Source organism: Hemitrygon akajei, chromosome 25 (assembly GCF_048418815.1).
Source record: "Hemitrygon akajei chromosome 25, sHemAka1.3, whole genome shotgun sequence".
NCBI classification, from domain to species: domain Eukaryota; kingdom Metazoa; phylum Chordata; class Chondrichthyes; order Myliobatiformes; family Dasyatidae; genus Hemitrygon; species Hemitrygon akajei.
This window is the reverse complement of record NC_133148.1, coordinates 13,793,750-13,865,838: the sequence shown is the minus strand read 5'-3', so window position 1 is coordinate 13,865,838 and position 72,089 is coordinate 13,793,750.

Genomic DNA, 72,089 nt, shown 5'->3' with positions numbered 1-72,089 from the left:
CCCTCCGAAAATCAACGACTGTGGTCGAGGAAGTAGAAAGGTTGTCCTTAGTTAACAAATGCTAGAGGTATTCCATATATAAATAATTATTGAAAATATATTGGTCGTATGTATACTCATGTAATATATTCATATGTAAATCCCTCCGTAAGATTACAAATAAATGTCTTAATCTCGTTTATAATTTGTCTTACAATATTTATCGCGCATGTTAGAGATTTCCTTTTGAGACCCATTGCAGCGTTTTCATAATACAGGTTACGGTCCGTGCCATCAGTAGTGTGAAAGGAGCGAAAACATTATTCGAATATCTCTTTAGAATTAAATATGGTTTAATCGTTGTGGATCTACCTCACGTTTCACCGGATATAGGGGCAGCAATAGCGCAGCAGTCAGCGCGACGCCATTATAGCTCGGGGCGTTGGAGTTCGGTGTTCCATAACGGCGTCCTCTGTAAGGAGTCTACAGATCCACCCCGAGTAATGCGTGTTTTCTCCTGGTTGCTCATGATTCTTTTCATAGTCCAAAGAAGCATTGGTTATGTCGGTGCACTGGTCATTATAATTATAACAGGTTAGATTTATTTCGAGGGCTGAGGGTGTCTCGAAAGGCCAGAAGGGTCTATTCCGCGCTGAACTTCTAAATGTATAAATAATATAATATATGTTATTTCTTGGATTATTGTTCCATTGCATCTAAAGTACTGCACAAACTTGGTCAGTCAAAAATATTATAAAAGTCGGCAATGTTGCCGAATGTGACATCTTATATACAAACCGCGGTTTGCAATGACAGCTCAAATGAGAAGGAGATCAAAGAATGCACGAACGAAAACTAAAACAAAAATAAAGGAAGAAATCACACACCTACCCTCCCGATCCTCAGGTATGTTCTGCATTTGAATAACGCTATGGCTGATCCGGTACCCGTCTTCCGGATGGAATGGAATGTCCAAAAGATAGCAAGTGGTCTTTGATTGGACAGCGGCGCAGACTCAGTAGAAACATTGTCGAGCTGGTCTGGAGCAGAGCTTGATAACGCAGCCAGTTTTCAATGAGAGTCTTTGGTTGCACAGCGGCACAGACGCAAGAGAAGCGTTCCCATGAAGGTCCGGAGCAGAGCTTCAAATTCCCAGTTCCATAAAAGAGAGCTACCATCGACCGGAGCTGTCATCGTGGGCACAGTTTGAGTCAGAGTGGCCTGGCTTTGGTTCAACAGGCTGACGTAAGTTTATTTCTTAGTTATATTTCTTATTTAATTGAAAGATTAGTGGGTATGTCTGCATGGCCAATGTTCTCCTCCGGGCGTCAGATGCTTGCCCTTCTTCGAAGAAGTAACAAGCATAGTAAAAAAAAGGGGGAGAGTTTAGTGATTGTAATATACTTGGATTTACAGAAGGCATTTGATAAGGTGCCACACATGAAGCTGCTAAACAACATAAAATCCCTTGGCATTACAGTAAAAATACTAGTATGGATAAAGAAATGGCTGTCAGGCAGGAGTGAGCAACTGTGGGTAAAGGCGTCTTTTTCTGATTGGCTGCCAGTGACTAGAGGTTCTCATCAGGAGTCGGTATTGGGATCGCAATTTTTCACATTGTTTCTCAATTATTTAGATAATGGAGTTGATGTGTTTGTGGCCGAGTTTGCAGATTATACGAGGAGAGGTGGAGGGGTAAGAACGCCATGCGATGATAAGTATGGACAAAACTGTGGTAGATGGAATACAGTGTTGGGAAATGCATAACGATGCATTTTGGAAATGGAACAAAATTGCTGACTGCTATCTAAATTAGAAGGAAATTCAAACATCAGAGGTTTAAAGAGGCTTATGAGTTATCGTACAAGACACCCAAAACATAAATTTACAGGTTCAGTCTCTGGTAAAGAAGACAAATGCAATGCTGGTATTTATTTCAAGGGGAATAGAATATAAAAAATAAGGGGATAATATGAAGCTTCGTAAGATTGGTCCGGTCGCACTTTAAACATTGTCAACAGTTTTGGGCCCCATATCTCAGAAAGGGTGTTTTATCAGAGGAGGTTCACGAGGATGATTCCGTGAAGGAAGCGGTAGACGTGTGAGAAATGTTTGGCAACTTTGGGCCTTTACTCTCTGGAACTTAGAATGCGAAGGGATCTCTTTGAAACCTACCGTTGAAAGGACTAGATAAGGTGGATGTGGAGAGATTTCTTCCTGTGGTTGGGGTATTCAGAACTAGGGGGCATAGCCTCAATATTGATACATTCAAAGGTAAAATTTATAGTTCCCTGATTAGTTAGGGCATCAAAGGTTATGGGGAGAAGGCAAGTGCAAGGGGTTGAATGGGATCCGGAGTCAGCTATGATGGAATGGCAGAGCAGACACGATGGTCTAATTCTGCTCCTGCTTGGGAATGACCAGCATGCTTTTACCAAGGGATGATCCTGTATGGTTCATCTGACTGATTATCTGTTGACAGCGTGAAGAAAATATATATAAATTATAAAGGAGCAATCGATATGGTTTGCATGTAGAACCCTTGTTAAATGCTCCCACTGGTAATTTCGGCAGATTTTTTTCTCTAATCCTTACTGGTGAATAGATTGTTAAAATTCAAAACTTTTTAAAAATTATATCAACATTTAGATAAAGGATATAGGTCCCTATTGAAAGAGGCAGGAAATCAAATTAACGTGGTCAAGACTGAGATATTAATATCCTCTCTATGCAGAGCCGAGGTCCTGGTTGACAGGCCAATAGTCAATATTTTTTCCATTGATCAAGATGGGAATTACAAATAATCTGGGAAATGATCGAATGGAGATTCTCATTAAAGTGGATGGGAAAGACTTCAGAAGGTTCGTTTTTATGAAGGTTTTGTGAAGCATAGGCTTTGTTATGCATCATCAGAATAGCTTTAACTGGGCAATTATGTCAAAGTAACTTTACTGAATTTTTCGAGGAGGTATGAAGGTGACCGATGAGGATAGAGTTGTGGATGTTATCTATGGATTTTAGGAAGGTGTTCGAAAGTGTCCAACTGGTGGTCTTATGCAGGAGACTGAGATCCGCGGGATAAACAGTGACTTCGCTGTTTGTATTCTGAAATGGCTTGCTCATAGCAGAGAGAGGGCAGTAGTCGATGGCATTTATTCTGACTGGTGGTCGGTGACGAGGGGTGACACATACAGATCCATGCAGGTACTGCCGCTATTTTTTGATATAGCAGGGGAATTAACTGTTATGGGAAAAAGAAAGGTAGCTGGAGATGAATCCATCGTCAGATCAGCCATGATGTTATTGATGGCTTACTCGTGCTCCTATTTCTTATATTCTTATGTTGATATATGTGCATTACGTAAACAGGCATAGATATTCTTGAGGACACAGAGACTGCAGTTTTAGAATTGTGGAATACGTAGAAGATTGCCAAAGGATACAGCAGGAACCCGTATAGTAGCAGATATCGGCGGAAAATGACAAAGTTTAAACCATTTTATGGTTTTACAATTTGAGAACTGAAATGTACAGCGGTCATCCATAGTTAATGAAAGGTTCCTTAATAGCGTTATCATAGAGATGGACCTTGATATCTAAGTCCAGGGCACCCTGAAAGTGGCCAAACAGGGTGATAGGGCAGTACAGAAGGGCTCTGGCATGGATGCAGTATTGACTCAAGGCATCGAGTTCGAGTGCAGAAGATATTTTACAGCTTTATAAAGCACTGGTTACCCCACACTAAGAGTATCGCATTCATTTCTGATGGCTCAGTTATTCTCAATTTTGTGAGACTTTGCAGAGGATGCAGAAGACTTTTATTTGGATGCTGCCTGGATTAAAGTACTTCCTCTATAAGGAGATCAAGGGCAAAGTAATGTTGTTAAATGTGCAAAGCTCAAAGTAAATTTATTATCAAAGAACATAAACTGTAGTTCAAGATATTCGGAGATTCGGTTCCATGTTTTTAGAGATACAGGGCGGAATAGGGACAATCTATCATTAAAAAATCAACCTATGTGTCATCTTTGTACCGTGTGGGGAAACCGGAAGACCCAGAGAAAAACCCCGCGTTCCAAATGGAAAATGTACAGAGACGCCTTACAGAAAGGCGCTGCAATTGTACTCCGATCCCTGGAGCGGTAATAGCGTCGCGTAAACTGCGACGCTACCATAGCACCCACTACCTTCCAGGGATTAACTAGAGCCAAAAAATAAAATGGAATCAATGAGAACCTACACACAAACATGGAATGACCAACAACCAGTTTTTTTTTCTTTTCTGGAAGAGCGAAGTCGAAGGCGATTTCTGATGGAGGTTTATAAACGTGACCGTTAGGTTGAGCACACAATCAATAACATACTCCCGAGTTTAAAATGCTTAACACCAGACGAAATTTGTTTAAGTTGAGAAGCAGTAAGATCAAGTTCGATATGCAAGGCAAGGTTTTTACAAAGGCAATGGTGGGTGGCTATAAAATACGATGGCATAGCTCATGGGACCTGTTCCTGACCTGTGTTCCTGTGATCTAACAATGTGAAGTGGACCTATTGTATTTTCATGGCCTTGGTTCAATGTTCAATCAGGTTGGTTTCATTACTATGCTAACAGGTAACTTGGCCATGATGTGATCGTCCTTCGAGAAACAAATCCCCGGGTCCAGATGGTCTGCATCCTAGGGTACTAAAGGAGGTGGCTCTGGAAATTGCGGATGCATTGGTAATCATTTTCCAATGTTCCTTAGATTCAGGATTTGTTTCTGAGGATTGGAGAATGGCTAATGTTATCCCACTTTTTGAGAAAGGAGGGAGGGAGAAAACAGAGAACTATCCTCCTGTCAGCCTAACATCAGTAGTGGGGAAGATGCCAGAGTCCATTATTAATGATGAAATAGTGGCATATCTAGATAGCAGTGATAGGATTGGGCCGAGCCAGCATGGATTTACCAAGGGCAAATCATGCTTGACTAATCTATTGGAGTTTTTCGAGGATGTAACCAGGAAGTTAGACAAGGGAGATCCAGTGGATGTAGTGTACCTCGATTTTCAGAAGGCATTTGATAAAGTCCCACATAGGAGGTTGGTGGGTAAAATCAGAGCTCCTGGCATTGGGGGGCGGGCGGGAAGATATTGACATGGATAGATAACTGGTTGGCAGATAGAAAGCAAAGTGTAGCGGTGAATGGGTGTTTCTCGGAATAGCAGGTGGTGACTAGTGGGGTGCCACAGGGCTCGGTATTGGGACCACAGCTGTTTACCATTTATATCAACGATTTAGATGAAGGCATTGCGAATAACATCAGCAAGTTTGTTGATGATACTAAGCTAGGTGGCAGTGTGACATGTGATGAGGATGTTAGGAGAATTCAGGGTGACTTGGATAGGCTGGGTGAATGGGCAGATACTTGGCAGATGACGTTTAATGTGAATAACAGTGAGGTTATCCACTTTGGCGGTAAGAACAGGAAGGCAGATTATTATCTGAACGGTGTAGAGTTAGGTAAGGGAGAAATGCAAACAGATCTAGGAGTCCTTGTTCATCAGTCACTGGAGGTGAATGAGCAAGTGCAGCAGGCAGTGAAGAAGGCTTATGGAATGTTGGCCTTTATTACAAAGGGAATTGAGTACAAGAGCAAGGAAATCCTTTTGCATTTGTACAGGGCCCTGGTGAGACCACACCTGGAGTATTGTGTACAATTTTGGTCTCCAGGGTTAAGGAAGGACATCCTGGCTGTAGAGGAAGTGCAGCGTAGATTCACAAGGTTAATTCCTGGGATGTCCAGACTGTTACACAGAGATGTTAGAGATACTGGGCTTGTACACGCTGGAATTAAGGAGATTGAAAGGGGATCTGATTGCAACGTATAAGATTATTAAGGGATTGGACAAGATAGAGGCAGGAAGTATGTTCCAGATGCTGGGAGAGTTCAGTACCAGAGGGCATGGTTTAAGAATAAGAGGTAGGTCATTTAGGACAGAGTTAAGGAAAAACGTCTTCTCCCAGAGAGTTGTGGGGGTGTGGAATGCGCTGCCTCAGAAGGCAGTGGAGGCCAATTCTCTGGATGCTTTCAAGAAGGAGCTAGATAGGTATCTTATGGATAGGGGAATCAAGGGATATGGGGACAAGGCAGGAACCGGGTATTGATAGTAGATGATCAGCCATGATCTCAGAATGGCGGTGCAGGCTCGAAGGGCCGAATGGTCTACTTCTGCACCTATTGTCTATTGTCTATTGTCTATTGTTTGATCTCTCCAACTGTGTCACTTTATATATGCTTAGAAAGGCAGTGATGGATCTCCTGGTTTTGTCAGTGGTGCTTATCTGGGCCACGACTATCCATTTATGCTTTTCCTTCTGTACCAGCACTCGAGCCTGCAGAGTCTGAATTGCTCTAATTTATCCTAATAGGGGCAGCTCCATGTGATTCCTGGTTGCGTTCCCTTTTGATCTACTTGTAGCAATTTGATGCCAGAAACTGAACGCAATTTATTACACAAAACCAACGCCCTTATGGTCATAATAACAGCATACGCATTGAGCTAAGCAAAAAACAAACAAACAAACACAGCCAGACACTTCTTATTGGATGCAACATACACATAATGCTAGAGGAACTCGCCAGGTGAGAGGGCAGCTATGGAAGTGTCAAAGAATTGACGTTTCAGGCCAAGACACTTCTTCAGGAATGGAAAGGTAGCAGAAGAAAACGCTGGGGGAGGGAGAGGGAAAGGAGGATAGCTAGAAGATGAACGGTAAACCGAGAAGATTAGGAAAGGTATTAGAAAGGTCTGGAGATGAAGGAATCCGAAAGGACTGGAGAATGGGCCATAAGAGAAAGGGAAGAATGAGTCGCCCAGTGGAGGTGAAAAGAATGTGAGAAGAGATAAGAGGCCAGAGTGAGAGAAAGAAGAAGAGTGGAGAGGGGATGGATTTTTTTTTTTACTGGAAGGTGAAAAGTAGCATTACTTTGCAACTCCTGAGTTGTTCCAAGAACACGTGCATTCATGCAGACACATGAAAAGTATGAGTTCAAAAAATATTGAAAGGTTTGTCGATGGTTTCGTAAAAGAGTAAAGTATGAAACTGCGTGAACCGTTTCCAGTTCTGTTTACGATACGGTATTATCCCACTTCGCCATGCACTTAAACTAATACAAACAAACGCCGAACATGTCAGCGGCTTTGAAGTTTCATTGAACAAAGTAAAAGGGATTTCCTGTTTACGAGCATTCACAGAAAGATTGTTTGAAAAGCTCAAAGAACATCAAAGAGCTGCTAAAATTGGGTTTCAAATACACAGTACCTAACTGACCGTATGGGATTTCATTGCACATCTTCAAATCAGCAACAAGAAGCAAGTTGTTTGGCTGTTACCCTGATATGCTTTATCCTCCAGCCCACTCTATCAGTCCCGTTAGTTTCGGTGGAGTGGATTAGTACTACAGTCGGATGCCCGTAAGCTTATGACTGTGCAACCCCTCCCATCATGCCCACAATAAATATCAATGTATGTAATTTGAAGCCTGCCTCAAAAACCCCAAGACAGGATCATCGCCGTTATGACAGATACGGAATTAAGTAATTTAAGACGCTCAATACAACCAGGTGGAAGGCGTAGTCTTTGTGACTAATAATGGAACTACAGGATTATGTCCGTTGGCTGCTTCCAGAGTGCAAAATATTGCACAAAAAACGGCCTTGTGGTTATAATAACAGAGTGAGCAGTGCGTTATGCAAAAAATAGACTAGCAAACAAACACGGCGAGATACTAAATACTGGAAGCAGTACACATAAAAGGAGAGGATTAGTGCATTCTTAGTGGTCTCAGTCGCTGATATCGTGTTGTAAAACGTTGTACAAACGTTGACAGATTTAAAATCTGAGAGGGGAACGTTGTCTTCCACTGCAAGCTGTGATTGCTTAAATATTAGACGTTGCACATCGGAACATTGATTCAAGAGCCAAGGATATAAATTACTAACTAAATGAGCACATTAGTACCTTGCTCAATGAACTGCTGGGATATATCACAGCATGTCCGTGCTCAGTGTCCAATAATTTTTTTAAAAAATGTTAAAACGTGACTTTTTGTTAAGCTCACGTACAAGTGAGTAGGATTGGGATATTTTATTAAGCAGTGCTGAATTCAACTGTTTCCTTCAGAAATATCAATAACAAATAACTAAGTTCAGCTTACGACACCAGCTGTGGGGATATATACATGGGAAATTATCCATACAAACAGAAGAATGGAATCTTTCATATGAAAAGTTTGTTCAGCACGGACTAGAAGGGCCGAGATGGCCCGTTTCTTTGATGTAATTGTTATATGGTTGTATGGTTAAAAAAAATGAAACCATCGCAGCACAAAATTGCATCGGCAAAATGAATAGGAAAATGTGGATCACGAAAATCTGTTGTTCTTATAGAACTACATCTTAATAATTTAAGCGAGATGGAAATATAGCGATACAATGATATTCATATTCCTGATACGATGGGCCAAATGCCCTAATTCTGCTCCTATGTCTTATGGTATAAATCGTAATTACAATAAATCGTAACTGATCATATTATAACATTGTAGCAAAATTGCAGAGGACATACATAAACACACAGGCACGCACGCGCACGGAACCGCAGATAACACATGAAAAGGAAGTGAAGAGATCTAGAAGAACGCAATAAGTTTCTCCAGCGGACAAGGTTAGAACGGCTTCTGCAGAAATATTAAGAGTAAAACGATTGGAAGGGATAAATCTGGTCGTCGAATCTGGTCATGAAGTAGAAAGAGCTGGGAAAGATCGTAAATCAATCATTTACATCAGTATATATTCGGGAGACTGGCATGGTGCCCATAGAAATGTGACATTACAGCACTGAGGTCATGGACCGTGTACAGTTTACAGAAGAGGAGCAGTTTTTTGTCTTGAGGCAAAGTACGATGGATAAATCCCCACAGCCTGATCCCTCGGAACTTGTAGCAGGCTAGTACATAAACTGCAAGAGCCCCAGTAAAGTGATTTACAACGTCCTTAGCAACGCGTGAGTTGCCTCAGGCTTTACAGGTAGCTCATGTTGTTAAAGAAACGTTCCAGACATAAGACGGGCAGGTTAGGCCAGTAAGTCTTGCATCGGTAGTGGTTGTTACTGGAAGTGAACCCCTTTTTTCTGGGTATCTCTAGATGTCTCCTCGCTAATAGCCACTGGACTCCGCGGTGAGGAAAACCGCGATTTTCAGGCTTCGTATGTCTAGGTCGTATACGACTTTGGTTCCGCCAAATCCGTGGGATTGGAATATCTCGTAAAATTAGTGATCTTGTAGTTAGAGATCCTCTTGGAAAGAAATATCACAGTAAGATTCGGTTTCTTATACCAATGGAGGGTGTAATGTTTCGACCTAAAACCAGTGCATTGTGACAAAACAATGGACACTACAATGGGATGTGGAAGGAACTGGCTAGTGTAGACTGAGAGCATAGACCATATGGTGAGACAGTTAAGGAACAGTGAAACACATTCAAAGAGAGTTTTCACGGTGCTGACCAAAAGTATTTTGTGGTTAAAAGCAAGGATAGTAAGGGTGGGGAGAGCCATCCTTGGACAACTAAAGAAATAAAAGAAGGCTCATACTTAAAGCTCGTGCTGCTAAAGTCGCCAAGAGTGGTGGGAAACTAAAAAATTGGGAAAACTTTAAAAAGCAGAAAAGAACCACTAAGCGACCAATAAAGAAAGGGGAGTTAGATTGTGAAAATAAGCCAGCAGAAAATATAGAAATGGAAGTCAAAGTTTTTTTATAATTGTACAAAGCGGAAAAGAATGGCTAAAATGAACGTTGGTCCTTTGGAGGACGAGAAGGAGGAATTGATATTGGGTAATGAGGAAACGGCAGAAGCTATGAATGACTATTTTGTATCCGCCTTCACACTGGACACATCTGACATGCCAAAGAGAGATGTTATGGATGCGATGGGAGGTGAGGACCTCGGTATGATAGCTATCACTAAAGAGCTAGTGCTGAGCAAATGTACGGGCCTGTGGATAGATAGGTCCCGTGGTTCTGACAGAATGCATCCTGGGATACTGAAAGAAAATGGCAGAAGTTATAGTGGAGGCTTTGCTGGTAATTTACAAATATTCTCTGGACTTTAGGTAGCTTCTGGCAGATTGGAAGACGGCGCTTTTCAAAAAAGGATGTAGGCAAAAAGCAGGTAACTATTGCCAGTTATTTTAACATCTGTAGTTGGAAAAATGCTTGAAGTTGTCATTAAAGACGAAATAGCGAGGCATCGGGAAATAAATGGATCCATCAGGCAGATGGACCATGGATTCAGCAAAGGCAGGACCTGATTGACAAACTTACTGGAGTTCCATAAGGATATAACGAGCGCAGTGGATAGATGGATAGTGGATATAATAACTGATGGACGTAATTTAATTAGATTTGCAGACGACGTTTGATAAGGTGCCGCATAAAAGACTTATCCATAAGATATAGTTGCATAGAGTTGGATGTGATGTGTTAGCTTGGATAGAGGATTGATTAATTAATCGAAAACAGAGATGTGGGATTCATGGGTGTGCCACGCATGTCGGTGCTGGGCCCGCAACTGATTAAAATCTACATTAACGGTCTGGAAGAGGGGACAGAGTGTAGTGTATCTATGCTTGCTGATGATATTACATTGAGTAGAATTTGAGATATATATATATAGGTTCAGAGAGTGGGCAATGGTCTTTCAGGTGAAATACAGTGTGATTTTAATGCGAGATCATCCACTTTGGAAGGAAAAATAAAAGAGCAGATTATTATTTAAATTGTGGAAAAACACAGCATGCTACTGTGCAGAGGGACTTGAGAGTGCTTGTGAGTGGCGAATATAAGGAAATCTCTGCCTAATGAAGCAGTGGAGGCTACCTTAGTAAATATATTTAAGACAAGGTTGGATAGATGTTTGCTCTGGGAATTAAGTGTTATGCCGAAAAGGCAGGTAGCTGGAGATGAGATCAGCTCCAGATCAGCCAAAAACTTACTGAATGGCGGAGTAGGCACGAGCATATGTTCTTATGTTCTCCTGGCACTTATCCTTACAAGCTGAACAAGTAATAACCTGCCCCTGCACCTCCTCCCTCACTACCATTCAGGGCCCTAGACCTTCGAGGTAAGGCGACACCACCTGTGAGTCTGTTGGGATCATATACTGTGTTCAGTGGATTCAATGTGGCCTCCTGTATGTCTGTAAGATCAGACGGAGATCGAGAGACCGCTTGGCCGAGTACCTACGGCAGAAAAAAAGGGTTCTCCTAATGACCAGCCATTTTAATCTCATTTCCCAATCCCATTCCAATATGTCCATCCATGGCCTCCCCCACTGTCGTGAGGAGGCCACACTTAGTTTGAGGGAACAACACCTTATATTGTGATTACATTTGGGTAGCCTCCAAGCTTATGACATGGTCATTGATTTCTCAAAAAACTTCTGATAATGCCCCCAACACCGTCTCTCACCTTTTCTTCCTAACGCTTCCCTCTGGTGCCTCTTCCCCTTTTCTTTCGTCCATGTCCTTATGTCTCGTACACCAATCTACTTCCCAAGGCTTCATCGTTCCTCCTCTAGGTTTCACCTAGCACCTTGTGTTTCACTTTCCTCGCCTCCCACCTTTTATATCTACTCCTCAGCTTTTTTTCTCCAGCCCTGCCGAAGGGTTTCGGCGCGAAACGTCGACTGGACTCTTTTTTAGATGCTGCCTGGCCTGCTGATTTTCTGCTGCCTATTGTGTGTGCTGTTCTTTTTTTTATTTTGATGTACTTGTAGGTCCTCACCACATCCACATCCCCACCATGAATAGTAGCAGGAGGCAGTGCAGGTTTAGTTGCCCTAAAGTCCAGCGCTTTCTCCTTTGTCTTGCAGTTCATGTGCAGTTGCACCATTTGAAAAGGCCCTCCACGAGGGCCCTGTATTCATTCTTCCACCCTCTCTTGATACACCGAGCTTTTACTGAATAATCAGAGTCATGTCTAGCACCTTATCAAATGCCTTCTGAAAATCCAAAAAAAAAAAAATGTTATCGACTCGGTCTCGTTTGTCCACCCTGCTTGTTACTTCCTCGATGAACTCCAATAGATTTGGTAGGCAAGATTTTCCTGTACAGAAACCATGCTGATTTCGACTTAAGCTAGCTGGCATATAATTTTATTTTATTTAACTATCCTCCCTTCTTAAAGGATGGAGCAACTTTTTGCAATCTCTGGGACCATGCCAGAATCTAGTGATTCTTGAAAAATCATGACCAATGCATCAGTTATCTCTTCAGCAGTCTAACTAAGGATTCTGGGGTGTAGTTGATCTGGTCCAGGTGACTTATCTACATTAAGACCTTTGAGTTTGCCTTGTACGTTTTCCTTTGTAATATCAGTAGCACTCACTCCTGCTCGCTGACACTCACGGACCTCTAGCATACTGGTGACTGTCTTCCACAGTTGATACTGTTCCAAAATGCTGACTACGTTCATCTGCCGTGTGTTGATCCCCCACTACTTCCTCAACAGCATCATTTTCAATGGTCCAATATTAACTCTCAACTCTCTTTAATTCTTTATATCACATAAAAAACGCATTAAATATCTTGTTTTATATTAATGGCTAGTTTGCCTTTATATTTCAACTTTTCCCTTCTTATAGCTTTTTATTTGCCTTTTGTTAGATCTTAAAAGCTTCCCAATCATCCAACTTTCCACTCACATTTGCTAACTTATTTGCCCTTTCCTTGATTACTTCATCTATGAGACATATCTATATCGGGCTTTGTGAGCTATTCCCAGAAACTTCAGTCACCTCTGCCCTGCCGTCATCCCACCAATATTCTCCTCCAATGTACCTGGGCCAGTTCCTCTCTCATGTCTCTGTAATTCCTATTCCATTACGACAGTGATACATGCGACTTGTTCGTCTCCCTCTCAAATTGCAGTATGTCATGCACCCCTAGGGTTCATTTTTTTCTGTGGGCCTTAAAATTTTAAAACGCCGAAAGAATTGAGAATGACTTTTGTTCTTTGGATTTCAACTGACTGCAGCATTGCTGGGTTGCTATGGCGAGCAGCGATTGTTTATAAAAACGGCAGCTTGTTTTTAATAAGCAAGGTCAGTTGATTCCTGTTACAGACATTGACATTACAGACATTGAAGAAGGATTCGGTCAATGGAAGACACCAGTGAGTCGGTCGCTGGTTTAAACTTTCAGTAGCCCAAAAGGGCTGAGTTGAGATCGATCAAGGTTTCTGCAACTGGAACAAGTTTGCAGGAAGAGAAGAGAGGAGAGGAAGGTTTGGAACGGAAGAAAACTCGTGACAAAGAGTTCACTGTTTGGACTCTCTCTCTAAGTAGCCCATAAGGGTGAGTTAGTTTCCATTCGCCTACGGAAGTGTGATTGTCACTTAGTTAATCCATAGGAGTGGGTTCTCTGGTGAGGGGAAAGTCTTTCTGAGTACCACGTGTGTGTTTACCCCTTTGTCTAGTAATGGTAGTTCACTGAATAAAAGCCCCCTGTAGCAAATCACTGTTTGAGTTATTTCGTATGTCGTGGAACTGGATAAGTGGCTATCACGTTGTGTGTGATCGGGGTAACCTTGTGGAATCTACCGGTGTGTCAACACTTGTCTGGGTGGTCTGGAACTGAAGGTGGTCCCCTTTGTGCTAAGCTATTGTTGGTGATAATCCATACGGGGATTCTGTTTGAATATCCTGTGACCACCACTTTGAGATGTCCCGTAGCTAAATTCGGGTGTGGTACCACTTGTGTTGAAAGGATATTCGTTGAAGACCACTGTCGGTGATACTTCATGTATTACTGTCATGGAAACTGTGGAATATAAACCTAATTGCCTTCTCACAACAGACACCTTTCGATTACAAATCTCTCTCTTTCTTACCAACAACAGCAACCTCGCTATTGAACTGAACTTTCTCACATATCATCATAAGACTGTATACTTTACTATCTAAGCTTGAAGAAGTTTGGGGTTTTATATTTACGCAATTATATATGCATAAACTCTGCTAACCTGTTTGATTTATCTGGTTTTATTACTGATTTACGTACATACTAATAAAAAATGTTTTCTTTATAGCAAAAACAGACTCCAGGTGTGTTCCCTTTCTGCTGGTTCTTTTAACCCATTATGGGGTACGTAACAAGTATGAATTCAATCATATTACGATCAAGTGATCCTTTACTTTAACTCCCTAATACGATCTGGGTTAGTACACAAAACCCAGTCTAAGATACCCTTTTCCCGGTAGGCCTAAGCACAACCTGCTCTAAAAACCCGTCTCATATGCTCTCAACAAATGGCCTCTTTTGCGATCAGACACTATCCTGATTTTCCCAGTCCCCTTGCTTATTGACGACCCCAATTACTTTTGTGACGTTACCCTTATTACATAAGCTCCCTTTCAAACTCAGCCCTACAGCTAGGCTACTATTTGGAGGCTTATATATTATATAATGGAATAGGAATAGATTCGTAACTCCCCATCAAAAATTGGACATTCTCTGACCTATGTCACCTCCTTCTAAAGATTTAATTCCATCTCTTATTAACAGAGCCATACCACTACATATGACCTCCTGCCTGCCCTTTCGATACGAAGTATATCCTTTGATGCTAAGCTCCCAAATATGACCTCACGATTCAGTGATATCCAAAAGGTCATACTGACCAATCTCTCATTGTGCCGCGAGTTCGTCCACCTAACTCCAAATGCCATGAGCATTTAAGTACAGCATCTTCAATTCTTCATTCTTCGCTCTTATGAATTTTGCCTCTGTTGTGCAATTTAACCCTTTGCTCTGAGTGCATTTGTACCTAATCTTTGGCTTGTCTTTTCTTACATTCATGTTACACCCATCATCTACTTGTCATCCTATTGGCTCAGACTCAGCTCTATCATACTGTTTCCCATCCCTCCTGCCATATCAATTTAAACCACTCCTAACAGCTCTAGTATACCTGCCCTTAAAAAATATTGGTCCCCCTAGGATTCTAGTGCAACCTGACCTTTTTCACATGTCACTCCTGCCCTAGAAGAAGTCCCAATTAACCAGAAATCTGAATCACTGCTCCTGCTCTAATCCTTCAGCCACGCATTTATCTGCCAGCTCATTCTATTCCTATCCACACTGTCGCGTAACACAGGCTGCAATCCCGAGATTAATACCTGCGAGTTCCTGCTTCTCAGATTCCTTGCCAACTCCCTATATTCTTATTTCAGAACCTCCTCTTGTGTCATTGGTACCAATATATACCACAACATCTGGTTGCTCACCCTCCCTTTGGAGGACATTGTGTGCGTTCAGAAACATCACGGACTCTGGCATCTGGGAGGCAAAATACCATTCATATTTATTTTCGCGTCCACAGACATACTTATCTGTCCCCATAACGATAGAGTCCCCTGTTATTGCTGTCATCCTCTACAGTTCCCTATCCTTCTGAGCCTGAGAGCCATACTCAGTGCCAGATGTGTTTCAGCTCCAACGTGCAACAATATTTCTAAGAAGATAATTTCAGGAAGATTTTACTGGATCCGTATCAGAAAGGAGCTGTTTTGCTGTTTTGGATCGCTGATGCTTCCTGGTAGGGAGCTGTATAATGCTGCATTCGCTCGGATTCTCTCTAGCCACTGCAGTACGACATGTTCTCTGACTGGAATCTGTTTCTTTCCAGGTAAATATTTGTACGTTCTGTTTTTTTTTTATTAAATCGTTCGTCATTTCTGAAGAAATTCATTTCATGTTTTCCGACTCCGGGGTACGCCAGCATTTCTTCCCATCCACTCCATAAGGTATTGGTTAGGCACAGGAATACAGTCAGCCAGAGACTCATTCCACCGAGATGCAACACTGAGCGTCACAGGCAGTCATTCCTGCCTGTAGCTATCAAACTTTACAACTCCTCCCTTGGAGTGTCAGACCCTGAGCTAATAGGCTGGTCTTGGACTTATTTCCACTTGGCATAATTTACCTAATATTATTTAATTATTTATGGGTTTATATTGCTATATTGTCTACACTATTCTTGGTTGGTGCGACTGTAACGAAACCCGATTTCTCTCGGGATCAATAAAGTACGTCTGTCTGTCCGTCTGTATTTCAAACTTTTCCAGTTGTATATCCAATAGTTTCGTTTCCTTTATTAATTCATTGTTTGATTCTCCCCTCTTTGTTTCCCTTATCGTTAGTCCTCCTCCAGGCAGCACCCCTCACAACCCCCCCCCCCCCCCACACACGCACACACACACACCCACACACACATACACACCTCAGATTGATCTGCAAAGCTGAATTCTACATCTTGGGGTTGACATTTCTGAAGGAAGCAGCCGAGTTCAGCCATACATTCTAAGAGTACTGGTATCCTATTTAGATGCATGCGAGTTTTACTAAAAAAATAATTGTCACCTTTTTTTTCAACTGCAGTATTGGATGCAGATCTCAGAAGGACAGTGATATATCATAGCAGTACACTGTGATATATGCCCATGACATCCCACCTGATCGTGACATGCAGAACGAAAGTCCCACGGAATTATACGGATGATTTCTAAGAAAATTATAACTTTAGTTATGTGTAATTCCTAATTTAAGTTTATTACACTGCTTTTAAGTAGTTGTAAGTAATTTGCCAAATTGTGTTATTTTTGCTAATTTATATACCAACTCCTAAAATCAACGTTTCGAAGTGCAAAATCTGATATTTAAGCACTCATGGTTTTTGATGGAAGACTCTCCTGCCCTAGTTATTTTTTTCAATCTAGCAATGTTTACAAAGAAGTCTTCAGTGGGCTTTCAGTGACTATCTCAAATAGCAACTGAGACTGCACTAATACTTGGTCAGAAGAGATGCCTAGATCAAAACAGAAATGATTGTATCTGACACTAATGTGATTCACTGCAACAGACTCGAGGTGAACAGGATATGCCAGAGAAATAAATTCAACAGGATTGCACCCTGAGCTCTTTTACTTCCTTTAATTAATACATTCCTTATTCAGCGACAGATATTCGGAAAAAGGAAGACCTTTTCTGTTGAACAATAAATACAAAAGACCATTGATATATTCTGAGTACATTTGTCTCCGTTTAAAGGCGAGGAGATTTGGAAAAATGATGTATCATGGGCATAACTAGAAATAGTTGAACATCATTTTATGTCTATTATTTTAAAGAGACGATTGACAGAATCCTTCAGCATAGTCTTGAACTCTTCCCTGAATTTTTGCTGTGTCCCTGCATAAATGCATGTGTTGGTGCAACAGCTAAGGAGTTGTAACATAATCCCGCTTTCTTGGAGAATGAACTTTGGGTCATTGGGATTAGTACCGACAGAATAAATGCTATTTGTAAATCGTACGTAAAGGAAATTTACAACACGGGCTGTCCACAACAAAATAAAGCTACCCGAAATAGTGAAGAGTAAAATAATGGACTTCTTCCGGTTATTGACCTCTGCATCGCTCTGGTTTCCTCCATTGTTCTTGGCTCTCAATCGCTTGCGGGCACTATTAGCTGCTAGAATATGTCTGACGGTTAGAGCATTGAGTAGCAGAATTAAAACAAATGGAGCACAAGGGATCAGGATATAATCAATGCAGTCAAATACTATCCAAAAAATGTCGGAATGGAAGCTTAATTTGATATTGCAGAACCATGGTACGTCATTAAGTATATATAATGGCTCATATATTAAGTATCTGGGGATATTTTTTGCACAGCTGACGGCACACACTGTCATTATAACAATAAGCGCCATTCTTTCGGTACAATACTTTGTTTTCAGTTTCTGGCAGCAAATTGCTACAAATCGATCAAAAGTGAACGCGACTGTTAACCACACGGAGCTGTCCCTGGATGCATAAATTAGTGCGATTCTGACGCTGCAGGCCGGAGTGATAGAAAGGAAGGAAATGGGAAAATAAATGGCCCTGATCCGGTTAAGTATCACTGCCGTGATGAGGACCAAGAGATCTGTCAGTGCCATTCCCATCATATATCGAGTGACACAATTGGAAAGACCGCACCTTCCCCGAGACAGGATCGCAATCGTCACCAGATTACCTGTTAAAGACAAGGAAAACAATCTTTTTACTCGTTGAGAAGTGCCAGGAAAATCCATGGATTTGCTTCACACTACATAGCACAGTAGATCACAGGAAAAATCACATAACGTTGTGTCTAGCAAGCAATAAAACATCGAATTCAATTAATCATTAATCCCTTCTGTCAACACAAGGTCTATTTCGCACTTTTTTCTGCAAATTCATGTACTGTCTAAGAGCATCTTAAATGTATCTCTATTATATTGGCTTCAAATACCATGCCTCAAAGTGGATTCCAACACCCACTACTTTATCGCAGATATCAGTTGAACGTGCCCCTGTCATTTTAAATATATGCCTTGTGGTACAAAACATTTCAACCTTTGGAAAATGGAACCTATGTCCACCTATGCTGCTACCATAAAAGCTTCTATAAGTTTTATGTTCGGACATCGCTACTCCTGAGAAAACAACCTTAGTGTCGTTCTTTGTAGAACCTGTCCTCTAATCCTGTCAGCATCCTGATAAATGCCTTCTGCAGCCTCTCCAATGTCTCTTCAAACTTATGTAACACTCGCTTCGCCTAGCGGCTTGTTCTCTGGGTTGATCAAAGGGGTGAACCCACTGCCCTGCCAAACTTAAGAAATATTGTTTGGGTGGATGTTGCGTGATGTGTCCCCCTGTAACAAATCAGTAACCCGATATAACAAACAGTGCACAATATGCGATTAAACTTTATAACTTTTACTTTGACTATGTGGTTAGTAGGGAAACGAAATATAAAAGAAGAAGGGCGCCAATCTTATTCAACAGACTGTGCACAATCGTTGGAGCTCACTCAGTAGTCTTCCTTCCACCATTCGATCTCCTCTGAGCGTCGCCGACCTTCGGACCCCGCTCGGAGTCGACCCTGTCGAGCGGCCTCCCACATCTCTCTATTCACGTCTTCCCTCTTCATGCCCCTTGCGCCTTCTGACAAAAGCCCGCGAAACCACAGCTTCCAAAATCACCAGACAGGGCAACAGAATCCTGATCGGCTAACATGCATAATTATATCCAGCCATAACCCAAACATTCCTGCCACAGAGAAACCATTACCTCAGCAATTAACATTACAGACAACCCTTAGCAGTGAAACATTACAAAGAAGCCATTACACTTACAATAATGGAACGACCAGATTTAAATTAAATACTCCCGTCGCTGTCTGTAACGTGTTTAGAGATTTTCTCCGTGATCGAGTCGGTGTCTTTCTGGTACTTTCGGTTTCTTCCCACATCCCAAAGCCGTATGGGTTCGCAGGTTAATTGTTCAGATGGGTGTAATTGGGCGGCACATGCTTGGCCGGCTGGAGGGGCTTGTTACGCGACTAGATCACTAAAACAGGGAAAAATGATACCTCCAGACGTAACAGCCACAATCTTTAGAAAGCTTTAACATGTCTTCTTGACTCATTGTCTCGACTAAAAGGCAAGCATGGCATACGTTTCCTTATCTGCCCTGCAAACTTGTGCCCTGCTCTGCAAACTTTACCGAAGTTCTGTACTTGTACTCCAATATCCATCTGTGCATCAGAGTTGCTAAGGGTTCTTTGCCATTATCTTCTGTTGGACTATTTCTCGTTGTATTCTTTAGCAGTCTATACTCCATCCATAATAGCAGCAATCTTGTGTCTTTTACAAACATGCCACCTACCTATCCACAATTCATTTATATATAGCAGACATTGGATCCACTGCGGATCCATATGGACCAACTTGTTGCAGGCTTCCCTTCAGTATAAGTCACACCAACAATTACTTCTTGTCTTTTATATGCAATCTATTTAGGAATGCAAACGGCCGTCACCGTGGATACCACGTTTCTTTATCTCATTGTTGAGCCGGCCATGAGAAAGCTTGTCGAACACCTTACCTTATTTCATGTAGATAATATCCACAGATAATATCCTCATCCATCGCCTTTGTAGTTCGTCGGACTACTCAATCAAATTATTACGCATAGAGTAATTTGCCTCCCACAAAGCTATAGATTGTCCTATCTACGCAATGGCCTTCGAAATGCATATAAAACCTATCCCAAATAATAATCACCACTTCCTCCCAACTATTTTCGTCAGAGTCACCAGTCTAAAGATTCGAAACCTATCCTTGTTCTACTTTTCGAACAAAGGAACAGCATTAGTTTCTGCCCAGACGTCTGGGACCGTGTCTGTGGCTGATTGGGACACTAGGGGCTTAGTTAAGGCTACAGATATCTCACAATTCGTCTCTCTCAATAGAGAAATGTGTGTTTTGTCCAGATAATAACGATTCAAATAAATTTTGAATTGAAAGGATAATTGACACGGTGACGATTGTAGTGAAAACAAGGGCTGAAATGAGCTCTGACAGTCCCAATTACCGTCGTATCAAAATATGCGATAGGCGCAAACTGAAATTCAACACATATTCGATCAAGTTGACAACCATCTGTCTGAATACCGGAAACCATCTTAGCTTTGCTCTAAATCAATTGTGAGTATCAGCCTAGTTCCGAACTAAATTTTGGGACATGCATATTAATACACAACAAATTAATATGTGAAATCGCTCTGTTCATTCATAACGCCGAATTAAGTATGTACACATGTGGAAACGCACTGAAATATTCCAATGGTAAAACCTCAATTATTGCAATTTGCCGGCTATTTTCACTGTGAGTGACTCTGAATCCCACCATATTAATTCAATTGAAATCAAATTTTGCTCAATGGTTTGAAAGATTCATTCATTTCAGGTTCCATAAGTCAATACTATCGTTTGTTTTTGTTCCATTGGAAACAAAGTGTAGGCTATAATGGCAAAGAAACGACGCACAGAGTGCTCCCAAGACCCGTGGTACCACTTTCTTAATTATCAAACATTACCTGGAACACCAACAGCCGCCAAAACAGGGTAATAAATGGAGTAAATAAGACCGGATACGTGACCATGCATTTTCCGTCAAAATCTGTAATGCTTAGGACCCGGGCAACTACATAATAAATCGTAATATTCAACACTCCTTTTATTCATTTGTTCCAAATCCCAGTGACGCAATTATCTTGTGTCAGTTATGAAAGATACAGTTTGGTTTCAACATCAGCCACGTTTTTTTTCCATAAACAAGTTATTTATCATACTTATTTTATTATACTTATTTGTTCTTCCGATGCATTGTAAATACTGAAGGCGCAAAATCAGTGTGATATCTCAAGCAGTTTCACAGTACGATTCCTTGCAACTATTGATTTCGCTGTAATGTCGCTCGCCCATTACACGTTCTCAAATCAAACAATGACTCCAGTTTATATTGTGAGATTTCTTCACTGAGAATGTCAATTGTGCTACCTGAAAGGAATATTGTACAAGATAAAGCTATTGGATTGTTGAGTTGTAAACATATTTTCTACGTTTTTATGTGGCGTCGTGGTACACATATTATTTAAAAGTGTGATAATGAGAAAAATGCAGTTCATTATGGATGCCAATTGATTGTCGTTCACAGGAAGAAGAAGCATTATGGCAAATGGAGGCGCTTGTCTTAATACAATATTCATGAATAACCAGGTGTTTATAAATAATTCGAAGTGACTTTAACAAGAGTTGTTAAAGGACCTCGGTTCTCAAGGATCTGGCGAAAGACACTACTGATATAGACGAAGCCACAATTCGGAGAATGCAGATGTCTGGACTTTAGAACTAGAGGAGATAACACTGAATTGATCCACTTATCGAGAATGTTAAATTATATCAATGGACATTATTGAGGTTTTTTCCAATGTCCCATACACTTGTTGTAGCAAAACTAATTACATACAATACTTAACTCAGTAAAGAATATGATATGCATCTAAATCACTATCTCAAAAAGCATTAATAATAGCTTTTAAAAAGTTCTTAAGTCCTGGCGGTAGAATTGTAAAGCCTAATGGCATTGGGGAGTATTGACCTCTTCATCCTGTCTGAGGAGCATTGCATCGATAGTAACCTGTCGCTGAAACTGCTTCTCTGTCTCTGGATGGTGCTATGTAGAGGATGTTCAGAGTTATCCATAATTGACCGTAGCCTACTCAGCGCCCTTCGCTCAGCTACCGATGTTAAACTCTCCAGTACTTTGCCCACGACAGAGCCCGCCTTCCTTACCAGCTTATTAAGACGTGAGGCGTCCCTCTTCTTAAAGCTTCCTCCTCAACACGCCACCACAAAGAAGAGGGCGCTCTCCACAACTGACCTATAGAACATCTTCAGCATCTCACTACAGACATTGAATGACGCCAACCTTCTAAGGAAGTACAGTCGACTCTGTGCCTTCCTGCACAAGGCATCTGTGTTGGCAGTCCAGTCTAGCTTCTCGTCTAACTGTACTCCCAGATACTTGTAGGTTTTAACCTGCTCCACACATTCTCCATTAATGATCACTGGCTCCATATGAGGCCTAGATCTCCTAAAGTCCACCACCATCTCCTTGGTCTTGGTGAATAGAACGCGGGGGAGACTTTAAGCCCACAGCAAAGAAAAGAATCGGAGTAATCACAAGTTGGAGAATAGAAGGAAGTCCATCATTTTACTCTTCAGCATGTCAGGTTTTAAAACGTGTTATGGTCAATATATATTGTAAACGTTATATATATATGCGCGTTACAAAGCTTAATTATGCGCCTAACTATTCTGCAGGAAGATGGATACATGTTGAGACACAATTGTAACGGGTGACGACAATATGCAAAAGGATTGGGAATATCAGGTTGATGTGGGATTGCAAGAGAGGGAGTTTGTTGAATGCCTGCGAGATCTCATTTTAGAGCAGCTTGTGCTTGTGCCTACTTGGGGAAAGGTTATCTTTGGGTGTTGAGAAATCATTCCAATTTTATTAGGGAGCTTAACGTTAGGGGACACTTAGGAGGCAGTGATCGCAATGTGATTGAATTCATACCACAATTTGAGAGGGTGGATCACTTCTCAGATATATCAGTATTGCAATAGAATTAACGGATTTACAAAGGCATGAAAGAGGAGCTCGCCCAGGTGGATTGGAGGGGGATACTGACTGGGACAGCGGCAGAAGAGAGGTGGCTGAAGTTTCTGGGAATAGTTCACAAGGTGCAGGGTAGATATGTCCCTCAAAAACAGTTCTCAAATGGTAGGGCTAGGCAACCGTGGCTGGCAAGGAAAGTTCAGGACAGAATAGACGCCCAGGAAAGGGCATATAAGGTAGTAAAAATGAATGATATGTTGTCTGATTGGGAAGTTTTTTAAATCCAACATAAGGTAATTAAAGCGCCATAAGATGGGGTAAGAAGAAACATGAAGGCTAGCTTCCTAATAATATAAAGCAGAATCCTCATCTGTTTTTATTTTTATAAAGAGTAAAAGGGAGGTGAGAGTTGATATTGAACCATTTGAAAATGATGCTTGTGAGGCAGCAATGGGGGACAAAGAAATGGTGGATGAATGGAATCAATACTTTGCATCGGTCTTCACTTACAAAGACACTACCAGTGTGCCAGAGGTTCGTGCGTGTCAGGGACTAGGAGTGAATTCCATTGTTATTACAAAGGAAAAGGTGCGAGGCAAACTGATAGGTCTGGATGGGGATAAATCACCTGGACCAGATCGTCTACATCCCAGAGTTCGGAAAGAGTTTGCTGAAGAGATAGCGGGTACATTGGCTATGATATTTCAAGAATGGTTCCAGAGGACTGGAAAGTTGAAAATGGCACTCCAGTCTTTAAGACCGTGAAAAGGCAAAAGAAAGGAAATCATAGGCTAGTTAGCCTAACCTCAGTGGTTGAAAAGCGTTGCAGTCCATTATCAAGAATGCGTTCTCGAGGTCTTTGGAACATAATGATAAAATATGCCAAAGTCATCATAGTTTCTGTAAAGGCAAATCTTGCATAACAAGTCTGTTAGAATTCTTCCAGAAAGTAACAAGAACGGCGGAAAAAGAGAGTCAGCGGATGTCATTTACCTGGATTTTCAGAAGGCGTTTGATAAGGTGCCACACATCAGAATTGCTTAACTAAATAAACTCCCATGGCATTAGAGGAATGATACTGGCATGGATAGAGAACTGGCTGACAGGCATGAGGCAGCGAGTGGGAATAAAAGAGGTCTTTCTGGTTGGCTACCAGTGACTAGTATTATTGGCATTGGGAGTGACACATATTACATTGTCTGTAATGATATAGAAAATAAAATTGAGGGTTTTGTTGCAATATTTGAGGTGATAGGATGACAGTGGGAGTGGTAAGTAGTACTCAGGAAGCAATGCGATTACAGAAGGACTGAGACAAAAGAGATAAATGGGCAAAAAGAGTGGCAGATGAAATACAGTGTTGGGATTTGTATGGTAATGCATTTTAGGAAAAGGAACAAACCTGTAGGCTATTATCTAGATGGGGAGAAAATTCAAGCATCAGGGGTGCAAAGGGACTTGAGCGTAATCGTACAAGTCTCCAAGAATTACAGGTTGAGTCTGTGGTAAACAAGGCAAGTGCAATGTGGCATTTATTTCAATCTGAATAGAACATAAAAACAAGAAGATATTGCTGAGAGTTTATAATACACATTTTAGGTCGCACTTGAAGTATTGTCAACAGTTTGGGGCCCCATATCTCAGAAGAGATGCGTTGTCATTGGAGACAATCCAGAGGAAATTCGCGAGGATGATTCCAAGAATGAAGGGATAACATAGGAGGAGTATTTGGCAGCTTTGGGCCTGTGCTCAATGGAATTTAGAACAATGCGATGGGATCTCCTTGAAATATATCGAATGTTGAAATGACAAGATAAGGTGGATGCGAAGTAAGATGTTTCATATAGTGGGGGTGTCCAGAACTACCTCAAAATTGATGGGCGACTCTCTAAGGAGCAATTGCTTAGCCAGACAGTAGTGAATCTGTGGAACGCTGTGCACAGACAGCTGTGGATGCGAGGAGAGTGAAAAAGGGACCAGAATCGTAAAGCGAAGATTGATAGTTTCTAGATTGGTCTAGACATTAAAGTTATGGCGAGAAGGCAGGTGGATGGGGTTGAGTGCGATTCGTGATCAGCCAAGATGGAACGACGGAGAATACTCGATGGGATTAATGGCTAATTCTTCTCTTATGTCTTATGGTCGTATGGTCTTATGCTTTCCGATAGACCTGTGAACCTAACATCTGTAATACCAAAAATATAGGAGAAAATCCGAGGGACGCAATCAATGATCAATTAGAAAAAGGAGCATACCTTATGAGAATATGTTGAGTGAAGTCGGCCTTTTCTCCTTGGAGCGACGGAGGATAAGATGTGACCTGATAGATGTGTATAAGATGATGAGAGGCATTGATCGTGTGGATAGTCGGAGACTTTTACCCAGGGTTAAAATGGCTAACATGAGAGGGCACAGTTTTAAGGTACTGGGAAGGATGTACACAGGAGATGTCAGGGGTAAGTGAGTGCGTGGAATGAGCTTCCGGCTATGCTGGTGGAGGTGGATATAATAGGGTCTTTTAAGAGGCTCCTGGATAGGTACATGGCGCTTAGAAAAATAGAGGGTTATGGGTAATTTCTGAAGTAAGTACATGGTCGGCACCACATTGTGGGGGGAAGGGCATGTATTGTGCTGAAGGTTTTTTATGTTTTCTATGTTTCTGAAGTCATGCACCGATCGGAAATGGCCAGCATGTCTTTGCCAAGAGCAAATCCTGTATGGTCCATCGGACTGATTCTTTGTTTGAAAAAGTAAAAATGGATTTACTTAAAATAACATATATTAAAATATATAAATATATATTAAAATTAACATATAAAATGTATATATGGTGTGCATGTACAATGTTTGGTAAATGCTCTCAGTGGTCATTTCGCATGTGTTTCCACTCTAGTCCTTACTGAGTGAAACATAGAAGCATAGAAAGCTACGGCACAATACAGGCCCTTTGGCCCAAAATGCTGTGCGAACATGTACTTACTTTAGAAATTACCCAGGGTTACACATAGCCGCCTACCTAAGCTCAATGTAGCTATCCAGGAGTCTCTTAAAAGACCCTATCGTATCCACTCCGCCACCGTCGCCGGAAGCCCATTCCACGCACTCACCACTCTCTGAGTGAAAAACTTACCCCAGACCCCTTCTCTGTACCTTCTTCCAAGCACCTTAAAACTGTGCCCTCTCGTGTTAGCCATTTCAGCTCTGGGAAAAAGCCTCTGACTATCCACAGGATCAATGCCTCTCATTATCTTATACACATCTATCAGATCACCTCGCATCCTCCGACGATCCAAAGGGAAAGGCCGAGTTCACTCAAAATTTTCTCATCAGGCATGCTCCCCAATCCAGGCAACATCTTTGTGAATCTCCTCTGCAGCCTTTCTATAGTTTCCAAATCCTTCCTGCAGTGAGGTGACCAGAACTGAGCACAGTACTCCAAGTGGGATCTTACTAGGGCTCTATATAGCTGTAACATTACTCTCGGCAATTAAGCTCAGTCTCACGGTTGCTGAAGGCAAATGCACCGTAGAGTCAATGTGCGCAGCAGCTTTGAGTGTCGGATCCCAAGATTCCTTTGATCCTCCACACTGCCAAGAGACTTCACATTAATACTATATTTTGCCATCATATTTAACCCACCAAAATGAGCCACCTCACACTTTCCTAGGTTGAACTCCATCAGTCATTTCCAGCCTCGTTTTTGCATCCTATCGATGTCCCTCTGTAACATCTGACAGCCCTCCACACTATCCAAAACACCCCAAACTTTTGTGTCATCAGCAAATTTACAAACCCATCATTCCACGTCCTCATCCAGGTCATTTATAAAAATCACGAAGAGAAGGGTTCCCAGAACACATCCCTGAGGCACACCTTTGGTCAGAATATGACCCATCAACAACCACTCTTTGCTTTCTCTGGGCTAGCCAATTCTGGATCAACAAAGCAAGGGCCCCTTGGAGCCCATGCCTCCTTACTTTCTCAATAAGCATTACATGGTCTACCTTATCAAATGCCTTGCTGAAATCCATATACACTACATCTACTGCTCTACCTTCATCAACGTGTTTAGTCATATCCTCAAAAAATCCAGTCAGGCTCCTAAGACACGACCTGACTTTGACAAAGCCATGCTGACTATTACAAATCAGATTATGGTTCTCCAAATGTTCATAAGTCCATCTTCTCAGGATCTTTTCCATCAAATTACCAACCACTGAAGTAAGACTCACTGGGCTATAGTTTCCTGGGATATCTCTAGTCCCTTTCTTGAATAAGGGAAAAACATCAGCAATCCTACAATCTTCAGAAATATTTCCCTACCCATTGATGATGCAATGATCATCGCCAGAGGCTCTCCTCGCTTCCCACAGTAGCCTGGGCTACATCATCTCCGGTCCCGGAGACTTATCCAACTTGATGCTTTCCAAATCCTCCAGCACATCCTCTTTCTTAATGTCTATATGTTCAAGCTTTTCAATCCACTGTCAGTCATCCCTACAATCGCTAAGATCTTTTCCCCTTGTGAATAATGAAGAAAGTATTCATTAAGTTCCACAGCTATCTCCTCCGGTTCCTTACACTCTTTTCCACTGTCACACTTGATTGCTCCTATTTTCTCACGTCTTATCCTCTTGCTCTTCGCGTACTTGTAGAATGTCTTGAGGTTTTCTTTAATTCTACTCGCCAAGGCCTTCTCGTGGCCCCTTCTGCCTCTCCTAATTTCTTTCGTAAGTACCTTGCTGCTAGCTGTATAATCTTCTAGATCTCTACAATTACGTAATTTTTTGAACCTTGCATAAGCTCTTCTTAACTTTTGACCAAATTCCCAACAGCTTTGTACACTACGGTTCCTGTACCGTACCATCCTTCCCTTCTCCCATTGGAACGTACGTATGCAGAACGCTACGCAAATATCCTCTGAACATTTACCACATTTTTTGCAGTACATTTCCCTGAGGACATCTTTTCCCAATTTATGCTGCCAAGTTCCTGCCTTATAGCTTCATATTTCCCCGAACTCCAATTAAACACTTTCCTAACTTGTCTGTTCCTATCCTTCTCCAAGGATAAGGTAACGGAGATAGAATTGTGATCACTATCTCCAAAATCCGCTCTCGTTGAGAGACCTGACACCTGACCGGGTTCAGTTCCCAATTCTAGTCTCTCCTCTTGTAGACTTATCTACATATCATGTCAGGAAACCTTCCTGATCACACTTAACAAGCTCCACCTCATCAAAACTCTTTGCTCTAGGAAGATGCTAATCAATATTTGGGAAATTAAAATCTCCCACCACGACAACCCTGTAATTATTACACATTTGGAGAATCTGTCTCCTTATCTGCTACTCGATGTCTCTGTTACTATTCGGCGATCTACAAAAGAATCACCTAATAGAGTTATTGACCATTTCCTGTTTCTAACTTCCACCCACTGCTGTGACACTATCTCTGATCAGTAGTGTTTCGCCCCCACCTCTTTTTCCTCCCTCCCTGTCCTCCCTGAAACCTCTAAAGCCTGGCACTCTAAGTAACCATTCCAACTAACTCTGGTAATGGCCACAACATCATAGTTGCAAGTACTGATCCACGATCTGAGCTCATCCGCTTTGTTCATGATGCTTCTTGCATTAAAATAGACACATCTCAAACCATCGGACTGAGCGTAGCCATCTCTATCACCTGCCTAACCTCCGTCTCTCCAGGTTTTCTCTATTTGTGAGCCAACCGCCCTTTCCTCCGTCTCTTCAGTTCTGTCCCCACCCCCCCCCCCCCCAGCAGTTCTAGTTTAAACTCTCCCCAATAACCTTAGCAAACTTCCCTGCCAGGATATTTGTCCCATCGGATTCAAGTGCAACTCCTCCTTTTTGTACAGGTCATACCTGTTCCAAAAGAGATCCCAGAAATTCAAAAATCTGAATCCCTGCACCATGCTCCAATCTCTCAGCCACGCATTTATCCTTCATCTCACTCTAATCCTATACTCACTGTCGCGTGGCACAGGCAGTAATCCTGTGATTACTACCTCTGAGGTCCTGCTTCTCAACTCCCTTCCCAACTCCCTGTAGTCTGTTTTCAGGACCTCCAACCTTTCCCTACCTATGTCCTTGGTACCGATATGTACCAGGACGTCTGGCTGTTCACCTTCCCATTTCAGGACATCGTGGATATTTCAGAAATATCCCGGACCCTGGAACCCGATAGGCAAAACCACCATCTGTGTTTCTTTCCTGCGTCCACAGAATTGCCTGACTTACGCCCTAACTATAGAGAATGTTAAAATTCAAAATATGTTTTAATCACTTCAATATTTGGATAAAGGATACATTTGCCTATTGAGAGAGGCGATAAATGACATTTACGTGGTCTTGACTAAAATACTAATGTCTTCTCTATCCAGAGCCAAGGTCCTAGTTGACAGACCAGTAGCCAATATTGTTTTATTAGTCCAGATGGGGCATACCGATAATCCTGGTAACTGTTGACTGGTATATCCCACGAAAGTGGGTGGCAAGCTATTGCAGACAATCCTTAGGAATAGGTTTTATATACATTTTGTGAATCATCACTTAGTTAGGAATAATCAATTTTACATTTATCTGGGCAGTTATGTCGAAGTAATTTTATTGAGTTTTTCAAAGTGCTACGAAATGGCCGATGAGGATCGAGCTATGGATATCATCTATGGATTTTAGTAAGGTGTTCGAAAATGTCCAACATTATGCAGGAGACTGAGATCAACTGGGTAAACGGTGACTTTGCCGTTTGGATTCAGAAATGGTTTGGCCATACGACAGAAAATTCAGTAGTCAATGTTATTTATTCTAATAGTATGTCAGTCACTTTGGCTGGTTCATATAGATCTGTGCTGTTCCCTCTGCTGTTTTTGATACATACAGTGGCATGCAATAGTATGGGCACCCTTGGTCAAAATTTCCGTTACTGTGAATAGTTAAGTGAGTAGAAGATGAACTGATCTCCAAAAGCCATAAACTTAAAGATGAAACATTATTTTGAAATTTGTAAGCAAGATTAGTGTATTATTTTTGTTTTGTACAATTTTAGAGTGAGAAAAGGAAAGGAGCACCATCCAAAAGTTTCGGCACCGCAGGAGATTTGAGCGCTCAGATAACTTTTTCCAAGGTCTCAGACCTTAATTAGCTGGTTAGGGCTGAGACTTGTTTACAATCATCGTTAGGAAAGGCCAGCTGATGTAAATTTCAAAACGTTATAAATACCCTGATTCCTCCGATCTTGTCCAAACATTCAGCAGCCATGGGCTCCGTTAAACAGCTGCCTGGCACTCTAAAATAAATGAAGCCCACAAACTAGGTGAAGGCTATAAGAAGATAGCAAAGCGTTATCAGGTAGCCGTTTCCTCAGTTCGCAATATAATTAAGAAATGGCAGTTAACAGGAACGATGGAGGTCAAATTCAAGTCTGAAAGACCAAGAAAACTTTCCTATAGAAATGCCCGTAGGATTGCTAGAAAGGCAAATCAAAACCCCCGTTTGACTGCAAAAGACATTCAGGAAGATTTAGCAGACTCTGGAGTGGTGGTGCACTGTTCTACTGAGAAGCGACACCTGCACAAATATGACTTTTATGGATGAGTCATCAGAAGAAAACCTTTACTGCGTCCTCACCACAAAATTCAGCGTCAGACCTTTGTAAAAGAACATCTAAACAAGCCTGATGTATTTTGGAAACAGGTCCTGTAGACTGATGAAGTTAAAATATGACTTCTTGGCTGCAATGATCAAAGGTCTGTTTGGAGAAAAAAGGGTGCAGAATTTTAGGAAAATAACACGTCTCCAACTGTAAAGCACAGGGGTGGATCGATTATGCTTTGGGCTTGTGTTGCAGGCAGTAGCACAGGGAACATTTCACTGGTAGAGGGAAGAATGAATTCAGTTAAATATCAGCAAATTCTGGAAGCAGACATCACACCGTCTGTAAAAAAGCTGAAGATGATAAGAGGATTTCTTCTACAACAGGATAATGATCCTAAGCACACCTCAAAATCCACAATGGACTACCTCAAGAGGCGCAAGCAGAAGATTTTTCCATGGCACTCACAGTCCCCGACCTAAATATCGTCCAATATCTGTGAATAGACCTCAAAAGAGCAGTACATGCACGACGGCCCAAGAATCTCACAGAACTAGAAGCCTTTTTCAGGGAACAATGGGCGAAAATCCCCCAAACAAGAATTGAAAGACTTTTAGCTGACTATAGAAAGCGTTTACAAGCTGTGCTGCTTGTCAAAGAGGGTGTTACTAAGTACTGACCATGGAGGTTGCTCAAACATTTGCTTCGGTCCTTTTTTTGTTATTTTCAAACTGTAGGTGATGGAAATAAAAAAAGAAATCTTGCTTAAAATATTAAAGGAATGTGTCATCTTTAACTTGATACCTTTTGGAAATCATCATCTTTTACTCACTTATCTATTCACAGTAACAGAAATTTTGAGACAGGGTGCCCAAACTTTTGCATACCACTGTAAGTGAATTGCATGCAAACAGGCATAGATGACCAAGTAGCTTCGTAGAAGACACAAAGAATGTCACTGTAGAATTGTGGATTGCGTAGTAGATTACCACAGAATACAGCAGAAAACAGAAATACTGCAGTTCAGAGGCAGATATCGGCGGGGAATGGTTATGCCATTGTGAGCTGTTGCAATTTGGGAGCTGAAATGTACAGTGGTCCTACACAGTTAACGAAAGGTTCCTTAAAAGCATTAACGTAGAGATGAACTTTGGTATCTAAGCCAAAAGCAGCCTGAAAGTGGCCATGTACGCTGATAGAGCAGAAAAGAAGGCCAATGACACTCCTGCAGTTATGACTGGAAGTATTAGAGTTCGAGTTTATATGATATCTTACAGCTTTATTAAACACTGTTTAGGCCACATCAGGAGTATAACGTTCATTTCTGATCGCTCCATTATTGTAAGTTTTGTGAGACTTTGCGGAGGATGTAGAAGACTTTTAATTTGAAGCTGCCTGGATGTCAGGATCTCCAGTCGAACTCTGTCTTTTTGTGTGTTTCCCCCTAGCTTATCAGCCTGTGGTTTTGCATCGCCATGTGCTCCTGTCCCCGCACTTGCTCTACTCCAGCCCCTGTATTACTAAGTACCCAATCACTCATCTGCTTTGCATTATTACCTACATTGCGGCCACCTGTTTTTCATTGTGCTCCACCTGTCCTCTGCCTCTCTATTTCTCAGTGTATTTCAGTCCTGCGTTTTCACCGGTTACTTGCCAGATTGTGCCAATGAATTTTCCAGAGCCTTTCCGGCATTCGCATCTGTACTCTGTCCGTCTGAATATCGACTCTTCTTGTTTCCCGATTCTGGTTTTTGGATTTCTGTGGATGTATTGATCTCTGTCTGTACTTTGATGCCGACTTTGTTCGCACCTCGTGATGTGTTATTCAATTAATATCACTGTGTACACAGTACTGAGACTGCGACTGGATCCCTGTTACAGCGCCCTGACATTGAATTAAAGTACTTGCTATAAGGAGAGCAAGAGTAAAGTATGTTTGTTAAGAGTTCAACTTTCAAAGTAAATTTATTATCAAAGAACCTATACTGTATGTCACGATATAAAATCTGGAGATTCATTTTTTTATTTATTTAGAGATACAGCGCGGAATTGTCACTTCCAGCCCTTCGATTGACGCCGCTGCAGCAACCCCCAGCAAAATCAATTAACCTCAACTGAATCATGGAACAAAATAACCTACCTGCGTTGTTTTTGGACTGTGTGGGGAAACGGGAGGATCCAGAGAAAACCGTCGTAATCCACCGAGAGTACGAACAAAGACTCCTTACAGAACGGCGATGGAATTGAACTCTGAACTCTGGAACGTCCCAAGTTGTAATTGCAATGCGCAGACAAATCCGCTACCGTGGCACCCATATTCTTACAGGGATTCAAGGGGAATCAAATCACACAGAGTCAATGAGAAACTAAACACAAAGAATGACGGAATTTTCTTGAACCAGTTTTTTTCTTGAGCAGCGGAATCAAAGGGGAAATCGGATAGATGTTTGTACAATTGGGGGATCAGTTTAGCACACAACGAGTAAACTATTATAGGGCTTAAAATGACTAACACCAGACGGAATATTTTGAAGCTGAGAAGGAGTAAGTTCAAAGGAGAAATGCAGGGCATTTTATACGCAGTCAACGGTGTTTAGCTGTTATGTGCTGCCAGGAGTGGAACTGGAGGTAAGTAAAATCGAGCATTTAAAATGCTCATAGACTGCAAATTTCGGTCCGAGACCCTTCCTCTGGACTGGAAAGGAAAGGCGAAGACGCTAGAAGAAAAGGGTTGGGGGGTTGTAGAAAGAAAGCTGGAAGATGATAGGTGAAGCGAGGCGGGTAGGAAAGGTAAAGAGTCGAGGAGGAAGGGATCTGTTAGGAGAGGCGAGTAGACCATCAGAGAAAGGGAAAAGGTAGTCGCCCAGCAGGAGGTGAAAAGCATGTGAGAAGAAGTAAGAGGCCAGAGGGAGAGACAGAAGAAGAGTGTAGAGGGGATGTTATTGTTTTTTACTGGAAGGGGAAATCAATATTTATGATATCAGGTGGGAACAAACCAGGTGTAATATAAGGTTTTTTTCTTCCACCCTGCAGGTGGCCTCATCGTGACACTAGAGGATATCATGGACCGAGAATGGGAATACCGACACTTCGCATTTATTTATCCATAACAATGTTGTATGGTTCTGCTATTGATATTTTATGGATGGCATTTGACTCAATATATTATATTCTGAAAACTCTGTTTCCTTAATTTTAGTTGTGCAGCTCAATACTCTAATTGTCAGACATACTTGTTTTAAAAGCCAATTGAGGCCGCAAGACATGAGAATAATAGACACAATCATTGTGGTGAAGATGTCAATAACCGGAAGAAGTCCATTATTTCACTCTGTACTACTCTGGTAGCTTCATTCATTGTACGTATCCAGGAAAGCCCGTGGAGCAATAAAGAAATGCTAGAATTCGGGTTTCAAACACATAGTACCTAACTACACCCTACGTGGTTTCATCATCAAATTAGCAAGAGGAAGCAAGCTGTCTCACAGTAATCCTGACGTGCTTAATTTTCCAGCCCACTTTATCGGTCCCCTTAGTTTTAGTGGAGTGATTTATCGCTACCGTCAGATGAGTTCGTAAATTTATGCCCATGCAACCCCTCCCATCAAGCCCACAATAATACCAATTTATGTAAATTGCCTCATGACCCCCAAGACACGATCGTCACCGTTATGACGGTCATTGAATTAACTAAATCAAGACCCTCTTTCCATAAAGGTGTAGGGCGTATACATTATGCCTAATAATGGAACTGCGGGAGCATATCAGTTAACAACATTTAGCTGCCTCTGGAGTCTGTTGCAGTGGATTGGTGGATTCTCAGTGGATTCTCGCTGACATCGGGCTGTAGAATGCTTTACAAACATTGACAGATTCAGCATCTGGGACTGGAGCGTTGTCTCCCATCACAGTCTGTGATTACTTATATATTAGACATTACACATCAAACCATTGATTTCAAGAACCAAGAACATAAATTATTAATTAAGTTAATACATTAGTACATTTATCAGTGAACTGCTGGGATATGTCACAGCATGACCGTGCCCACCACCCAATAATGAAACAAAAAACATGAAAAACAGGTGAATAGGATTGGGGCACTTTTGTGAAGCAGTGCAGAGCTCAACAATAATAAACAACTAAACTCAGCTTACAAGACCATCTACGGGTGTATATGCATGTGAAATAACCCAATGAAATGGAGGAAGGGAATATTATGAAATGAATGAAACCATCTCAGCACAAAATGGCTTTAGCTAAAGGAATAGGACAAAGTGGTTCGTGAAAATACATTGTGCCTTGTAGAACTGCCTCTTAATAATAATTTAAGCGAGAGGGCAATATATCGAAGCAACCATATTCATATCCAGAGATTCCTAATTCCATTTACCGCTACTGATCATATAATAGCATTGTAGCAAAAATACAAAGGACATATATTCACACGCACACACACGATAGCAAGGCATTCTGGTCCCATCTACAGGGAATGCGATACTATTTGTATGTGGAATAAGACAGGACAGGTGACAGATGTTTCCTTAAGGGATCACTCTGCATCTATTGAACATAATGACATTAATTTCAGTTTAGTTGTGCAGAAGAATAGGTCTGGTCCTCGGAGTCCTCTGATTGAGAATTTAAATTGGAGAAAGGCCAATTTTGATGGCATCAGAAATGATTTGCCAAGTGTCAATTATTTTAAGGCTAGAGGGTGCTTGGTAAATTGGAGTGATATTTTCAGATTACAAAGTTTGTCTGTTCCTGTCTGAATGAAAAAACAGTATAACAGGTTTAGGGAAAAATGTTTTCAAGAAATACTTAGTGTAGATTAAGAAGTATATACATGGCAGGCACAGTATAGGCAGGAAAAACAAATGAAGCAGTTGCAAGAGAATACATGAAATGTAAATCAGGAAGGCTGAAAAGGCAAGAGGTTTCTCCAGCGGACAAGGCGCAGAACGGCTTCTGCAGAAATATCAAGTGCAAAAGGATTGGAATGGACAAATCTGTCTTCTTCAATATCAGAATAGAAATTTATACATGGAGTCAAAAGAGATGGGATAGATCTATTATTTACATCAGTATATACTCGGGATGCGGGCACAGTGTCCATGGAAGTATGGCAAAATAGCAATGAGGTCATGGGCCGCATATAGTTTACAGAGGAGGAATGGCTTGTTGGCCTGAGGCAAAGAACGAAGCATCAACCTCCACGGCCTGATCCATCGGACCTTGTGAGAGGCAAATACACAAACGGCAAGGGCTATAGGAAAGATTCAAAGCGAACTTGGCATCAGTTGAGGTGCCTGTGATCAGTTGGATAGCTAATGTCATTCCGTCTTTTATGAAAGGTTCCTGAAACAAGACGGGAAATTATAGATCAGTAAGTATTGTATCAGTAGTGGTTATGCTAGTGGAATGTACTTTAAGGGACTATACATATATTCGCATTTGGATAGACAGGGACTGATTAGGGGTAGCCAACAAGGCTTTGTGCGTGGCAGATCGTGTACAACCAACCTAATAGAGTTCTTCGAGGAAGTTATCAGGAAAGCCGTTGAAGGGAAGGCAGTCGATGTTGCCTACATAGGCGTTAGCAAGACCTTTTACAACGACCCACATGCGAGGTTGGTCAAGAATGTTGAGTCGTTTGGCATTCAGTATGAGGTTGTAAATTGGATTAGACATTGCTTTCCGGGGAGAAGCCAAAGACTGTTGTACATGGTTGACTCTCTCACTGAAGACCTATGACATGCGGTGTGCTGCAGGGATCGCTGCTGGGTCTATTGTTGTTGATCATCTATATTAACAATGTGGATGATAATGTCGTACAATAGATCAACAGATTTGTGAATCAGACCAAGATTGGGGGCATACTAGACAGACAGAGGTTTATCAAAGTTTGCAGCTGGATCTGGACCAGATGGAAAAATGTGCCGAAATATATCGGATGGAAGTTAATGCAGAGAAGTGTAAGGTATTATACTATGGTAGGACTTACACGGTGAGAGGTAGGGCACTGAAGACTGTGGTATCACAGAGGGATGTGGAAACAGATTACTGATATCTAAAATGGCATTAGCCACATAGATAGGATCATAACATTGGCCTTTAAAAATCAAAATACTGAGTGCGGGAGCTGGAATGCTGTGTTGACGCCGCATGAGCGTTTGGTAAAGCCTGATTTGCATTGCGTGCAGCTTTCATCGCCTACCTACAGGAAAGATGTCAATAAGTTTGAAAGAGCGCAGAAAAAAATTAAACCATGTTGCCTGGATCTGAGGTCCTGAGTTATAGGAAAAGATTGAATACTTTAGGACTCTATTCACTGGAGCATAGGGAAATGAGGGGAGATTTGACAGAGGGGTACAAAATTATGAGAGATATAGATAGGGTAAAAGCAAGCCCATTTTTCCACTGAGTTGCGAGAGGCTAGAACTAGAGATCATTGATTAAATCTGAAAGCTGAACTGTTTAAGAGGAAGATGAAGAGGAACCTCTTCACTCACAGGCTGGTGAGAGTGTGCAGCGAGCTTCCAGCGCAAGCGGTGGATTTAGGTCCGATTTCAACATTTAAAGGAAACTGCTGGAGTGGAAACAAGTGAAGTCAGACTGCCAGTTTATAAGATGCTGCCCATCCTCAAATACAGCTCTAAACCAGTAGGTTTCCCACGTGACACTTTCAGCGGGGTAGCAAGTAGCAAAATTGATTGTTCCCAAAGTCGAATTTCCTACACCTGAAATTATCCAAATACCGTGTTAAACGGATTCAAGTCTTATAATGCTGGATTTCTGAACGAGCTTAATAGATCAATATTGCAGTAACACCGCTGTTATTTAAGTGAGCTTCGTTATTCATACTATTACCATTCATTCAATGGACTGTGGCACCCTCATAATCTTCCAGTGCTCCCTAAATTAAGCGTTGCTATTCTGTGTGGATTAAAGGACGATGGTTTCCACTTCTGTCCGTTAAAATGCAACTAATTCTTCAATTCTGTTACAGTACTACGTCTATAATGAATTATGCCATTTTATCACGAAGTAGTAAACGCGTAAATTCGACGTCCTGTGCAGTCGCCTGCATCAGGACTCACTGAGAGAACACCAGCAGGGAAGACAAATGCCTATAATGCCCATTCTAACTTCTCTTTGAATACGGCGTGTGTTGGGTACCATATTTGATCAGAGTGGTTGGGGTGGTCGCGAAGGGGTGTAATGGTGTGATATAATTTATTTAAAACGAAGTGAAACTAAGCCCCCAACAAAGCTTTTCCATGTACAAGAGGTCACCACAATAATAAATGCGTGACGATCTATCTATAACGCCTATAACGTTGTAAATGCTGAAATGCATCATTTTAACAACGAACAATTGTATCGTTCTTTTCCTATACAAGCCACCCAAAGATTACCAGAAATAAGGGGGAAACTCGATCTCATAACAGGAATGCATCAAATTTATGAGTCCATGCAACCTACCCGAACTGTTGATTATGTTATCTTATTAAAACAACACTCCACTCTCATGGATTATTATGCGAAATGCACTGACAAAACGATTTATCACTCTATATCTACTCCTCCTGGTATGGTGTGAACAATAAAGGCAATAACGAAGGCATACCGATGTATTACGGTGTTACTTCGCTTGGTCCTGAAGACATTCAATAAACCACATCTTTGAGAGAATAACTATTTATTTGGTGAACTATTTCGTAATAAAACGTGGAAACGTGATTTAGCTTGTAGCAAATGACGGAGTGAGATACTACTGCCTTATGTGATTAAACAATGGACCATAATATATGTACCCTAGTAGTTATCAATTCCCATCGTGAACCAGTGCATCAGTCTAGAGTTGCAGTTTATGGTTCTATTTTACGTCAGATTAGTTCAGATTTGAGCTTACCTTTTGCGCGTAAGGTGGGGGCCCGATGATATTTTTTCTTGTTCTTTGAACGGGTACCATGGTTTTCTTTGTTATGTGGCTGTCTGTGGGAAAGTGGAATCTCAGGGGTATATACTGCATGCATACTTTGAAAATTACTGCGCTTTAAATCTTTGACAGAAGGACACAAGATTGATTAAATGTGTTTTATAAAACACCATAACTCCGTAAACCTGAAATAAATGATAGAAAATGCTGGAAGTAACCAGTGGACCAGGTGGCACTGGCTGAGAGAGAAGAGATTCGGTCCGAAACGTCGACTGTACTTTTTTTCCATAGATCTGAATAGCCTGCTGAGTTCCTCCAGCATTTTGTGTGTGTTGCTCGGATTTCCAGCATCTGCAGATTTTCTGTTGTTAGAGGAATATTTCTGGTAATGGAAACTACAGATGACATTGCAGGTCATCAGATCTGGACAGAAAGCAGAAACTATGACTGCACACGCAGGTACATTGCAGAGAAAGAAAGAGTTTGCAACGACTTCAGCTAAATGTAAAAAGAACTGCAGCAAATTCTGCTGTCCATATTCCCAGAATTTTATTTTGTTCTTCCCCCCTTTTTTTCTATTTGCAATTGTCTCCTTTACGATTCCTGCAGGTAGCTGTATGTCATTCCAAGCCTTCAAACCCTCTCCCAGATAACCCCCAACTATTTTATTCCAATTTTAGTCCTTTCACAGATATCCAGGATTTTTCTTTCTATTACCACACGTCCATCCACTAGAGAACTTACTCATGGTTGTTTCCAAATTTTCCCGACGAACGCAGAAATGTCGTCGACTAAAAAGTTAATTATTTTGCTTTGTTCCACAGCTCAGATCTCTAAGTGCATTCAAATTGTAAATGTCGACATAACCTATTTGCTTAATGAAAGTAATCATCAGCACTTTACTTGATCCATACACTGGCTTGTGTAATCGACTCTCTAGGGGGTTGAACAAATGGAATAAGATACCCACTTCGGGTTCACGCGATGTCAGAGTTCTACCTATCGCTCTCGAAGAAACTGCTGGCTCTAATCGAAAATGCATGGGCGTATGACAGGTGTGATATATGCCATTTACTATCCTATTCTGGCAGCAATTGGTGTTCCAGGTAAGATAACATCTCAAATCATGTTTTAGAGGAGCTACCGTACCGTTTGTGTTGTTTTTCCTCATTTGACTACAGAAAATTTCTCTGCTTTGTTCGCAGGAGATGTATCGAAGCATTGTTATTAATTATATCAGTTACCTGAGCTACGTTAACGGCTGTGTTTAATTCAATGAACTATTAAATGTCGCTATGAGCTAGTTTCAAGAAAAATAAAGTAGCGGCATTCTTTTTATTATTCGTTTTGTTCTATGGTGTATCTGCACGAAAGCAGCGACTTAAGTACTTCTGCGACACAAATTTTGATGACTATCTATTGTATTGATCTGTCGAAGCTTTCTAAATGAAATATAAATGAATATGCACGCGAGCTTCCTTGTCTATGCAGCTGTCAAGTTATGTTTTCCCTTTCAGCATTCCGTGTATAGTGCGTATTGAAGTAAAACTATCTCGGTATGTGTGATCCACTGTGGGATGATAGAGATCTACTATCATGCGTACATATAAGGATTTTTTTAAGGATCTAATCTCCAGGCTGATTTTTTCTAATATAATGAATTGATAACGGTTATGAAGTATTCTTACAGTCGCTTTTCAGTCGATGAATATTGAACCCTATAATAAATTGTCTCTTCATCTCAAGATGCAATAGTTCTTAAAAGCAGATCTATTGCAAACCATAGAGTTCCCCGTCTTGTGATCAGATGCAAACCGCCGAACAATCTTCAAATCAACGTGTTGTCTTCTTTCTCCCGTTAAGCTGTTAAGACTTCTTGGAATTGGCTTCATACCCAGAGAGGTATGAATTATAGGAATATCGAATCATGTTGCAAATGAATCAGCAGGGAAACAACCATTCCAACAATTCGGCAGGGGTTCCCAACCTAGTGTTCACGGATCTCTTACTTAATGTTATTAGTCCATGCCATAATAAAGGATGTAAATCCCTAATTTGGTGTTTATTCGATGAATAGCGATACGTATCCTTAACACTCAGTATATATTTGCACAGATATTTCAAAATGGTTGTTGAAACTAACTATTACGACAATTACACTTTTCAGATCTGCACTTCATTTATGAAAATGCTTTACCGCAACTGACCTCAAGAAATCTGTCAATAACCTCACATTTTAAATCTGGTGGCTTTTCCGTCGTATAGAGAGAAAGTCGACGCATTCGTTTCTCTATGAATTTGTGAAAAATGAAACAATACTTGAGAATAACTTTAGACGATCTCTTTGCCTCCTCTGTTATGTTATATTTTAAACACTTACGCGCCGTGCTCTTTCGAATATCACCTGAAATATTAACCAACTCTGTCCCCAGAGTTGCTGGGTATCGCTCTATTTCTCCAAAATTTTAGTCTTTAATTTTAAGTGACATCATAAATTAATAAGACCGTCAGATTTCTTCCCGCTTAAATATTTATTTTGCCATTAACTAAACTACCAAATCCACAATCAGGAGGCTGTTTTAATTTAAATGTTATCCTTATTGTTTACAACACCAATAAACTCCGTACTATCCGCAGATCTTTGATTTTTCACTACATCTTTATGTCTAAGTGTCAATAAAAATCGCAGTATTGACTGGGTTGTCCTGTTGCGTACCAACTTCAGCGAAAAAATAAACTTCATTGTCACTTCTGTTATTGCATCTAAGACAATTTCCCATTCATATATCATGGCCATTTCTATTCCATCGATTTCTGATTTTAGAAACATGCAAGGAGTTATCAAATGCTTACCTAGGAAATGCACAAATAAATCCTATTATCAATGATTCTCCTTTCTTCATCAAGATGCTACATCCGTGTAAATTTGAAGAATTACCGTTAGAGTGTTATTATGCCTCCTCTTATTAATGGACTTACCAATGTAATCTTTTCCATCATACTCCTATTCTTTTTTTTAAAAGTGCATCAAATGTCGACAGCTGAATCGTCTGAGAGCTCTTATGCTTTTCCTTATTTCCAGTTTTCGAGAAGTACTCTTTCCAGCTGATTTGATAACGTTCTTACGCATGGAGAGGTCCAACCGTAGTGTTCTCATCGATTTACTGCTCTCGTTGCAATATCTGATAGTATTTTATTAAAGGAATGTGTTTAATATTAGACCTTCGCTTCAGCCATGCATTCCTGTAGCGTAGTAATTTAATCACCACTTTTCCCACAGCTTCATTAATGCCAATGTGCCTACGTAGGTGTTCAGCTTAGCTGACAGATTCTACCTCACACTTGTTTCACTTCTCGAGCTATTACAAATTGAGAATTGTTCTTCATTGTATAATCTGACCTCTGTCATACATATTTCCTTTGGTCACAGTACACTGGTCTCTTATGAAACTTCCGTCTTTGTGTCTTGTCAGTTCAATTATTACAAGTGTGTATTTCGGTTCTTCCAGGTAACTTGATAACAATTGTGGTCCTGTGTCGAGGAAGATGTGGCCTTTCCAGATGCATCACATGGTATTTGGTGAGCATGGCGGCGGCAGATTTTCTGGTCCTTGTTACGGCAGTGATATTAAATCGCATCAGCAACATTTATTTTCCCGTTCTCGTTCTGTCAATCACTCCAGTTTGCAGCCTCAAGTTGGCCCTCAGCTATGCAACCATTGATAACTCTGTTTGGTTGACGGTCGCGTTCACCTTCAACAGATTTGTAACTATTTGTTGTCCGAAGTTGAACTCAAAATTTTGCACAGAAAAAATGGCGGCTATTATTATTGGAAGCGTATGTGCCGCGAGCTTTGTAAAAAATATACCATGGTACTTTGCATACGAGCCATTATATACAGTTAACGGCATTCCTTGGTTTTGTAATGTCAAGTTAAGTTTTTCCTCTGATTATTTCTGGATAGGCTTTGATTGGTTTCAGCGTATATACAACCCCTGCTCTCCTTTCTTCTTGATGTTACTGCTGAACGTGCTAACCGTCAGACATATTTTAGCAGCTAACAGAGCCCGCAAAAGACTCCGCCAAAAGTCGAATGAAGGAAAGCAGCATGATTCAGAAATTGAGAGTCGAAGGAAATCGATTATTTTACTATTTAGTATCTCGGGTAGTTTCATCGTTTTATGGACAACACATGTTATCAATCTGAAATACGTGCGATTCTCGGCCAGTGACAATGGAATGGGTTTCTGTATACAGGAAACCGGATTTATGTTGGGTCTCCTGAGCTGTTGTACCAATACATGTATTTATGCTACAACTCAGAGGAAGTTCAGAGAGGAATTCAAAAATGTGATTAAATATCCGGTTAATCTAATATTTAAAAAATAAATGTAAACTGAATCATAGATGAATTTGTTGCATATTTGGATCTACAAGAATCAGAATTAAACCATTTGACCCATCGACTCTGTTCTGCCATTACATCATGGCCGAGTCAATTTTGCTTTCAGTCCCAGTCTCCTGCCTTCTCCCCGTATATCTTCATGCCCCGACCATCAAGAATCTATTAACCACTACTTTAAACATGCATTAAGACTTGGCTTCCACAGCTATCTGTGGCAAAGAAATTCCTCCTCATCTCCATTCTGAAATACGTCCCTCTCTTCGGAAGATGTATCCTCTGGTTTAAGACTCACCCCCCATGGGAAACGACCTCTCCTCAATCACTCTATCAAAGTCTTTGGTCACGCTTCATTCTTCTGAATTTTTGTGAATACAGTTCCAGAGCCATCAGACGCTACTCATATGACAATCCAATCAATCCTGGAATCATTTTCATGAACATGCTTGGAATTCTCCAGTTTCAGCTCATCCTTCCTAGGACAGCGGGCTCAATACTGCTCACACTACATTATGTGAAGCCTCACCTGTGTTTTATAAAATTTCAACATTGCATTCCTGCTTTTTTATATTATCATACTCTTGAAGTGAATACTAACGTTTCAATTTCCTTTCTCATCACAGTCACAAACTGAAAATTAACCTTTAGGGAATCCTGCATATGGACCCCCAAGTCCTTTTGCGTCTCAGTTCTTTTGTATATTCTCTCCATTGAGATAAAGTCATCTCCTTTTTTTTCTACAAAAGTACATGACCATATACTTCACTACACTGTATTCCATCTGCGATTTCTTTTCCCATTCTCCTAATCTGTACAAGTCCTTCTGCAGAATCTTTACTTCTCCAGAACTAATGTCCCCCACCTAGCTTCATATCCTGTGCAAACCTTGCAACAAAGCCACCAATTTCATCATCCAAATCATTGACATATAACCTTAAAAGAATCGGTCCCAACACAGGTCCCTGTTGAACACCAGTAGTCACCGGCAGCCGGTCAGAAAAGGCTCCTTGTATTCCCACTCTTTGTCCGCCGCCAATCAGACACAATTTTATGCATGCTAGAATCTTTTCTGTAATCCCATGTAATAGCTTGTTAAGCAGCTTATATGTGACATCTTGTGGAAGGCCTTCTGAAAATCCAAGGATACACATCAATCGATTCTCCTTTATCTATACTAGCTTTTATTTCTTCAAAGAGATCCAGCAGATTTGTAAGGCAAGACTTTTCCTTGAGGAAAGCATGCTGACTACGGCCTACCTTGTCATGTCCCTCCAAGTAACCTACGACCTCATCCTTAATAATCGATTCCAATATCTTCTCGATCACTGCGGTCAGACTAACTGGCCTATAGTTTCCTTACTTCTGCCTCTTTCCGTTCTTGAAGAGTGGAGTCACATTTGCAATGTTCCAGTCTAGTGTTTCTTGAAAGATCATTCCTAATGCCTTCACGATCTCTTCAGCCACCTCTTTTAGAGCTCAAAGATGTACGCCATCTGTTCCAGGTAACTTATGCATATTCGTTCCTTTCAGCTACCCATGAACCTTCTCTCTCGTTATGGTATCCTCATATACTTCATGCCTTCCACAGCGAAGAAGGTTGCAAAATACTTATTCAGTTCGTCCGCTATTTCGTTGACCCCCCCCCCCCCATTACTACCCGTCCAACATCATTTTCCAGCGGTTAAGTATCCAATCCCGACTCTCTTTTGCACTTTATTTATCTGAAGAAATTTTTAGTATCCTGTTTAATATTATTCAATAGCTTACATTCGTATTCCACCTTTACCTTTTTATAGACTTTTTAGTTGTCTTGTGTTGGTTTTTATAAGCTTCCCAATCATCTAACTTCCTACTAATCTCTGCTCTATACGCCCTCTCTTTAGCTTTTATGTTGGCCTTGACTTCTCTTGTTAGCCACAGTTGTGTCATCTTTCCTATAGAATACTTCTTATTGGGATGTATATATCCTATGCCTTCTGAATTGCTTCCAGAAGTTCCAGGAATTGCTGCTCTCGTCATCAGTGCCAGCGTTTTTTTTTTCTAGTCAGCTCTGGCCTAGTCCTCCCTCATGCTTTTGTAATTCCATTTACTCTACTTTAATACTGATACATCCGACTTCCCCTTCTCAAATTTCAGAGTGAAATCGATCATATTATGTCCACTAATCCCTGAGGTTTCTTTTACCTTAAGCTCTCTAATCAATGCCTGTTCATAGCACTACACGAAGTCCCGAATAGCTGATCTGCTAGTTGTTTCAACCATGAGCTGCTCTAAACAGCCATCTCGTCGGCACTCTAGAAATGCCCGCTCCTGTAATCCAGCACCAACTTGATTTTCCCAATCCACCTATATATTGAAGCCCCCATGACGATTGTAACATTACCCTTTTCGCACGCCTTTTCTATCTCGAGTTGTAACTTGTAGGCAACGATTCAACTGCTGTTTGGGGGCTTGCAGGCAACCTCCATCACGGTCTTCTTGCCGTTGCTGTTCCTTATCTCTATCCACAATAGTTCAACACTTTCCGACCCTGTGTTACTTCTTTCTAATGATTTGACTTCATTATTTACTAACAGAATAACACCGCCACCTTTGCCCTCCTGCCTATCCTTTCGATACAATATGTCTCCTTGGACATTAATTTCACAACTATAATTTTCAGCCAGGATTCCCTCATACTCATAATATCACACCCGTTATCTGGGACTGTGTTGCAAGGTGATCGACCTTATTCTGTATACTGCGCTCATTCGGATACAATAGCTTCACGCCAGTATTCATCCTTTTCGATTTTACCGCACCACGCTCAACTTTCTGATTTCTAACTGTCTCTGAAGGTTTACTAACATTTGCCTCCACAACCTCTCCACTAATTGTTTTCAGACTAATGGGTTCCCATCCCCTTGCAACGTTGGATTAATCGCCGCCTTGCAGCATTAATAAACTTTCGCTCTAGGATATTGGACCTTCTCCAGCTCAACTGTAAACCGTCCCTCCTGTAGAGGTCCCACCTTCCCTGGAAGAACGCCAAATGATACAAAAGTATTATACCCTCCTTCCTACACCAACTCCTTAGCTACGTATCAAAGTGTATAATCTTCCTAGTTTTAGCCTTACTAATACTTGCTACGGGTAGCATTCCTAAGAGCACAACCCTGGAAGTCCTGTCCTTTAACTTAGCACCTAATTCCCTGAATTCTCTATACAGAAACTCGTCACTCGTCCTAAAGTATCATTGGTACCTACATGGACCACGAATTCTGGCTGTCCACTTTCCCACTTAAGAATGCTTAGGACTCGATCCGAAATATCCTGGACTCCAGCATGGCAGTTATCTACAGACCTCCAAACAGCTGTAGTGATGTGGACTACAAATTACAACAGGAAATAGAAAAGGCTTGCCAGAAGGGCAGTGTTATGATAATTGTAGGGGATTTTAACATGCGGGTGGATTGGAAAAATCATGCTGGCACTGGAACTCAAGAGAGAGAATTTGTAGAATGTCTATGAGATGGCTTTTTAGAACAGCTTGTTGTTGAGCCCACTAGGGGGATCGGCTGTACCGGATTGGGTATTGTGTAATGAACCAGAGGTGATTATAGAGCTGGAAGTGAAGGAACCCTGAGGAGGCAGTGATCACAACATGACTGAGTTCACTGTGATTTTAAGAAAGAGAAGCCGAAATCCGATGTGTCGGGATTTCAGTAGAGTTAAGGAAATTACAGCGGCATGAGAGAGGAACTGGCCAAGGTTGACTGGAAAGGGACACTAGCGGGAAAGACGGCAGAGCAGCAGTGGCTGGAGTTTATGCGAGAAGTGAGGAAGGTGCAAGACAGATATATTCCAAACAAGAAGAAATTTTCGAATGGAAAAAGGATGCAACCGTAGTTAACAAGAGAAGTCAAAGCCAAAGTAAAAACAAAGCAGAGGGCATACAAGGAAGCAAAAGTTAGTGGGAAGACAGAGGATAGGGACGTTTTTAAAAGATTACAAAAGGAAACTAAGAAGGTCATTAAGAGGGAAAAGATCAACTATGAAAGGAAGCTAGCAAATAATATCAAAGAGGATACCAAAAGCTTTTTCAAATATATGAAGAGCAAAAGACAGGTGAGAGTATATATAGGACCGATAGAAAATGATGCTGGAGAAATTGTAATGGGAGATAAGAAGATGGCGGAGGAACTGGACGAGTATTTTACATCACTCTTCACTGAGGAAGACATCAGCAATATACCGGACACTCAAGGGTACAGGGAAGAGAAATATGCGCAGTCACAATTACGACAGAGAAAGTACTCAGGAAGCTGAATAATACAAGGGTAGATAAATTTCCTGGGCCAGGTGAAATGCACCCTCGTGTTCTGAAGGAAGTCGCAGTGGAGATTGCGGAGGCATTAGCAATGATCTTTCAGAAGTCGATAGATTCTGGCCTGGTTCCGGAGGACTGGAAGATTGCAAATGTCACTCCGCTATTTGAGAAGGGGGCAAGGAAGCAAAAAGGAAATTATAGTCCTGTTAGCTTGCATCGGTGGTTGGGAAGTTGTTGGAGTCGATTGTCAAGGATGAGGTTACAGAGTACCTGGAGGCATATGACAAGATAGGCCGAACTCAGCATGGTTTCCTTAAAGGAAAATCCTGCCTGACAAACCTAGTGCAATTTTTTGAGGAAATTACAAGTAAGCTATACAAGGCAAATGCAGTGGATGTTGTGTATTTGGATTTTCAGAAGGCCTTTGACAAGGTGCCGCACATGAGGCTGCTAAACAAGATAAGAGCCCATGGAATTACGGGAAAGGTACATACGTCGATAGAGCCTTGGTTGATTGGCAGGATACAGAGAGTGGGAATAAAGGGATCCCATTATGATTGGCTGCCGGTTACAGTGGGGTTCCACAGGGGTCCGTGTTGGGGCCGATACTTTTTATGTTCTATATCAACGATTTGGATCATGGAATAGATGGCTTTCTGGCTATGTTTGCTGATGATACTGTTACGAATGAGGAGCAACTCTGATGGGCAGAAGGGTACAGAATCGCCAATGCCCGCTCCCCGCCCCCTTTTTTGAGAATCACAAACTCGCTATTATTTCTGGTCTGATACCCAGGAAATGAGAGAGATACACAGCATGTCAATAATAAGAGAGAGACAACGCAGGGATACACAAAGATGGAATGTCTCCTATTGACAAAGAGAGAGATTACTGCCATTGCCTCTTGAAGAAGGAATTGTGTATTGAGTACTGTACTATTCATTGAAACCCCTCAGGGGGCAGCCAGAGTGGTCTGGTTGAGGGATTGCATCATCCCAACCTGATTGACATCTGAGACCCCGTGAGTGGGGATAAAAGTAGGGTTCTGGGGAACACCCTTCAGACGCACCAGGAGAAACGCTACGAGACTGGTGGGGGCTTCTGTGTGTGTCCACCCTTGCCTGGGTGACGAGTCCACCACGAAACGGTCTAGCTAAAGGACGCGGAGGGGTCATACGTGAATGGCCACAACAACAACGAATCGAAGGATCCAGATCGTAATAGGAAAGTCGGCAAGTTGATAGCTGTTATTGCTTCTTTCTCTCTCTCTCTCTCTCTCTCTCTCTCTCTCTCTCTCTCTCTCTCTCTCTCTCTCTCTCTCTCTCTCTCTCCAACAATTGCAACACAGTGATCAACAACGACTGCAGCCTGTACGAACTGAAATGAACTTTATATTTCCATCGGACAATTCATTATCCCCTAGACAACGATAGAGCTTATTTCTTATTGATGATTATTATACCCGCACTTTTAGGTTTAGTATTGATGACGTATATTATCTGTATATTTGCATTTATATTATTTTTGTGTATTTTTACAAATAAATACTGTTAAAAATAGTATCATCAGACTTCAACGGATACTCCCATCTTTGCTGGTAAGACACCCAGTTACGGGGTACGTAACAATACAAAGATAAGTGGAGGGGCCGGTGGTGCTGAGGAAACTGAGAGTCTGCAGAGAGACTTGGATAGATTGGAGGAATGGGCAAAGAAGTGGCAAATGAATTACAATGTCGGGAAGTGTACGGTCATGCACTTTGGTAGAAGAAATAAACGGGCAGACTATTATTTAAATGGGGAGAGAATTCAAAGTTCTGAGATGCAACGGGACTTGGGAGTCCTCATGCAGGATACGCTTAAGGTTAACCTCCAATTTGAGTCGGTGGTGAAGAAGGCCAATGCAATGTTGGCATTCATTTCTAGAGGAATAGTGTATAGGAGCAGGGATGTGATGTTGAGGCTCTATAAGGCACTGGCAAGACCTCACTTGGAATACTGTGTGCAGTCTTGGGCTCCTTATTTAAGAAAGGATGTGCTGACGTTGGAGAGGGTTCAGAGAAGGTGCACGAGAATTATTCCGGGAATGAGAGGGTTAACATGTGAGGAACGCTTGACCGCTCTTGGATTGTATTCCTTGAAATTTAAAAGAATGAGGGGAGACCTCATAGAAACATTTCGAATGTTGAAAGGCGTGGACAGAATGGATGTGGCAAAGTTGTTTCCCATGGTGGGGGAGTCTAGTACGTGAGGATATGACTTAAGGATTGCAGGGCTCCCATTCAGAGCAGTGATGTGATTTTTTTTCTTTTTTAGCCAGAGGGAGGTGTATCTGTGGAATTTGTTGCCACGGTCGGCAGTGGGGGCCAAAACATAGGATGTATTTAAGACAGAGATTGATAGGTATCTGAGTAGTCAGGGCATCAAATGTTATGGTGAAAAGGCGGGGGAATGGGACTAAAGGGGAGATTGGATCAGCTCATGATGAAATAGCGGAGCAGACTAGCTGGACCGAATGGCCGACTTCTGCTCCCTTTGTCTTATGATCTTATGCGAGAGAAATGCACCATCCGGGAATCCTATTCTCGTTTTCACAACAATTACAAAGTTTTGCAACATTCGATTCATGCTTGCATTTAATCTTCAATCTCACAGATTATTCCAATATTCCAGAGAGAACTACACTCCATGGATCACCAAGTTAAATAGCACATTTTGGTACCTTGAAATATGTTTTGCTTTTCTCGAAAATACATATTGTTTAACTTGAAAAACAGGTCTACAGCTTTTGTAAAATTACACCTATTGCATCAACATATAGCTTTGAGACAGGATAGAAAAAGTCAAATAAGGAAAGTGCTTTTGACAATGAGGTTCTGAGGTACCTGAATCAGTATCTTATCACCTGTAACCACTTCGCTATTAGAAAGGCTTGTGGGAAATAAAAAAAAAACAGGAATGAGAACGTTGTCTGGGGATGTGAAACCAAGACAAAAAGTCATGGAAAATTCTACTTCTTTTCAGACACTTTCAACTTCTCGTCGCATGAGAAGTATATCCAATTACATGACAGATCGAAAACAATCAGCTTCCGTCAAAATATTTACAACATTGTTGACATGGCCCTATATTAGGCAATTTTAGGTTCATGTTTTCCAAAGGTTTAATAAACTAAGTAGTATTAATAATACCTATTCTAAGCCAATTACTAATTTCTTGTTGCATCGTGTATTTACAACTATATACTATATATAGACTGTATATAGTGTCTTTCTTAAACGTTCAATTCAATCCAATTAACAACATCCGTCGGTTTCTAACCAGATTTATTCAATATTGTTACAGTTTTTATTTCTGTTATATATTGTCTCTGTTCATGTTAATATGAAAAAGATGAAAATGACTATGTCTTCAAATTCCATTAACGTCCTCGATCGGGGATTGCTTCTTTCAGATATCTGTTGTATCATCGTTTTTCCTATGCATCTTCGTGAGCGAAAGGGCTTCGTGGAAACTGCTAAGAGTCTGTTAAAAAAAAAAAGCTGAACTATTGAAAATAATTCATTTGCGATGTTCGGACAGTCGATGTCCTCGAGCTGCTGGCTAGGATCAGAATAATTCGTCTCATCTTCCTGATCATTCTCATTGCTGGCGGCTGTGTACATGGAGAAGTTACAGTGTGCTTAACAGTGTACTCCAGGTCTCTGCGCATATGCACAATCCAGTATAGCAAAACGTCATACTCGGATGAGATTTGCATTCTCTTGTCCTATACTCAGTCTCCAAGGGTATCGTATAATTAGTAGAGCGCAAGGGTTCTTTACAATCTAATCACGGTCCCTTACTCTTACACTTCAGCACAGCCAAAGCCATCGGAACTGCTAGGGCGCACTGAATGGAAAATCATCCCAGTTTTTTTAAATAACAAATATAATGTTTACGAAAGCTTATTATGTTTCAGTTTAACTAGTTTTTCTTTGGCTTATCGCCCATTTCATAACTTGCTTGTAACAAGTTCACGCCATTAGATACAGATGAATATTGTGAAAAAGATTTCTGACTGCTCGAGCGGTCCGAAGGGAATCACAGTGTTTTAAAACTAGGTTCCTTGGCAGTAGGTCTGGTGGATCAAATCCCCGTAGCTGAAGAAATTTGTGATTTCGTCCTGTCGCTGAACTTATCAGTTCAGTTCATCGCAGCTGATGTGCGCCTCTGAATTTGTACACTACCCTTCGATGCCACACCGTCAATCGGATTTGGAATTATGTTTCCACCATTTGAATCGAATTCCAGACCTAAGCCAATAATGTAAACAATGAGTTATTTACTTATTGGATATCACTTCAATGCTTTCACTGGACAGCCATTTTTTTCGAAAGCGTTGTTTCCTGAGAATTGCTTTTTTGTTTATGATAGACCGCTTGAAGTTGAAACAAATATAATTTCAGACGACTTGCATCTCATAGGAATTTGAAAAAAAAAACAATAAATTAACTTTCATTGAATATAATGCGTTTAACTGCATCAAATGCTGACGCTTTGCAATGGTTCAACTAAGTTAAAATGTTTCGTTGATGATTTTAGTTTGTACTCAGTGTCCGAGGCTTCTCGCTAAAGATTCAGTAATAATCATCCAGCTTCATTAGATTCCAGTTACCCTGATACCATCCCTCCATTGACCACAATATCCTGGTGAACCCAATCAACATGCTCATCAGTGTCAGAGCCAAACTTTGCAGGGATGAAGTTTAGATGGGAATGTAGAAAATGAATATTTAGTGACATGTGGCACTTCATAGGTTTTTATGCTTGAAGCAAATTGTCATCTAGCTACACGTACTTTGGTGCTCCGTATTTGCAAAGAAAATTTGCAACAGCATCCATGCAATTTCCTCCAGAACCACATCAATTTCCTCTACTTACCTGTCATTGATAACCTGTTTGACTTGTGGACCAACAAAAATGCCTTGCTTGATCGTGGCATCGTTTATTCTAAGAAGCATCAATGTCAAATATCGAAACTCTTCATGGAAATCTTTGTGCCTGTTGACAGCAGATTCCACCCTTACAGACCTTAACCCAGTAGCTCGGCCCGAAACGTGGACAGTGCTTCTTCCTATGGATGATGCGTGGCCTGCTGTGTTCCACCAGCATTTTGTGTGTGGTTGTTGTTTGAATTTCCTGCATCTACAGATTTCCTCGTGTTTGTCCAGTAATTCTGCTTTGCCTTCGACAAACTCAGGAAGCTGATCAGATCACTTAACTCAGATCAGAGTTATCTGATCTTATCTGATCTTATCAGATCAGGCCTACTCAACATAAAGGGCTCAAAATCTGTATCAGTACTGGGGTCGTTTTCCATTCCTGAATCATACATTCAAAACTCAACTGAAGGGGTAGCCAATCATGACTAAGACATGCGAACGGTGGTCTATATAAATGCGAACACTCCCAGAGAGAACAGCCAACAGCTGAACAGGATGTGGTTCCAAATTGGTTAAGGCCAATTTTTATGTAACAAAAGGATCCGGCAATTGTGGACTCGGATAGGTTGTGCTCTCGCCAAGCTATACTCGGTAAATGGGAGGCCTTCAAAAGTGAAATTTTGGAGGAGAGCATCTGTATGTTTCTGCAAAGGGCAAGAGTAACAGTGTTATGGAAGCTTCGTTTTCGAGAGATATTGAGGCACTTGCTAATAAAAAGAAGGTGGTGCCTGGCAGGTATGGGCTGAGGTACCTGAGAAGTGTAAGAAATGTAAGCGAACATTTAAGAAAGACATCAGGAGGGCTAAAAGATCAGAGTGGTAATCAGTGCGTACAGCTGAAAGAGATTGGGCAGATCTTAAGTTATAGTGAGCCTGACATTAGCAATAGACAATAGACAGTAGGTGCAGGAGTAGGCCATTCGGCCCTTCTAGCCAGCACCGCCATTCACCTGTGATCATGGCTGATCATACACAATCAGTACCCCCGTTCCTGCCCTCCCCCATATCCCTTGGCCCCGCTATCTATAAGAGCTCTATCTAACTCTCTTGAATGCATCCAGAGACTTGGCCTCCACTGCCTTCTGGGGCAGAGCATCCCACATATCCACCACTCTCTGGTGAAAAAGTTTTTCCGCATCTCTGTTCTAAATGGCCTACCCCTTATTCTTAAACTGTGGCCTCTAGTTCTGGACTCACCCATCAGCGGGAACATGCTTCCTGCCTCCAGTGTGTCCAATCTCTTAATAATCTTATATCTCTCAATCAGATCCCCTCTCATCCTTCTAAATTCCAGTGTATACAAGCCCAGTCGCTCCAATCTTTCAACATATGACAGTCCCGCCATTCCGGGAATTAACCTTGTGAACCTACGCTGCACTCCTTCAATAACAAGAATGTCCTTCCGCAAATTTTGGAGACCAAAACTGCACATAATACTCCAGGTAGGGTCTCACCAGGGCCCTGTACAGCTGCAGAAGTACCTCTTTACTCCTATACTCAATTCCTTTTGTTATAAAAGCCAGCATGCCATTAGCTTTCTTCACTGCCTGCTGTACCTGCATGCTTGCTTTCATTGACTGATGTACAAGAACACATAGATCTCGTTGTACTTCCCCTTTTCCTAACTTGACTCCATTTAGATAGTAATCTCTGCCTTCCTGTTCTTGCCACCAAAGTGGATAACCTCACATTTATCCACATTAAACTGCATCTGCCATACATTTGCCCACTCACCCAACCTGTCCAAGTCACCCTGCATTCTCATAACATCCTCCTGACATTTCACACTTCCACCCAGCTTTGTGTCATCAGCAAATTTGCTAATGTTACTTTTAATCCCTGTAGCAGTGGGAAAGCTATAGGAGGATATTCTAAGGGACCGGATATATAAGTATTTTGATAGGCAGAGACAGGGTTAGGGGTAGTCAATATGCCTTTGTACATAGTAAGTCGTGTCTAACCAATCGTGTACAGTATGTGGAAGAAGGTATCAGGAAAGATAATAAAGACAAGGCAGTGATGTTGTCTGTATGCAATATAGCAAGGCATTCGAAAGGTCCTTCATAGGATGTTGGTCCAGAAGGTTCAGTCGCTTCATATTAAAGATGAAGTAATAAGTTGGAGTAGACATTGGCTTCGAGGGAGAAGCCAGCGAGTTGTAGGAAATGGTAACTCTCTCACTGGAGGGCTATGACAAGTGGTGTGCAGCATGGATTGGTGCTGAGTCCATTGTTGTTTATCATCTATATCATATAGATATATTATAATGTCGTATTCTGGATGAGCAGACTTGCGGTTGACAAAATTGGGGATATAGTGACTAATGAGGAAGACTATCAAAACTTTCAGCGGGATCTGGACCAATAACTTCAATAATTATTGAAGCAGTCGTCAGGTTTGTTATTTCAGTAACCATGTCTGACCTACTTGTTTGCGGGATGGTTATTTATTTTAAAGCCGCAAGTCAGTTAGGTTAACAGAATTAAACAGTCGTTAAAAATAAACAGTAGACGGAATGTGTAATTGTGGCTTAGTTAAACAGTAATTTGTAGAACCATAGAGAAGATTAAAGAAAAGAATAGGATTTCTCCGGGGATTTGGATCTATGGACCCCTTTTCATTTGAAATGTTGTTCTTCTTGTTCACGCCTATTATTTATATAATTTGTTTTGTGTTTTCTCTTTGTTTCTCTCTGGGTTGGACTTATTTTTTAATTGGGTTAATTAGGATTATTTGCTTTGCGACAGCTTATAAGCAAGCAAATCTCAAGCTTGTATAGTTTATACATTCTTTGAAAATAAGTGCACTTTGAAACTTTGAAATTTAGTGAGGTTTCTTGCACTTTGGGAGCTCCAACCAGGGTAGGTCTTACACGGAGTGCAGTAGAGCACATGGGATGGGTTAGAACAGAAGAATCTGGGAATACTGATCCATGATTCCTTAAAACGGGCATTACAGGTTGAAAGGGCCGTAAACAAAGCTGTCGGCACATTGACCTTCATGAATCAATGCAATGAGCACAGGATTTGGGATGATATGTTGAAATTACATAGATCGTTAGTGAGCATTAATTAGGAACGTTTTGTAACACTTCTGGTCGCCCACCTACAGCAAAGTTGTAATTGAAAGAGTACAGGTAAAAATTTCAAGGGCAACAAGCTGGAGGAACTCAGCAGGTCGGGCAGCATCCGTGGAACCGAGCAGTCAAGGTTTCGGGCCGAGACCCATCGTGAGGACTCAAGAGGGAGGGGCCAGGGGCCCTGTAAAGAAAGGGAGGATGGTGGGAAGGAGAAGGCTGGTGAGTGTCAGTTTAAAACCAATCAGAGGAAAGATCAAAGGGTGGGGGGGGGTGGATACAGGGAGGGGATAGGCAGGAAAGGTGAAGAAGAAATGTAAGGTGAAAGCACTGTGTAGTAGAAGAAGGCAGAATCATGATAGAGGTGATAAGCAGCTGAGGGAGGAGGCAGAGTGAAACTGGGATTGGTGAAGGGAGAGGGAGGGAATTACCAGAAGTTGGCGAATTCAATATTCATGGCAAGGGGCTGGAGACTACCCAGACGATATTTGAGGTGTTGATCCTCCAACCTGAGTTTGGCCTCATCATGGCAGTAGAGCAGGCCATGTATGGAGGCTTGAAAAAAAGTATACACAATTATGAGTGGCAAAAATAGGGCAAATGGAAGCAGACCTTTTCCACCTAGGTTAAGTAAGACGACAACTAAAGGTCATGGCTTAAGTGTAAAAGGTGAAATATTTGAGGGGAACATGAGGAGGAACTTCTTCACTCATCAGGTGCTGAGAGAACGGGACAAGCCTCCAGCGCACCTAGTGAGGGGTGCATGGATTTCAACATGTAAGAGAAATTTGGATCGATGCATGGATAAGGGGGATATGAAGGACTACGGCCTGGGTGAGACTGGGCAGATTAATGTTTCGGCACGGAACAGATGGGCTTAAATGCCTGTTTCGATGCCGTAGTTTTTGATGACTCTATAAAGCTCGGGATTTTCCGTATTTAAGCACGTGATATCTTTCTCGTGTATTAAAATAAACTAATGACTTTTATCAAAGCAGTCATCAGTTTAGTTATTTCAGAAGCCATGTCTCAACTTTTTTGGGAATGTTATTCATCTTCATAAGTGTAATATTAGTTGATTCAGCAGATTTTAATTGTCGTTAAATATCAAGTTTTTAGAAGCCGAGAGGGAATTAAGGGGTTAATTAAACAGTAATTTGCAGAAGCAAGAGAAGGCTTAAAAAAAGGTACAGGAGTTAAACTGCTCTCTAGAATAATTATATATTCCGATCAAATATTTTAAAAAGGAATAAAGGAAGTTATATGGTCATAATTCAAGGAAAGACACCATTAGGCCATTTGATTCCACACTGATCATTAACCATTTATTTGCATTGATCTTGCACTTATGCCTTTTACCCTGCACTCATTCCCCTCAACGTCTCTACAGATTCCATAATGAATCCACACACGGGACATGAATAGCCACGATGGGCTGCGGTATCATACATAACATCTAAAAACACCAAAGGGAGGTACGGGACTGAGAACCAAATGTTCCAGGATGCATATGCTCTGCCCACCACTTATAGAGTGTCCTATTACTGACTGCCATCCTCTTCAGATCCCTACTTTTCTGAACCACAGGACCAGACTCAGTACCAGATGTGTTTCAAATCCAAGGTGTTTCAATATTTCGAAGAAGAAATCTTTCGGGATGATTTTCGTGGATCGTACAGTCTCTGCGAGAAAGGAGCTGTTCTGGTGTTTTGGGTCGATTAGCTCGGTTTCACTCTATTAGCTCTATTAGCCACAGTTCGGTATGTTCCTGATTTTAATCTGTTTCTTTACAGTTAAATGTTTATCCTTGGTACGTCCTGTTTTTTTTTTTGGCCACTGGCCATTTCTGAAGAAACTCGTTTAATGTTTCCTAGACGTGCTGCCTGACTCTGGGTATGTCAGCATTTCCCCGCATTTCAACTTTTCCAGTAGTTTCTTGTCCTTTATTGTTTTATTGTTTGATTCTCTCTTCACCATTTTCCTTATCGTTAGACCTCCTCCAGGCAGGCTGCTGTCATTGGATTGATCGCCATTTTACTGTCAACAGCTATGTATATAATCTATTTGTATGGACTCGAGTTCTCTCTCTCTCTCTCTCTCTCTTACACACCCGCACACAAACACACTCGCGCGCACACACACACACACACACACACACACACACCACACACACACACACACACACACACACACACACACACACACACATTCTCTCACAAATTATCGGAGGTAATTTTCAGCAAAGATCGGATTAAATGCTCATTTCATCAGTTTTCGAAATAATTTTTCATCTATGCACACGCCCCTCCATCCCCCGCTGATTGGACTGCTAAGCTGAATTTTACTTCCTGCGGTTGCTACTTCTGAAGCAGCCGATTTCAGCCATACTCTCTAAATGTACTGTTATCTTATTCGTATGCGTGTGAATTTAACTAAAAAAATGAATTGGCATTCTTTTTTACAAACTTCAGTATTGGTTGCTTAGCTCAGACGTGCTGAGATATATCACAGAAATGCACTGAGAGATATGCCCATGGCGTCCTACCTGATCCAGTCATTTAGAATCGAAATTCCCCCACATATGTATGGATGATGTCCAAGAATATTATAACTTTAGTTGTGTGCAATTACTAAATTAATAAGTTATTGTGTTATTTTAGATAATAACTTATATATTGTCTCCTTAAATTACTGTTTCGAGTGCAATAATCGATATTTCAGTATTCATGGATTTTGATGGAAGACAACACTCCCACCCCTGTCTTTTTCAACCTGGCGATGTTTATAAAGAAGTCATCACTGGGATGGAAGCCGCTCAGACTTCTAGGAAGAGGTATGCTTGGTAGGAAGAGGTGCATAGGCAAACACAACTACAAAAAGAGATTGTATCTGATAGTTATGTGACCCACTGTACCACAACTCAGGGAAGACGGGATGCACTGGTGAAATAAACCCAACGGAAATACAGCCAACGCGACAGATTATTTGCTCCATCTAATATGGTGAAGTCGAATGAAATCACACAACTCTGTTGGAAGTACAGTTACCTCCAAATATTTTTAAATAAGTATTATTCATCATCGTACTTTCTTTCGGAGCTTTATTTGTCCTTTAGTTAATACGGTGTCTATTCAGCAGCAGATGTTCGGAAACAGGAAGACCTTTTCTATTGATCAATAAATATAAAAGGCCATTGACGTATTCTGAGTGAATTTGTCTCAGTTTGAAAGCGGGGAGAAGTGGGAAAGGACATATCATATGCATAACTAGAAATAGTTCAAAATGATTTCATGACCATTATTTTAAAGAAACGATTGACAGAATATTTTAACATACTCTTGAACTCCTCTCTGATTTTTTTCTGTGTCCCTGCATAAATGCATGTGTTGGTGCAACAGCTCAGGAGTTGTAACATAATCCCGATTTCCTGCAGAATGAACATTGGGTCATTGAGATTAGATCGGATGGAATAAATGCTGTTTGTAAATCGTGTGTAAAGGAAATTTACAACACCGGCTGTCCACAGCAAAATAAAGCTACCCGAAATAGTGAACAGTAAATTGATTGTGAATTGGTTGATTGTGGTGCGGATTCCAGCACCCACAGCTTTCCTGTAGATGTCCTTTGTACTTGCCGCAGACTTTTTAAATTTAAGCCTTGTTGTACTAAACATTTCAGCCCCAGGAAAATGGAACCTCCACCAATCTATGCTGTTTCCTTAAAACTTCCATAATGTTTCTGTTCAGACACCGCTACTTCTGAAAACACAACCCTAGTTTCGGCTCTTTGCAGAACTTGTCCTCTAAACCAGTCAGCATCCTGATAAACGCCTTCAGCAACCTCTCCAAGATTTCTTCAAACTTACAATAATGGAACGACCAGATTTGAATGCAGTACTCCAATGGCTGTCAGCAACGAGCTTTTATTTTCTCTCCATGACTGCGCAGGTGTCTTCCTGGTGCTGCGGTTTCTTCCCACATTTCAAAGATGAAGAGATTAGCAGGTTTGTTGTTCAGATGAGTGGAATTTGGCGACATGTTCTTAGTGAGCTGGGCGGACCTGTTAGGGGACTATATCACTAAAATAAAGAAAAATTTTATCTGCAGACGTTACCTAACACATCTTCTTGACTCTTGCTCGCACGTCATACGTTTCTTTACCTAACCTATCAACTCGTGTGGCCGTGGTACTGACGTTGTGTACTTGAATCCCAAGGTATTATTTCTTTACATTCGATCTCCCAAAGTGCAACACCTCAGATTTGCCTGTCAATCCCTTGCCAATAGCTTCTACAGGTCTGTATCTCGTTGCACACTTTGCAATCTGTACCCTATCCACAACAGCAGCAATCTTGCGATTTTCTCCAAATATGCTCAGCCATTCACCCATGTTTTCAGGCAATCCATTTATATAGTACAGACAATGGATTCATTGCAGATCCATGTGAAACAACAAGACGCATCTTCCAGCCAGAAAAGTCAAATCAACAATTATTGCCTGTCTTTTATATGCAATCCATTTCTGAATGCAAACGGCTGTTATTCTGGTTAACATGTATCTTTGTCTCATTGTCGAGCGTACGATGAGAGATCTTATTGAAAGTCTTACAAAAATTCATACAAATAATATCTACAGATAATATCTTGTTCCATCACTTTTGCAGTCCCTCGAAAAACTCAATCAAATTATTACGCATACAGCAATTTTCCTCCCATGAAGCTTTACTGATTGCGCCAGTTATGCAATAGTTCTCCAGATGTTCATAAAACCTATTCTAAATAATACCCTCCAATTCCTCCCAACCAGTTTCGTGAGACTCACGAAGTCTTAAGCTTCGAAGCGTATCCCTGTGCCTCTTTTTGAACAAAGAGAGAACATTACTGCCTAGACTTCCGGAACCATTTCTGTGGATGAGTGGAACACTAGGATCTTTTTCAAGGCTGCAGAGATGTTACAATTTGTCTCTCTGATCAGAGAACTCTGTCTTTCCTCCATATTATATTGTTTCAAAAATATTTCAAATTTTAAGAAGTAGTTGACACAGCGACGATCAGAGTGAAAACATCTGCCGAATGAACTCTGACAGCGCTGTTCACCGTCTTATCAAAATATGTAGGTTGAAATTAAACACACATGAGATCTGGTTAGCAACCTCCTGTCTAAATACATGGAAACCGTATTAGCTTTACTATAAATCTCTAGTTATGATTATCAGCCTGGCTCGAAGCAAATTTTGGGAATGAAAAAATCCCTCTTTTCATTCACAACGTTTAATTAACCGTCTACGTACGTGGAAACGCACTAACATATTCCAATCTTAAAACCACAATTATTTAAAATTGCCGGCAGCTTTCACTATGAGTGACTCCGAATCCCACCACATTACTTCAATTGAAATACAACTTTTGCTCAATGTTTTAAAAGATTCATTTAATTAAGGTACCTTAAATCAATGCTATCGTCTGGATTTTTCTCAGTAAGAACCGAAATGCAGTTTTTATTGGCAAAACAACGACGGCTTAAGGAAAGCTACCAAACTACTTCATTAATTCTCAAACATTACCTGGGACGCCAACAGCCGCCAAAACAGGGTAATGGAGTAAAAAAGACCAGACACGTCACCATGCATTTTGTGTCAGAATCCGCAATATTTGGAAGTTGAGTAACTGCATAATAAAGCGTGATATTCAATCCCTCCTTTTGTACATTTGTTCCAAATCCGAGTGACGCAATTATCTTGTGTCAATTGTGAAAGACGCACTTTGGCTGCAACGGCAGCTGCGTTATTTCCAATTAAAAAACAAATTCTATATTACTTATATTATTCGAGTTATTAATCCCGCGATGCCACCGGGATTAGAATTCTCATTGAATTCTAGCACTGATTTCTGTTCCTATTTTTCATTAAGTTCTTTACGGTTTATCGTTTGATCACACTGTATTGGGATTTTTACATTTAGGAATGATTCAGGATATCAATATTCAAGGTTCAAGCTGACTTTCCAAAGTCAGTATTTCACACTTAATTTCGTCCATGTATACCCACATGACGCATCTTGACGGATAGTCCTATTTTCCACCACGTCAAGTCGACAGAAGTTGATGATTTTTCTATCTCTATAGCAGTAAATACGGGATTATTAACTGCACAATCGTTTAGAAATATGAATCGCGATTGGCTACCTATATAAAATACACATATCATGCTTTTTAAGCCCAGTAGCAATGAAGTTAATACGAATAACGCAAATGGGTGTTTGATAGTCGGTATGGATCTATGGTCTGAAAACCTTGCCTCCATGCCGTGTTTTATATTACTCGAGAAACGTTTGATCAACATGCTGGGCAGGTGTTCTTCAAGTTACTAAGTAATACGGCTAATGAACTTCAGATGCATTCTTAAGCTCTAAATCCGCCAGAACTGGCACATCTAGCCCAACCTAAATGCATTTGAAATTAATCCCGCCCTACAAAATAAGATATGGTTGTTTTCTCCTCTCTTCCTTGTAATTTTCGATTTTATTTTTTATTGAATAGACAACATCAGCAATTCCTTAAATAAACTGTTTTTGAAATTATTAACTTTTATGTAACTGTTTATAACTAATTCGGATCATCATACTCATTTGGTAAGGTAAAGGTTGCCTTATAATGAAGCTTATATTTGGTTCGCACCGTCTTAAATCCCCTCTTCTAACAAGTTCTCACCGTCTCCTATGTACTATTTTGGTCATACGCGCTCCGTGGAAAAAGTCCCTGAATATCTATGTGTAAAAATTCTGACCAGTTGCTGCTGGCAAAGTCACTTACAAAGCTGGAGCCACAAAGAATGCAGAATGTTGAAACATCCTTGCAAATCACGTTTAGTGAATCGCTCTGCTCGTAGTTAAATATTATGCAGACAGAGTAGAAGACGGGACGAATGGTGCTGGATCTTTATAGACATGTTCCTTTCCAATAAATGCGATACTCTGTTGCTGTTGGAGGAAGACAGATTTTCAGGTAAAGACAAAAGCAACCTTGTTCTCGGATCAACTGCCTTTTCACTGTATCGTTGTGGAGATGAAGGGAAGGGAAGGCTATAGTGCCAGAAGATTCAATGGTAAGCGAGACGTGAGCGGTTTTGCAGCTGAAATACAGACTCCTGAATAGTTTCATGCCTCCATCATTCTAAGCTAAAGATTGCCCTGAACACGCAGCAGGATGTTCTGGAGTGGAGCGTGAAGACATATGTCATGGAATTTATCGAAGACGCCGTTAAAAAGACTTACCACAATTTGAATGTAATGGTCTAGATGGTAAGCTAAAAAATGTAGTAACCACTATGCTAGCAATCTCAAGAAGAGGTCGAGAAATTATGTAAATACTCATATCACAGAAGTTGCTATATTTGCCTTTATCTTAGGAAATGAAAACGGGCAGGTGGTGTCAATGTTGTATGGAAAATACTATGAGAATAGTGCCTATAACAGTGCAATTTCAAAGTTATTATGAAAAGGTATAAGATACGGAACAGGGCGAAAAATTATTTCGTAGCACAAGGGAGGACATGGTGAAAGTAGTTTTGAAGCAGATACTTGAAGGTAAACGGCACATAGCAAGTGGGAACACTTCAGACAAAGCAAGCAGTGCGGGACAGATGATTCCGCTGGTGAAAGAGATTTGTATGACTAAAGGTCTATCTCAGAATGTCATGCAGAGAGTAAAATAGAGGAGAGAGCCGGGACTATACAGGTTGGTGCTGGATCGCAAGAGGGGGTATTTGTAGAATATCTACGAGATGGCTTTTTAAAACAGATCGTGGTTAAGCCCGCAAAGGGGCTCCTGCTGGATTGGGGCTAGTGCAATGAATCGGAAGTGATTAGAGAGCTTAAGGTAAAGGAACTCTTAGCGAGGAGAGATCATTATACGATAGAATCCACCGGGCAATTAAAGAGGGAGAAACTTAAGTCAGATTTGTCAGTAATACCCTAGAGTAAAGACAATATACAAAGGCATGAAAGACAATCTGGCTAAAATTGATTTGAAGGGAACACAAGCAGGGATGATGGCAGAACAGCATTGGCTGAAATTTCTGGGAGCAATTCGGAAGACGCACGATAGGAACATCACAAAGCCGAAGTATTCTAAAGGCAAGATTCTTGTGATTGACAAGAGAAGTTAAAACCAACATAAAAGCCAAAGAGAGAAGATATAATAGAGCAAACGATAGTGCAAAATTAACGGCCAATAAATGGCCAATAATATTAAAGAGGATACAAATATTCTTCAGATATATAAAGTGTAAAAGGGAGGTGAGAGTAGATAATGTAAAGCTGGAAAACGATCCTGCAGATGTAGTAATCATAATCAAAGAAATGGCGGACGAACTGAATAAGGCCTGACGAAGGGTCTCGGCCCGAAATGTCGACAGTGCTTCTCCTTATTGATGCTGCCTGGCCTGTGCTGTGTTCCACCAGTATTTTGTGTGTGTTGTTGTTTGAATTCCAGCATCTGCAGATTTCCTCGTGTTTTAACTGAATAGGTAAGCTGGCTGTGAGAAATTCAAATATACACAATTTAATATCTGTAATTAATCAAACCAATTCCATGTACAATAGCAGTTTTCAGCCCGGCTTCAGACCAGTGTAGTGAGAGGAGTCATGCTGTTCTCCTTGTGCACAAGTAAAATTAAATGTGATTGAGTGGAGGGTCGCCGAGATGGCTATCCTTCACTTCGTAAAACAGAAGAAAGGGATTCAGCCCCATTAGCTGATTACTCCAAAATCATAGTGGTCTCATGTTCGAGTCTTCTACTGGAACGCTACTTTCATTCTGTGCCGAAATATGTGTGTGTGTGTGTGTGTGTGTGTGTGTGTGTGTGTGTGTGTGTGTGTGTGTGTGTGTGTGTGTGTGTGTGTGTGTGTGTGTGTGTGTGTGTGTGTGTGTGTGTGTGTGTGTGTGGAACAAGTACTGGTGACAGCCTACCGACGAAAGAACTGCCTGGAGTCCTTCTAGGAATGTCTATTCCAAGTGCTGCTGACAACATATTCTGCTTTAAGTACAACGGAAAGCCGACGAGAATGCACGACCCGCACGTTAAGCCAGTGGAGCCACCAGACCAGGGAACAGATTGTCAAAACAATCCTTGATAAGATGGACTGCTGGACGAGACTCTCGATTTTTGATATTTATCACATTAATTAATCACCATGCATTGTAACTTTTACGTATTCTCGGCATTTATTTTCTGTCTAAATGCAGAAGTGTCTCACTAATATTCCTTAAACGTTTCTTCATTCTGATGGATGAATGTGAGGCATGTGCTAACGAGTGGTCTATACACTCAGCAGGAGGATTGCCAATGCAGCCAGTGATCTACTGAAATTCAGTAATATTTGTGTTGTCCTCCACAGGACAAAAAGAATGAAGTGTGGAAGTTACGGTTAAGTAAGGGTTAAATCATCGGCCGGGCAACCCTGGCTTGAGGCATTAGTAGTGAACCCAGATCTTTGAAGTCATACCGCCCAGGCCAACCTTGCTTTCTGCAGAAAAGGTAGGCGACGATCACTGCTGCGGTGTGTAATCAAGCTAGATGAGTGGGGGCTCTGAATCGAGACCTCTTCTCATAACCCCGCTTTACACAGCTGGGGGGTGGGGCTGGCGGAGACAGACAAGACTGGAATCCAACGGAGGCATGAAAAACACACACAAAAAACTAAGTGACAATTGCTTTCCTAACTTCTAAGTGTACATCCGTTGCCAGCATTGTAGTTCCTTTTGACGTTTAATGTGAATGGCGATTGATCTTGCAGGCAAGAAATTGAAACATGCACAATTTACCTACTTACTAATGGTCAATAACCGAGACGATAATTTTGTATAAACGTAGCAGTTTTTGTCCTGGCTTGACAGACCTGTGGTGACATTTGCCAGGCTGTTCTCCTTGTCAGCAAGTAACATAAATTGTGTTTGAGGTAAGAGTGTCTGCGTTCCAGTTATTTTAACTTGTTATCGGCGACACTAGGCAATACCTAGTTCATAGAGACACTACCGGAGAAAATTCTAAAGGACAGGGTTTATGGAAGAGGGGGCTCTGAGTAGAAATGGACAGTATTGCACTCGGGGAGGGCACCCTTGTTCCCCTAATTTGATTGTTCTTTATGAGCATAACAAAAGGAATCTATGAAGGTAAGGCGAGTGGCAGTAACTACAATCTGGACATTAGTAAGGCATTGGATAATAATCCGCTTGGTACACTTGTCCATAAAGTGAACTTGTTATTTAGATCCAAAATGATGAGTGACAAAGTGTGGTGGTAGAGGAATATTTTCCTGATGTTAACTTTAATGCCTTAGGTGCCTTTGCTATTTGTGCTAAATATCATCGACTTTATGTAAACGGCAATGATACAAAAGGATAGCTTGTGGATGGTAGGAGAGATTTTGCTGTTGTGGTTGACAAGGACTTTTGTCAAAGGTTACAGAAAGAAAAACAATGAAATGGAAGACTAAGTGCAGATGAAATTTAATCCAGAAAATGTAAGAAGGTGTGTTTTAGAAAATAACATAGAAGTAGGAAATACTGTACTTAACACAAAATTTAAGAAAATAGATGATATTTTATCATGTCGCACCAGACAGTCAGCCATTCTTGTCTGTCGCGTGGTGTCATGATTGATCTCCTTTCGGATTAACCAGGTCACGATATGAACGTTCCTGACTCGAGCCTTGTATTTTTTTACAAGGTTCAGCGGTTAGCTCGACACTCAACCCGGCACGGATGAAAAGCGTGCTCGGGAGTAGCCCGACTTGGATTCGAACTCGTTAGCCTTTGCTCCGGAGTCCGGCGCAGATGCCATTGCTCCACCAGCCGACCAGGAACATAGATAAACCCTTGAACCACGAAGCCATAGCAGGCTAAGTCGGATTTCTGCAGATAGGTATTTGGTGATTGTCAAGGACCTGTTGAGCTGAAGTGTTGGTTTTGATCTGGAATATTCTGTGAATAGATGTCTTTATAGTAAACTGACTTATATGAGATCTGGTATCATTATTCTTTCAGAGGCTTCTACTATATTCCCACAAACGAGGTTCGTGCACAAAATTAGAGCATTCGGGTGATAAAATGACGGACATAACCTTAGTCTGAGAGTCCTGGAGTTTTAGGTGAATCAAAATGTCTTAAGTGGCTGCAAGATGGTTTCTGAGACAATATGCATCCACCAAAGCTGCTGTAATTGTCCTTCATTTAATAGTGAACCGGGAAAAGGTGAAATTGCTGATTAGGAAATATTTTGAGAACATTCACAATAATTCTGTCGGATGCGAGATTGTTATAGAAAGACGATAAGTTTTGTTCTCAAGACAAGCTCCTAAATTGGGAAAGGCTGGCGGTCATAGATTAAGAGGAGACCTAGTACATTTGTACTTGGAGCAGTTGTTCTGCAATTAAAATTAATTCGGACCAGTAGAAATCATTCAAAATAGAGATAAACAGGGTTCAGTGCTTGCTTGTTGCAGCAAGAGTGAAAGGCATCAATGTCAAAATTCACCAAAGTTCGAATAGAGTGGTAAATCAAGCTTGGATCGATAAAACGCAGCATATAATATTACAGGTAATTACAAACAAACACATTCTTGAGGGATTACACAAAGTGTAGAATGTTAATTAGGATGTAGAAGGAGGGGCCATGATATACACATAGCCGTAAGTTTAAGAGAAACCTAAGTCACTCTACAATAGTATTATCTGCAAGAATGGCGATTATGAAATATTGGGACACTTTGGGGAATACAAAAACAACCCATGTGTAGCGTCGTAAATATGGGCCAGTTCTCAAATTAATAACTAATCTATTTTCACGAAGGGAAGTATGTGAAGGGTGGTGAACTTAGAGTAAGATTCATTGTGAGTATGGACAAAGTGGAGGTGTAAACGGCGTGAGCGTATAAGGCAACTATAAGTAACCCCAGAGCCAATGATAGATATTTTACAGCATTCTCTCAAGTACGGAATTTAATTGAAAAGGCCGAACTGATTAGCTATCGCACCATGGTGTCGTGAACGGCAATCCTTTCTCACTGCTTCATTTCTTGAGAAGGTAACGCAGGGAAGCAGGTGTTTTCTATGCCACATTTGACAAAGCTTCGAATGGTGAACTGATCCAGAAGTTTTTGACACATGGGAACCAAGGCGAGCTGTCAAATTGGATCCAAACTTGATTCAAATTTCAAAGTACATTTATTATCAAAGAATGTATACTTTGTACAACCTTGTAATTCAACTTTTTACAGGCAGACACAAACGCAATGAAACCCAATACAGTAGAACCTATTAAAAAAGAACGTTAAAAACACTATATGCGAAATAAAGAAGAAATTTTGCAAACAGTAAAAAAAAAACAAGTGACACTCAGAACTAAAGCTCTGGCCACGAAGCCATTTTGCAGCGGTCCAACAGCTTGTGATTGGAATGTATATTTTGCTGGAAGAATGGTGGGGTGCAGCAGAGACTGTTGAAGTGGCAGTTCTTGTATGTAACATACACTAAAATCTACTAATACAAATGGCAAATTTGTGGAAGATGCTAATATAGTTGAACTCTGCCATTGTCGGCCAGAAGCCTGGCCGTGAAACGAGAAGGACTAGCCATGAGTCCAGCAACCCCTTCCCGTAAACACCCAGAGTTACAGCACCGCCAGTAAAAATTCCAAAGACCTCATTCCGGGGAGAAGAAGGATCTCGCTATGATGACGTAAGAACTCACGTGGTGACGGCAGAAGCCATAGGGCATTCGGCCCAGGTCAGAGAAATCTGACGAGCTGCTGTTGGCGGTGTATGCTGCAGTAGGGTTGAAGTGCTTAACTGGATAAAGAAAACTAATAAATTTGCAAAAGTAATGTAAAGATATGTAAAATGGTAAAGGGTAGCTCATTAGAAAAGGTAGTTTAATCCTGTCAAATCTGAAGTCATATGTTTTTGGAAAAATATAAGAATAGTGCATTACAGTAAATGACTGGGTACTAAAGAATTTTGACGTTACAGCTATATACGACCTTCGTCATAACCCACATGGACTATGTGTGTTGTGTGGTCACCTCTCCACAGGAAGGATGTGGATACCAGAGAGAGAGTGCAGAGGAGATTGACACGGATGTTGCCTAGATTGGAGAGCATGCCTTATGAGAATAAGTTGTGTGTACGGCCTTTTTTCCTTGTAGCGACGGAGGATGAGCGGTGATCTGATAGAGGTGTATAAGATGACGAAGGGCGTCGATCGTCTGCATAGCCAGAGACTTACTTCCTAGGGCTGAAATGGCTAACACGAGGGGGCATAGATATAAGGTAAACGCAAAGTACACTGCACCGTGGTCAAATCAACACGTACAAAACCCTTGATGAACTCAGCAGGTCGGGCAGCATCTGTTGAAATGAGCAGTCAACGTTTCGAGCCGAGACCGTTCGTCAGGACTGCACGACTGAGTCCTGACGAAGGGTCTCGGCCCGAAACGTTGACTGCTCATTTCAACGGATGCTGCCCAACCTGCTGAGTCCATCCAGCTTTTGTACGTATAGATAAAAGGTGCTTGGACACGGGTATCTAGGGGGAATGTCAAGGTAGATTTTTCACACAGACAGCGGTGGTTACGTGGAATGCACTGCCGGCGGCGGTGGTGGAAGTGGATACAACAACATCTTTTAAGGCCCTCTTAGGCAGGTGAATGGAACTTAGAAAATTAGAGGGCTATGCGCTAAGGAAGTTCTATGAAATCTCTAGAGTAGGTTGCATGGTAGGTACAGCATTGTGGGCCGAAGGGCCTGTAATGTGTTGTAAATTTCTATACCCTATGTTCTATGTTCTAAAAGACATGGGTATTCAGGTTCGTATTTCCATGAATGTGCAAAGTCGATCGACAGGATGATGAGATGATGAAGGCTCATGACATGCTTCCTTTCATCGGTACACCTACGGTATATAAGAGCCGGAATTTAAAATTGCAAAACACTAGTTAGACGAAACTTGGACTATTGTGTGCAGTTCTGGTGATAAGAGGATTTGTCTGCTGTGGAGAGGATGCTGATAATGTTGCCTGTTTTAGAACAACTTAAGTGTTGAATAGCCTGGAATGTTGAAATCTTGCCGCGGATTGAAGAAGGGTGAGAGACATGGAGCAAGAGATAATTAGAATCAATATCTGAAAATACTGATATCAAATAAAAAGACAGCGGGTTCAGGTGCGCGAAAGAAAGATTATCAAGTTTGTTAGGTGTCACGTTTTCTTACACAAAGTGCTGTTTGTTAGCAGGAAACCCCAACTGAGGGAGTAATGATATCAAATGAAATTGTTATGTTTGAGAACTGTATCGACAAGACACTAAAGTAGGCAAGGCACAGGGTGACACTGTCGTAATGTAAGCATACAAAATTTATGTAGACGGGTGAAAAGTATCAGCATAGATTTGGAGGGCCCAGTTCGCCGTTTTTGTAATGTATGATTGACTCCCAGCTGTTCCACAGTTGACCTGTCCCAGTAATGCTGGGAGACAGCAACTTGTGACAATCCACGTGGAAGAATTCATCAGAAGAGACAAATACTGCTGTGAGATTTAAAATTATATCTCAAATAGAATTCTCATTAGCCGTTATCGCTCATACTGCTTTAATACAGTATGGTGCGGTAAGGACGTGATAGGGATGAACGACACCCTCTGTGCAGATTAGTAGTGAATGTATAAAAACAGGAGGATTCTCACAGACAACTCTGAACGAAAAGTGCAAACAAAGCATCCATCTTAAATGATTTATTTTCAAATTAGTATATTAAGTAAATATTTAAACCCGTTTCTAAATTCATCTCTGAACTTTCTTTGAGTGCCTGCATAAATGCATGTGTTGGTGCAGCAGCTTAGGAGCGTCAACATTACTGCGGTTTCCTGGAGAATGAATCTTGGACTGCTGGGGCTTGAACCGGTCGAATAATTGGTGTTTGTAAACCGAACAAATAAAAAATTGACAATACGAGTCGCCCATAACACGATGAAACTACCCGAGATAGTGAAAAGTAAAACAATAGACTTACGTCGACTCTCCATTTCTGAGTCCTTCTGTTTCTCTCCATTGCTGTGAATACGGAGTCTCTTGCGGGCTCTGCTCGCTGCTAGAATGTGCCTAACGGTGAGTGCGTTGAGCAGTAACATCATGACGAAAGGTGCACACGGATTTAAAATGTGGTCAATCCAGTTAAATGCTGTCCATAAAACATTGGAATAAAAGCTTGACCTAAAGTTGCAAAACCACGGGACATTATCGATTATGTACAAAGGTTCAGTTGCAAAGTACATAGGGATGTTTTTCACGAAAGACAGGGCGCAAAACACCCCTATAACAATAGCAGCCGTTGTCTCGGTGCAATATTTCGTTTTTAGCTTTGGCCAGCAAATCGCTACAAACCGATCAAATGTAAAGGCGACAGTTAACCAGACAGAACAGTCCCTGGTTGCAAAGATTAGAGCAATTCGAAATCTGCAGACTGGGGTGGCTTGGAGAAACAGAACCGGGAAATACAACATACTGATCCGGTGTAATATCACCGCCGTGATGAGGACCAGAAGATCCGTCACTGCCATGCCAACCAGGTACCAGGTGATACACCGAGAGAGACCACACCTTCCGCGCGACAGAATAACGATCGTCACCAAATTACCTGATTCAATAAAAAAGACACATTCAACTCCTTTAGTTTTGTGGCAATCTAATTACATTGTAAATTAAAGAAAGACATTACCCAACATGACGGACGCAATTTAATCTATAATGTCATAAAGATGTTCAGCTCTGACAATACAAATCGCGGAAATATGGGTGTGACATGAAAATATGGAGATCCAAGCCATCGTGAAACAATTTCCACGCAGACTCTAATGTACTTTCTTCAGGAGGATGAGATGGGGTGGCGGGGGCAGCAGTCAATTGAAACTGAAATCATTATTGCAAACATTGGGACAGCCCTCTCTGAATGCATCCACCATCAATTATCAGATAAGTTTGTGAATTCTTAGCGATATTTTCCGATATTTAGAAAAAAAACTCGATCATATAGAAAAGCATGTCAGAACTGATTTCAGGAAAACCATTGAAGTCATGATATTGAAATAAAATGAAACTCATGGCTTTGCATGACAGTGATAAAATCGTCATGCTCAACGGATGGAAAAACAGCACTGTATAAATGCCCTACACTGATGCAAAGACATAACCTGTTATCTGACTGAGAGGGCACCAACTCTCAAATCGATTGTCTGCAATAAAATCTATTATTCCGTTATTACCTGGAACTCCAACAGCTGCTAGGACAGGGTAATATATAGCGTACAGCAAACCCGCCACGTTTCCGTGCATCGTTTTTCAGAAGTTCTGACAGTCTCCGGAGCTGCAGTAAACTTGATGATGTTTGAAATGCAAAATGTTCTCCTAATATAATGGTAGGGAATCCTCTGTGGGCCAATTAAGCCTCATCACCCATCATATTATTTGCATTCCTGAAATAAACAAACTGAAATGTCATCTTTTTATCGTACACTGTATATTAAATAGTGTGTTGAGAATATTAGGTCGATGCAGAGATACACATAATAGGACATGGATCGAATAATGGAAATGCCCGCTCTTGTTTAATCTTAACTATCCGGCCATCTGTTATACG